The sequence below is a fragment of the Megascapheus bottae genome, chromosome Y (assembly GCF_031878675.1).
Source record: "Megascapheus bottae isolate mThoBot1 chromosome Y, mThoBot2.hap1, whole genome shotgun sequence".
NCBI lineage: Eukaryota > Metazoa > Chordata > Mammalia > Rodentia > Geomyidae > Megascapheus > Megascapheus bottae.
In genome coordinates this window covers 6163745-6217911 of record NC_143548.1, presented here as the reverse complement: position 1 = coordinate 6217911, position 54167 = coordinate 6163745, and the positions used below count along the sequence as shown (strand labels likewise).

At 40.9% G+C, this 54167-nt stretch overlaps 2 protein-coding genes across 2 annotated transcripts; both read left to right on the top strand.

Annotated features, from left to right (window-relative positions):
• The first annotated feature begins 25840 nt into the window (after window positions 1-25840).
• LOC150040241 (RNA binding motif protein, X-linked-like-1) lies at window positions 25841-38515 on the top strand. The gene is made up of 9 exons (XM_090327291.1): window positions 25841-25939; window positions 28153-28265; window positions 28642-28748; window positions 31435-31603; window positions 33694-33846; window positions 37155-37269; window positions 37521-37637; window positions 37715-37797; window positions 38137-38515. The coding sequence occupies exons 2-9, from the start codon at window positions 28160-28162 to the stop codon at window positions 38364-38366; spliced, it is 1080 nt and encodes a 359-aa protein (XP_090183417.1). The 5' UTR covers window positions 25841-25939; window positions 28153-28159; the 3' UTR covers window positions 38367-38515.
• Window positions 38516-43024: 4509 nt separating this feature from the next.
• LOC150040240 (RNA binding motif protein, X-linked-like-1) lies at window positions 43025-53966 on the top strand. The gene is made up of 5 exons (XM_090327318.1): window positions 43025-43130; window positions 43480-43586; window positions 46312-46486; window positions 48892-49044; window positions 53734-53966. The coding sequence occupies exons 1-5, from the start codon at window positions 43025-43027 to the stop codon at window positions 53964-53966; spliced, it is 774 nt and encodes a 257-aa protein (XP_090183444.1).
• Window positions 53967-54167: the final 201 nt, after the last annotated feature.

Here is a 54167-nt window from a genome sequence, read left to right as displayed (position 1 = left end):
AAGGTTTTTCAAAGAAAGATGGATGAATTCATAGAATCCACAAATAAAAAGGTGACTGAACTCCAGCAAATGTTCAAAGAAAATAAAGCTACTGAGCTAACCACTCAAATGGAAATCAAGGAGCTAAAGAAATCCATACATGATCTAAAAGAAGAGATGCAAGGCATCAAAAATGAACAATTAGTAGCAAGGGAGATGAAAAATAAAGTAGATAGCTTTGATAGCAGGTTAGACAATGCAGAGGAGAGAATTTAGATATTATAGAGAAAGAACAGAAAATGAGTCAATCCAAATCTAGGAAAACGGAGAGAGTGCTCCAGGAGATCCAAGATACAATTAGCAAGCCTAATTTAAGGCTAATTGGTATTGAGGAGGGCGTGAAGAAAGAGGTCAATGGTATTGGAATTATACTTCAGGGAATCATCTCAGAGAATTTCCCAAATATCCAGAAGGGCAGACCCATCTAGATACAAGAAGCTTTTAGAACCCCAAACAGACCTGACCAGTAAAGAACATCCCACCGCCACATCGTAATCCAAACTGGATCAATAGAAACCAAAAAAAGGATCCTAAAGGCAGCCAGGGAAAAGGGTTCAGTAACCCATAAAGGAAAACCAATCAGAATAACCCCAGATTACTCAGCAGAGACCATGCAAGCAAGAAGTGACTGGAAGCATATATGTCATGCCCTTAAGTCAAATAACTACCAACCAAGAATACTGTACCCAGCTAAGCTCTCATTCATAACTGAGGGAACAATAAAAACATTCCATTCCAGGGAAAAGCTGCAACAATATGTCGCAACAAAACCAACACTACAGAGAATTCTGAAATATGTTCTATACATAGAAAACCAAAATAAATGTAATATAGCGAAAGTAATGACACCTAAACAGCATACCATCTAAGGACCACAAGAACTGTCAAGACACAGGCCCAAATAAAAGCTTTTAAAAATGGTAGGACCTAATAAATATCTCTCAATCCTAATTCTCAATATCAATGGACTTAACTCTCCAATTAAACGGCATAGGCTGTCTAGTTGGATCAAAAAGCAAGAGCCATCGTTCTTCTGTCTTCAAGAGACACATCTTACCCAAAAAACAAACATCTTTTGAAAGGTCCTGTGCTTTTCTTGGACGGGAGGTCTCTTATTATGATTTCTATTTCAATACTTGAAATAGGTCTGTTTAGTAGGGCTAAGTTTTCTTGGTTCAATTTCAGTATGTTAATATTGGCTAGAAATTCATCCATCTCTTCTATATTCCCAAATTTGTTGGCATAAAGGTTTGGAAAGAATCCCCTTATGATGCTCTGGATCTTGGTAATTTTCATTCTCATCTATGATTTTGTTTATGTGGGTGTGCTCCCTTGTTTTTTTCGGTAATATTTGCTAAGCGTCCGTCAGTTTTGTTTAAGTTTTGTTTTGTTGATTCTTTCATGGTTTTAATTTATTTTTTTGACTCTAAGTCATTTAATTCTGCTCTAATTTTAATAACATATTTCCTACTACTGGTGTGTTGCTCTGTTTCCAAGAGCTTAAGGTGAGCCATGAAATTGTTGGTTTGAGATTTTACCAATTTGTTAATGTAGGCACTCAGAGGTATAAATCTTCCTCAGAGTATAGTGCCTTTGCTGTGTCCCAAAGGAGCTGGTAGTTTGTGTGCTCCTTTTTGATTGATACCATAAACTGTTGAATTTTGATCTCCACAATGACCCACTGGTGATTCAACAATGTGTTGTTCAGTCTCCATGAGTTACCAGGATTTTCTTGGTAGAGATTACAGCCTTTGAGTCTCAGAATATGTTTATGGGGCAAAATATGTCTCTTGTAGACAGCAGAAAGAAGGATCTTTCTTTGTGATCCACCTAGACAGTATAGTTAAGTCCATTGATATGGAGGATTAGGATCAAAAAATATTTAATAATTGCTGCCATTTTTTATTTTGTCAGGGCCTATGACTTGTCCATTCTACCTGCTATTAGCTGCTATGTTTTCTGGGTTTTTTTGTCAGTCTTGGGCTTGAGCTAAGGGCCTGAGTGCTGTCCTTGGACTTTTTCAAGTCTAGAAGCTCTACCACTTGAGCCACAGCACCTCTTCCCACCTTTGTCTATGCATGTGGTACCCACTGAGGAATTGAAGCCAGATCTTCGTCCATGCTTGGCAAGCACTCTACCACTAGGCCAAACTCTCTGCCCCTAGCTGGTATGCTTTTTAGGTGCCACTTCTCTGTTAATAACATGTTAACAACATGTTATTGTTGATTGTCAATGTGTAGAACGTCTTTGAGACTTTCTTGTAATGCTGGTTCTCTGGGTACATATTGTTTCAACATTTCCTTGCTTTGGAAGGTTTTTATTGTTCCCTCACCTATGAATGAGGGCTTATCTGGGTACAATATTCTTGAATGGTGTTTTTTTGTCTTTAGGGCATGGCATACACCATTCCTAGCTCTTCTTGCTTGCATCGTCTCTGCTAAGAAATCTGTGGTTATTCTGATTGGTTTTCCTTTTAGGTGATTTTTCTCTTATTCCTAGCTGCTTTAAGGATCCTTTCCTTGGTCTCTGTTGTAAGGACTATAATGTGGCTGTGGGATGTCCTTTTCTGGTCAGGTCTGTTTGGGGGTCTAAAAGCTTCTTGTATTTTGATAGATCTATCCTTCTGGATGTTTGGGAAGTTCTCTGATATGATTTTCTGAAGTACATTTGCAATTCCATTAACCTCTTTCTTCAAACAGCTTATACTTCTTACCTTGACACGCAGTCTCATAAACATCTTAACATTTTTAGAAACTTTTTCTATAATTCTTTTTTTGACAGTCCTGGGTTTGAGCTCAGGGCCTGAGCACTGCCCTTGGACTTTCCCAAGGCTAGAGGTCTACCACTTCAGACCCAACATCACTTCTGGGTTTTTAATCTATGTATGTGGTGCCACGGAATCGAACCCAGGTCTTGTGCGTGCTAGGCAAGCACTCTTCCACTAGGCCAAGCACCCTGCTCCTAATTGTTTAAAATATAATTTTATTAAAATGTGGTAGATCCAGTTTGTAACTCCTTGTAGATAACATTCTAGTGGCTGAAATTTTTCCTGTTGTTGGTTGTAATTCCCAGAGTGACTCCTTTACTTTCCTGACAATTTTCCTTTACTTGTGGCCCTTTCCATATTCTGAAAATGACAGAACATAGGACAAAGGACCAGTGCATTTTAAGACCATTCTATAGCTGTTTGCTGGATTCAAAGCAGGGGGCAGGGCAAACACACACGTGTACTCACAGACTTAAAAGCAAATAAAGAAGAAGGAAAAATAGTCCTGAATTTGGTGTTTTGTACTGATTCAGTTCTTTCCAGTCAATTTTCAAAGTTTGGTTTGACCAAAAAATATTACACTGCTGTTTTGCAGCCTTCCAGTCAACAAACAGTGGTAAATAAAATAAAATGTAAAGCTTTTTTCTGTGTTGTTTTTATGGAGATTAAACCTGCAAAAATCCTTTCCATGATATGGCTTATAATTCAGGTACCTGTAACAAACTTCTTTCCATTCTCAACCCAGAGTATTTATGGTTACTGTGTGGATGGCAGATAAGCATTCTGTGCAGTTGTCCAGGTCTGAAAGTCAGCTGCCCCAGAAAAGGACTGTCTCAAGGTGAAGGGGTGGATGCTGGCTACTCTCTTCTGTAATAAAAAAGTTTAGTGTTGCTTGTGCAGAGTGCCTTGTGGTCTAGTGTTTGTGGTAGAGGAGACCCCTAGGCCTACACTATCACCATCATTTTGCACTCTTCCATTTTATAAATTGAAGGGGGGCACAAAATCCAGAGTATGGGAGAAGTTCATCTTTTCAGCAGCTGCTTCATTCTGAGAAGGGAGCAAAGTAGTCAGGGGTTGATATTTGACTAGGTGCCCTTTTAGGAGAATTTGGTTGACAGACTGGTGAATGGAAAGGCTGAATGCACCTGTTGCAAGCTTGTACCTCAGAGGCAGGCAGGCTCTAACATATGTCTTAACTCCAGTTCCGGCTTCAGATAAAAGTTAGAGATATAAGTTTGTTGCGCCAAGATGAAGCCAGGTGTTACATTACAAGCAGTCCTGAAAGGACTCTGAGGATCCTCAGGAGGAGGAGGATCGTCTATACTATGTAGTGCAGCTGTTTAGGGAAAGCAGGCAGAAAAAAATAGCTTGGGGTGGTAGGATTTTTGCAGCCATTGTGAGGACTTGCCTTGTTGGAAATGCTTGAAGTAAAAGGAGTTGTTAAGGGTATGGTAATTTTATGTTACCCATATCTAATGAGGTAGGAGTTAGTCTGGTGGGGCTGCTGTCCCCATGCTCATCCCAAGGAGGAATGAGTTAGGTGTTACTCGATTGAGGTAGATGGGCTGGCTGGTGGGATGATAGGGTCCAAGATGGAGAAGGTGGGGATATAGTGTGGTTGATATTAGAGGGGTGAGAATGTTGGCTAGGTCAGCAATGACCAACATTCAGGGATAAATCCAGGAGGAGTGTTTTCGGACCTCTTCAGCCATAGGAGTAGAGAAAGTGAGGGTCTTCAGGAGAACTGAGTAGCCAGTTAAATGATAGGCCTTGGTTTTGGAGGGAGATTTAGAAGACAGAGAGAGATATAGGTATTGAAGATGGAAGGGCAGTATCAGTGGAGAAGTCTGGGACTTGAAATGAGGGCAGTATACGTGGAATGAGAATTAAGTAAAAAGGAAGTATGTGAAAGGGATAAAAGGTGAGTGAAGAAGTGAATTTTAGAGGTATCCAGCAAGGCTCCTGTAACAGGTTTAAAAGATAAGCTGGATAAGTATGATTTTGAAAGGAGAACAGTTTTCCCTGTGAGGTTTATAGGAAGAGATAAAAGCCAGCCAGGGAAGGATCTGTCAGATCATGATGTGTGAGGTCAGCTAATAGGGATGGGGAGGACATTATTGGTGTAGAGGAGAGGTTACTCATTGGTTGGTGGATGGTTGTCCTCTGGGGTAGGAGCGAGAGCAGATGTGCTATCATCCTCCTGAGGAGATGTGTCTGCAGTCCCTTTCAGGAGAACTGTGACAGGTCCTGTGGTAATTGCCTGCTTTGTAAGAAGGGGCTTTGTAGGCCCAAATTTGGATAATGTGAACCAGGCTGTTGCATCCTTTAATTTGACTGCTGTGGAGTGGTTAGAAAGATCTCATGAGGTTTTCTTCACTTAAGCTGTAGTCCTCCTGAAGAGGAGCCATGGCAGTCTTTTCTGGGAAGGGATTCTAGAACTCACATATTCCCAGAGAGCTGCCAGGAGATGGCTGAGGACAGGTGGGAGGTGGGGTGAGGGGATAAGTTGAGAGGTTTTTTTCAAAGTGCTTGGAGGTGTATGAGGGCAAGGGGACATAATGTTACCCAGTCCCGGTAGAGTTTTAGTCCCAGTGGATAGGGAGATTATAGTGGCCTGGCTAGGAGCAACCAGTCAGAGGATAGGGCTGGACGGGATTAGTTAGCAACTATTTCTGGTCTCCCAGCTCTGATGAGAGGGCAGGTGTAAAGTGACTCCATTTAGAATGTGACATTACTTCCTTACTCTACTCCACGGTTCATCATCGTCAGGGCTGGTCTGGGGAGTTCAGGAGGTCACTGCTGGAAAAACTCGTCCCAGTTGGCACTTATAGGGGTTAGAGCTCAAGGCCTGAGCAGTAATCACAAGCACTTCTGCTACTGGCTAGCACTCTACCACTCTGACTCACAGTGCCACTTTCAGTCTTTGGCTGGTGGGAGATCTTGAGAATTGCTTCCACCCCAGCTCTTTGCTGGATAGTTGGGAGATGGAGTTTGGACAGATTTTCCTCTGCCCAGGCTGGCTTTGAACTGGAGTAACAAGGGGGAATAGAACTCACTGGGAATAGAGCTCACCTAGGCAACTGATTTAGGGTTTTAGGATTTTTGTTTTTTAGTCTGGGTTAACTCTTAGACAAGATTAGACTTAGAATGACCGTTTTTACTGCTAGAGTTATGAATACCAGCACTGTGCCACAAGTCCAAACTTGGCACGGTTTGCTACTTGGCATATTTGGTACACTTTGATATTTACCAAAGTGTATCTGTTCATACACCTGTCTTGATCTAACTTGTGTGTATTAACATACCAACAGGTGAAAGAGAATATAAATGAATAGAGGTTAAGAGGGTAAGTGTCTAGATGATGTAAAGGTCCTGGCTTTAGTGGATCTGAGGTGACTTGTGTCTTTTATCAGCAGGCTTTAGTTGTGTGTGATGGGGGCAGACAGGGATTTATTTTTACCACAGTGGAGAAAGTCACAGTGGTCCAGGCAGAAGATATGGCCTGGATCTGGGTGAGGCTGAAGTAGCATCTTCCAGCATCCATTGGATGGATTGCCATACTTCTTGTTGGGTTGCCTGCAAATTTCTACAGAATCTAGTTAAGGACATTTGAAATTACCCAGGATTTTCCAGGTTGCGTACTTTGAGTACACTGGCCTTTGCAGGTCCGTTGGTCGGTCGGTTGGTATTTTGCTGGCAAGTCAGGTATATGTTAGATGGACATAAAGAATGACATGTGGGTTTACATCAGTGCTTGTTGGTATTAACAAGGCATCTTTGCATATCAACTACTTTTAATTGGAGAAGGGTGTTTTTAGCTTTGAGAAAAACATAAAACAGGACAGAGAGACAGGGACTTGCTTCTGGAGGAATTTTGAGTGACTCCAAAAAGATTTTGGATGGCATCGGCAAGCTGGATGTGAGCGTGACAGAAAGGTTACAGGGCCGTGGAAATTCACAGGGGGACATAACCTTCCCTGTTGGGGTCTCTGTCCCCCAGCACTGAGACCATCACTATTAGAAGGCTAACAACTGCATGGAGTAAAAAGAGAAATAGGTCTGGTAGAAGAGTAGTGCTGTTGCAGAAAATCCCCTGGCAGGTATGCTTTATCTCCTTTTCTGTGTTAATCCCAAAGCCTGTAGAAAGAACTGGGAGAGAAGGAGTTAGGAAAGTGGATGTGGTACTTAAAGTGAATGTTTGAGCCGTTGGATAAAGCTATCCAATAAGGAGGAGTTTAGTGGGGGAGCAGGGGTGGGAGAGGTTGGCAGGAATGTGAGGCAGTGGGGCAGTGTTTGCCCAAATATCTGGGCACAGTGGGAGCGGGAATCCTGAATTGTCTTAAGTGTTTCACATGGAGTGACCTGAGGAGCAGGAGGAGCTGGAGGGAGGTGATGTTGGGAGTGGAGGGGGAGTAAGGCAGGGTACTTGGAGAGAGGCAAGGCGAGCTTTGTACTGGGGGGAGGAGCCACCATAGTGGCCCTGACTGGGAAGCCCAGGTGAGGTTGAGGGTGGAAGCAATCCCTGAGCTGGGAGTGACTGGAGCAATAGGGGAAGAGAAGGGAGGAGGGAGAGTTTGCAACTACTCTGCCTCTTCTGAGAAGTTTGTTGGGAGAGGGCTGAAAAGTTAGTGGAGAGGAACGGGCTTTGCAGGCAGCTGCTGTGGCTGAGGCCTGGGGGAGGAGATCATAGGTTTAAGGCAGAGGTTTTGAGTTCTGTTGCTTGATCTGCTGCTCAGTCGGAGAGAGAGATTTCGAGAGATAAGAGTTCCGGATAGGCCTGGAAGGAGTAGAAAGCTACTGTACCTGATCCCACTATCTCAATCACTCATGATATAAGTAAATACCAGAGAATTATGGGATCAAAGGTGCTGTCATTCAGCCATTTAGAGGTTTTTTGTAGATCATAGCTTGGCCATGCTTCCTTAAGTGGAGAGAGCATATGCACCACCAATGCACCAGCATATGCCAGCAATGCACCCGAGATGAATCAGGTGGGATTTTAGGCTAAGGTCTACTAGTTCGGCTATCACCGAATATACTTGGCCTTAGGGAGGAATGGTGAGAAAAAGCAGTGAGCTCATCAACTGACCCTTGTGTCTCAGACCCCAAACCTGGTTCTTAGGTCTGAGGCCTTAAGGCTTAGCAGTGGCCTGGTACCAGGTCTATGAGCAGGAATAAGTAAAGACAGCACTGCAAATAGGGATATATCACAATGGGGATTCCCAGTCCACTTACCTTGTGATGATGGAGACCAGTGAAGTGGATGTCAATAAGCACTTGGCGGAAGGCAGTTGTTGGTCTGGCAGAAAGAAGTGCAAGGGTTCAGGAGCTAGGTTCCCTGGACAGCTGAGGTTCCATGGAGGGAAGAGCAAATTCCCGAGAGGACATGTTGGTGACCATGTTGGGCACCAAATATTAAACAATATGAGGACTTTGCCAGGAATCATGCAGACGTCCAGGTACAGGGAATGAAGGAAAAAGTTTTAGGGGGTGGGGCTAGGCGGGGTGGAGGATAAGGGACCCCTTCTCACATATGCCACATGAAAGAAGTGCCAGCCATTGACTTCTATAACCTGTGTGGTTTAGGGGAAGGAGAAGAGGTGGGGACCCGGGGTGGACCTGAAGACTAGGATTTACAGATACTGTCCAAATGGCAGATAAGGATTGTGTGCAGTTGTCCAGGTCTGAAAGTCAGCTGCCCCAGAAAAGGACTGTCTCAAGGTGAAGGGGTGGATGCTGGCTACTATCTTCTGTAATAAAAGGATTTAGTGTTGCAGGGAGCCGACCAAACCGTGGTAGAGGAGACCCATGAAACTACACCAGACAGAGCCATACTTCACAACCTGGAACAAGTCTTCCATGTTCATGCTCTTGTGGTCAGAGCTCTGTACCCTCTTGATGTTTGATACCTGGCTGCAGAAATGCCACTTCATTTCTCCCTAGACCTGTTAAGACATGCAGTGTTCCACCTCTTCCAAATAAGGCCCCCAGTCCTACGTCCTGGTTCAGTGCAGTATCCCAAAGGCATGCCATTGCCACTCTGCTGTTTCCAAACCAGTTGGAAGATCACAAATTATGTTTTTATTTAAGGTACACTAAAAACATGCATGCAATAAAAGGAACTCCTGGAACTCTGAATCACAGAAAAGGATAAATTACACAGTAGCCATTGTGTACCCGTTCCACATCTCTTCCCTTTTCCTCTCTGTATATACAGCCGTCAAGAGTAGTTTTAACGACGCTTTTAAAGTAGAGAGTGACCGTTAATTCTCTCATTTACTTTTACTAATCAGGTTAAGGAGGTAAAAGCAGGTGCAGAGATAAGAATGAGAATGAATCTCAGAAAAGAGAGTTTGTCTTTAAAGAGGCTGGACAAGGTAAATAAGGCTTTTAGAGTTAGGCTTCTCTTATTTATGATACCTTTGTTGATGTTTAGCCTCAAAGGATCTACTTTAAAACATTGCAAACTTGGAGTAGTGAGATTTGAAATGGGTTATCTGTGGTTGATCCATACAACCTGAACCACATCCATAGCCATTTGTTCAGGCAGCTAGGGTCTTCTTTTTTCTTTTAGTTTTCTTTCTTCCTTTTTGTTTTTTTTTTTTTTGGTAGTGAACCTTGAAGCCTCCTATGTAACAGGGCCATAAGAACAGGGACCTGTTTCTCTTGAGCTAGAAGTCTCCCTAAGGTTATTTTCATGCTGTCTCAAAAGCTGCAATTCTTTTGTCTTCACTTCTTGGATAGCTGACTTTTTTGGGGTGAAGGCAGTGGATCATGGCCTTGAACACTGGACCTGGGTACTGTTCCTGAACTCTATAGCTCTAGAATACCACCCTACCCTTTGAGCCTCAGCCCCACTTCCCATTTCTAGTGGTTCATCGTAGATAAGGGTCTTATGGTCCTTAGTGCTTGAGCTGGCTGTGAACTGGGATCCTCAGATCTCAGCTTCCTGAGTAGCCAGGATTACAGGAGATAGCCACTGGAGAGCTGATTTATGTGCAAATTCCAACTATACCCAGGCATGAAATGGATCTTACTGCTAATGCTGAGCTGTGCCCTATTTTTTTCTCCACATTTCTCAGTTTTTCCTCATCTACAGTTCTGCAGATATTCTATCTGTAAGGATCATTTCTCTCTGTGTCTGTCATCCTCTGCATCATTCTCTCTCCCTCTATCTCTTCCTCTCCCTTCTCTTACCCTCTTGCTATGTTTTTTCAGGTCCTGGAGCATGAACTCATGTTCTAGGTGCTGTCCCTGTACACTTCCTCAAGGCTGGCATTATACCATTTGAACTACAGCTCCACTTGTAGCACTTTGGTAATTAATTGGAGATAAGAGTCTTAGAGATTTGCCTGGCTAATGTGGCTTCAAACTATGATCTTCATATCTCATCCTCCTAGGTAGCAGATATCAGCCTCCTGAGATGTTAGGACTAGAGGCATAAACCACCCTTGCCTGGCTAATTTCTCTAAAACACAAGCTGAGATAGAGGATGAGATAGGAGGATTTGGTGGTATTTTTGTTCTTTGCTTTGTGTGTAAGAAAGTGATGGGTGAACATAACACAGAAATAAATTTAGCATCCAGTGGTCTTATTAAACAATTTATACTAGTGAATCATACTCTGAGGATTATTTATATTCAGTAACCATACAGCATATTCAGGAGAAATAATCCTAACTTGCAGGTACAGTGTTGCATGTCTGAAATTTTAGCACTCTGAAGATTAAGGCAGGAAGATTTAAAGTTCTACCCCAGACTTGGCTACATCATGATGCTGTTTTCAAAGAAAACAAATTCACCATTGTGAGTATATTTTATGCTTTTTCAAGGTAACATTGGGCCTTCGGTACAACAAAATCTTACGTATTTTGCTATTTACACTTTTGTTTTTAGCTACCTGCATGACTGTGTATAGTTATCTTAAATTCTTCTTAGGTCTAAATACTTCAAGAAGTGTTTCATCACATCCTGATATTACCATTGTTTTAAACTAACATACAATGATTGTAATTTAGCTTTATCCACTTGATAACCTATGTTGTACTAATTGTTCAGTTCTAAGATATTCTTCTTCCAGATAGTAGCCTCCCTGATTATGGATACACTGAAAGGTGAACTGGAAATCAAGATGTACTCTAGTAAAAGGAAATAGAATGGTAGATTACTAAAACATTAAGAAATGTTCACCTGAATAATGCTAGAAAAGCAGTATACTCTATAATTTAATGAAATGTGTACTCAAATTGCCTTAGGTGTCAGTAACTTCTAGTCTTTATTGCATAACTGTGTGTTTCTCTTACTTTTTTTTCCTTGGCAGTCCTGGGGCTTGAACTCAAGGCTTGAGACCTCTATTTAGGCTTCTCTAGGCTACAGCTCTACCACTTGAGCCACAGCACTACTTCTGGCTTTCTCTTCTAGGTATTTGGTACTGAGGAATCAAACCCCCATCTTCATGCATGCACATGTGTATTTAAATTCTTTGCTTCTGGTGTGTAACTGATGTATGATATGAGCTAAGCAGCACTGACGTGAGGCATTTTCCCTTTCTCTATGTGCTCCAGCCCTGTCTCTACAGAGTTTGGCTGTCTGAGTGACATGTAGACCTCAGTGTGGCCCATGATTATACAAACAATGTACATCCCTGTGATGATTCAGCTACCAAGAACTCCACTAAAGTGTTGGTCTCCAACACACCCCATCTCCACCTACAGCTGCAGTTTTGGAAGCTAGCTATTCTAGGGGATCATGAGTATGAGGTACATCAAGCCTACCTACCTCCACGCTAGGAGGTAGGCTTTCCATACCCTAACATCAACCTGGGGTGATACTCTCAGAGCTGGGTAGCATAGTCTAGAAGCATATCCTCCCTGGTCACTCTCCTTCTCTGCTGTCTGAAATGCACATGTAAGAAGGTAGGCCTAGCCACAGATTGAGAATTTCTTAACACAACAAATCAGAGAAAGTCTGTGTCCATTGGTAGAGAGCACAGGGCTTTCCAGAACCTTGTATTAAGGGAAGGCTCCAAGAAGTAAACAGAGTACCAGTGTGAGTCCATCACCTAAATTCCCATCAGGATGTCTTCCCCAGGGAAGTATCAAGTTCTCTTGCAATTCCTGGACCTTTACCAGCACACTGTACAGATGGCTAATGCATAGGGAACAACTGAAGCTTTCAAGTCACGTGAAACAAACTCCAAGAGGGTATGAGTAGTCACACGGTCGTCTAGGAAGACACAGCGGAAAGAAATGTGACTGGACAGGGCACTTTGAATCTGCTGCAGATGTCTGACTCAAAATTTTTGCACTGTTCTTGGTCCTGCCACAAAAAGGCAGATGCCAAGAGACCGTCATCTGATAGCTGTCAGAGTAGAATCCTGTTTTCCCCACTAAGGGGTTGGCTGCCATCAGTCATCGGTTCCTTCATTAGGGACCTCCACTCAGTTTCTCTTTGTGCTCAGTTACATTGTGTGTCATGCATGTACATGCACACACAAACACGGACACACACACACACACACACACACACATGTCATCATGCCAAGTTTTTTCAGCCACTTCATCCGGTCCTCACAAATCCTTTCTAGCTGTATTGTTATAGTATCTATATTGCCTATGATAGGGAGAGTTAGGGATGCTCCTACCTGAGGCATCACCTCAGTGTGTGGAGTGTGGGCACTGAGGCATATGACATATCACATGTCAGAAATACTGTTTTCCCACCATTGGGTCACGTGATAAATGGATTGGGAAAAAAACTTACAGAATGTCCTCTGGGCCTTATCTCCTGCTAGTGCTAAGGTGCCAGGGATAGTTGAGAAGTGAAAACACTTGGGAATGAGGCAGCAGAGATATGTTCATGTGGCACACAGCAAATCCTGTATCTGCTCTGGACTTCAGAATCACTGCCTGTGGCTGGGAAATTCAGCACTGGTCAGAGAATGCACCTTCAGGAGGTACTTCCTCAACCCTGAGAATAATCCAGTCATAAATTTTGGACTCTGGGTTTATGTGCTGCAAAACTGCAAAATTTCCTGAACCTTTCCTACTGGAGGGTATCATTGCTCCTGAAACACAGTCAGCAGGACCTTCTGGATGTATGAGCATTCTGACTCAGTCTCTCCTTAACGCATTGTAGCCATAGAGTCAGGGTCTTTTCCCATGCTGGAAGCTGTATGGTCTCTTGTTTGCTTTTCCTCTGGAGTGTTCGATGCTATCTATGCCTATGCAATTGTCCCTAGTGTGGATCATGTGAGTGGGGTTGATCAGCCCCTGCCAATCTCTACAATGACCTCAAGTCATCCAAGTCTCAATTGTACTGCACCTGCTTCTCTGTAGTTCAATATTTATTACATTTATGAGGCAGAGATAACTTAGTCTCTTGAGGAAATACCTGACCTAAATATGATCTCAAGGCCATTCTCTTGATACAGAGGACCCAGACCATGTTCTGGTAGGTTTTATTCCCTTTTCTTGAGCTTCAGTTCTTTTCTCTGGACCTTCCCAGCGATCCCCACCCCAACAAGCTCTTCAGCTCTTCTTTCCAAGAAACCATACATGGTTGGTTACTCTCACCTGAGCCACCATTAAAGGATACAAATTGGAGCAAAACCCAGGAATGGACCTTCTGTGATGTAGGAAAATCCCTTAACCTCTGCCATCCTTTACTCCAAGCATATATGTGCTTGGCTAGCTGAGCTACTCTGCAAGTGTAGCTGGGATTGGAAGACCTAGTTGCTCCTCCACTGGAGGTGGTGTTAAAGACTGTGGGGATCCTAGAAGCTCTTGGGAGGTAATGACTGCGATCAGGAAGCAAGAACATATGATGTGTGTTGATAAAGCTTTACTGAAGAAGGAAAACTGCTGGCTTGTGGGTTTACTTTACCTTGGATTGTTTGGTATTACATAGTGATTCTGTCAAAGACTGAATGTATGCTTGTATGTGCTCACTGCTTCTGGTATTATTACCTGTCCTTTGGAATGTGTAACCAAACCTTTTTGAAATTAACAGATAGTTACAGCAGAGAGCAGAGCAAATCTGGTATTATTTTATTTTATTTTATTAGGGAGGTAATGAACAGTTGGGTTATAATTACATTTGTCAGGTACTCACACATTATTCTCATTGATACACCTTCTCATGTTTTGTCCCTCTTTCTCTCTCTCTCACTGTCCTTTCTCAAACATCTTGTTTCCCCCCCTTCCCTACTTCAAATAAGCAAATAAAGGTATATACAATATACCAGGTAACAAAGATACAGTAACTACATGAGATTAACTGTAACGGATAAAAAGAGAAAACAGATTACTTCACATAGTACACTAAGAACAACAATTACTCTTATTTCCCGAATGTATGTTGTATTTCCCTGAGACTTCTTCTTATATGGTCATATGTGTGTGGCTTTAGAGCTAATGTGTTCCTTCTGTTAGGAGAATTCTAGATGTGTGCTAATAATTACAAATAAAGGAAACCATTGGAGTCTGTGTTTCTTCTGGTCTGGCTTACTTAACATCATAAGATTTTTTCCCCAAGTCTATCCATTTCCTTACAAGTAGGGTGATTTCATTGATGGCAGCATGGAATTCCCTTGTGTCTAAATACCACATCTTCTTGATCTACTCATTATGGGGAAATTTAGGAGGGTTTCTCATCTTAGCTATGGTAAATAATGCTACAATATACATTGTTGTGTTAGTAGATTTAATGTGCCCTTGTGCAATGGACATGTCCATTAATGCCCAGGAGTGGAATTGCTGGGTCATGGTGGAGGTCTGTGTTTAGACTTTCGAGGAGTCACCAGACTGCTTTCCAGAGTGGTTGAACAAGTTTACACCGTCACCAACAGTGTATTAATGCAGCCACCTTTATAAGTTGCACTATAAGCATATATTCATTAAGAAAGGGCAACACATTGGTCTGCTTCAGTGTATTTATGGACACTGTCTTTGGTTTGTGAACAGGGGAACCTTAGATGTGGAAAGATTGTAAAGAGTGAACTGGTCCTTAAACTACAGAAAGGCAAGGAGAACTTCTTCCATTCCCCTCAATATGACATGATAATTGGTGGGCAGCACAGTTTTTCTGGTCAATTTGCCCACATCATACCATTTGTGATTCCAAAAGTACTCTCTGAAAAGGAGGTTGCTTCTCATCTTTCTCCTGTGTCTCCATCAGCAGTGCCCACACAAGAGGAGAAGTCAGCTATGTCCCCTCCCTGACTGGAACCTCCTCTGGCTAGACCTTTTGAACTTGTGATGGCTACGTGTTTGTAAGAAGCCTAGGGTACTCAGGAATTCCAGCCCATTGCAATGTTTGTGCAACACCAACAACCCAGTCGTGAATAGCTTCTTTTTAATAATTTTAATAGAATTATGAAAAAATGTCTCAGAATTTGCATGAGAATTTCCTTATGGAATGTGAGTAAAGTAGGCTTTGTCCAGTAGTTATGCCCTGGGGAGCGGAAGGCACTAACCACAACAACATAACTCCTACACTATACAAGATTGAGAATTTAGAATATCAACACTGTGTAGAGATGGGCTGGAATTGCTGCTAGCTGCTGAAAAGATGTTCTACATGGGTCTGTTACAAGGTAAATGAGGGTTTTGTAGAGTTCCTAGAGCATCTCCATGTAATAAGTCAAAAACCACCCTGAATTTCTTGAGGTGCCTGATATTGTGTCATTGCAATTAACTTGTGAAAATGTTCATGCTATATTAAATAAGCAAGCCAGGAATTTGTTGGGCTGTTAGGCTGACTAAGGTATGTAAAAATGCAGGGATTCAGGACCATAAAGCTCAAATACTGGCTGTAGACTACAGCTTCTTGTAATAAATGTCTTAAGTGCCTCACAGGTCACTTTTGAAAAGAAAGTCAGGTACTAAATTTTCCCCTCATGAAACTCCCCCTAAATGTGAGAAGGGTCAATCTCTGTCAATCAGTTTGAAAAGCATGGGGATCCATCACTGTAGGGATATGGACTAAAAGGTGCCAGCTCCTGTATGCTGGTCAGTGCAGCAGGAACCAGCAAGAGAACAACCACCCATTCAGACAACAGCAGGGGTCCTGGGGCCAGGTGAGCACAGGTCAGTGAACACAGGACTGCAACAAGCAGGAGAAACTGCTTGGACCTCTCCAGGGTCCCTCAACTGGTGTTAGGGGGACCAGATTTCACTTATGTCCCTTCCACAGCAGTAGGGGGACCTGTTCCTGAAGGCCTGGTGAGACTGATTTTGACAAGATCTACTATGGGAGATAAGAGTAGTAAAATCATGCTGGTAGTCACTGACTCAGACGATGAGGGAGGACTGACAGTTACGATGCGAGTCTCCACTTTTCCCAGGAGGAACTTGACGTAGGCCCACTCCTGCTGCAACCCTGTTCTGTTTGGTGGTCATTATATATGGTACGTCCAACAAATGATTTTGGAAGCAAGACCTTTATTTCCATTCTTCTATTATAGACAGAAAGCTCCTGCCTACTAGAGCAATTCGAGGCAGACCTTTCCTTACTTGATTCTCCATGGTCCAGGGGTTTCTGTTACTGCTGAGCATTAGATGCCATTGAATGGTTAAAAAGGGTGCCACTTGGTCCAGTGACTACAATAGAAAGAACAGAAATGCATTCACAGAGTATTAAAGAATGAGGATGTGTTGACTCTTGAAACCAGGTTCCCTGTTAACCGGGTATCTGAACCAAAGTCGTTAACTTGTGGGGAGCATATCGACTGGTTCCCATGGGGTGTGTGTATTCAAATTTAGCTCTTTCACCTGGGAGCCATGGTTGTTATACCTCCCCTACTTTAATCAGTTGTGTAGAGACAATAGTTGGTGGTGGAAAGAGGAGACATTACAAGCTCATTTGCTTGGTCGTCTTATGAGCCCATAGTTTTCACCACGTTGTGTCATTCCCCCCAAATCAAGGAAAGAGAGACTTTCACATGATGTAAGGAAAGGAAGAATTATGCTGTTGGCCCAATCATACAAGGATTAGGTAAACCTGGTTGGAATACTTGTATGGTTCTTGAAAATTGCCATCTCACAGTGCTGAGCCTCAAGCATTGTTTTTTTAGCTCCTTGAGCAAAAGAAAGTTCGCCCAAATTCAATACTGGATGCCTGAGGACAGGTTTCAGTGCAAGGTGTTGCCCAACCCAAAGGCATGGCAAGTACCTCCACCATGCGTCAGTAAAATGTATTGCAAGCTTTAGAGTGGTCCAAGTTATAAACAAAGTCTCCTATATAATTATATGGATGACATCTGAAGAGTTTCCCTCCCCAAGTCATTGCTTTCCACAGATATCTATATTACCTGTTATCTCTCCTGGATTGGAATATGATTCTCTGTACCTGGGAAAAAATAATGCCTTCAACTGAGCCCTGGAAATACCTTGGATTCTTAGCCTTGAAATGATCCATTTTCTCACCAAAATGATCACCTAGATGCAGCTCAGGTAAGACGTCTGCAGGATAGATAACAAATTGGAGGAAGTCCTGCATGAGGCATTGCAACAGGCCAGTCAGTTCCACAGTCCCATAGGCTGAAAAGGCAATCCTAACTTAAACTCCCCACACACTTGGATCTGAAGCAAGACAAAAGCTCCTGAAAATTCTTCATCCTACCCAGTTAAGGAACAGACAGGAAGATCCCTGATTCATTATTTCATTTGCTGTATTCTACAAAGTCCCACCACCTACTTGGTCAAGTTGTTCTATGTTCAGTTATATTTCCTAGCTAGAGTGGCTGTGCCATGTGACAGTAAAAACCATTGAGAGGCCCATAACTTAAAAGAAAAACTTCCCATCAAGGAAGAATTCCCACTCAGGTTCTTTCTTATAGACTATGATTCTGAGAGCATTTATCTTCCCATATATTTTGAGAATCATTTTTAACAACTAAGTTTCAAGTTGCCTCAACAGACTACAGTGAAAAGACAAACATTCTGCTGTCTGCTGACTGGTTACCTCCATTTTTCTCTTAGTACTGCCTTCACAATGTCCCAATTGAACTGATATTTTGTGTGCTCCTTTTTATTCAATACCAAAAAATGTTGAGGTTCTGCTCTGATCTCTTCAATGAGCCACTGATGATTTACCAATGTGTTTTTGCATCTCCATGACTTACATAGATTTCCTTAGTGGAGATTATGTTGACTTCCAATTTTTTGTGATTGTGTTGTGAAAGAATACAGGGAATAATTTTAGTGTTTCTGAAGTTACACATGTTTGTTTCAGGTACAAAATGTGATCTGTTTTGGATAGTGTTTCATGTGGACCTGAAAAAATATGAATATTCAGGTGATCTTGATACTCTGCAGATCTAGGTTCTCTATTCAATTGTTCAATTTTGAGGTTTCTCTGTTGAGTTTTTGCCTAACTGTTCTATCCAGAGGTGACAGTTGTTTTAAAGTCACCCACAAACAGTGCTTGATATATGTGTTTTCAATGTAAGTAATGTTTGTTTGATAAAGTTGGTTGCTCCAACAACTGTTTTTTGAATATTTAGGATGTCTACTGGGGTGGTTTTCTTGATTGATTTTTTGCTTCCCCTCACTTTCAGAATATATATGTTTTGGGGGCAAGATGTGTCTCTTGAAGACTGGAAAAAGGTGGATCTTGTTTTTTGATCCAACTGTTCAATCTCATTTAATTGTAGCGTTAACTTCATTTATAGTTATGATTGAAAAATATTTACTAACCAGATTCTTACATTTTTTCCTATTTCATTTGTTCTTGTGGTTTGTCAATTCTTGCTGCAATTACCTGGTATGAATTTTAGGTGTGATAGCACTGCCAATATCATGTGTATTGACTTTCAGTGTATAGAATATCTTTGAGTATTTTCTTTTTTTATTGTAATTAGTAAAAGGATTACATGATATTTGCCAGATAGAAGGTGCATTAATTCACATACATTGATACCCTTTCACATCTCTTGGTACCCATTACCCTCCCTCCCACACCCCCCTCCCATCTTGGTTTTCCCCCCTTCCCTATCAAATTTCAAATAACCAAATACAAATAAATTCAATATATCAGATAACAAAGTGAGATACTGTGACAATATGAGATACCCAAGGGACAGCAAAGGAGATGAGAGACAACATAGTACATTAAGGACAATAATCATTCATTATATGGCTTTTGTTTCAATATCCTGGAGGTCCTTTCAATTAGCTTCATACTATATGGCCTTAGGTATCAAGATTTCGCTCTATTGAAGATCTCTGCTAGTAGAGCTCAAGGTTTCTACTGATTATGATGAATGAGGGAAACCATTGAGCCTAAGTTCCTTTGAGTCTGGCTTACTTCACTTAATATGATTTTTTCTAAGTCTTTCCATTTCCTATCAAATGGGGCCATGTCATTCTCTCTGACAGAAGCATAGAATTCCATTGTGTACAAATACAGCAACTTGTTGATCCACTCATCAACTGAGGGATATCTAGGGTGGTTCCATATCTTTGCTATGGTGAATAGTGCTGCAATGAACATTGTTGTGCTAGCGGATTTAGTATGCCCTTGTTTCTGGATGGTTGGGTAAATGCCAAATAGTGGAATTGCTGGGTCATAGGGGAGTTCTATGTTTAGCCTTTTGAGGCACTGCCACACTGCTTTCCATAGTGGTTAAACGAGTTTGCACTCCCACCAACAGTGTAGTAGTGATCACTCCTGGCCACATCCCCTCCAGCATCTGTTATTATTCGTTTTCCTGATCCTGGCCATTCTAATTGGAGTGACGTGGAATCTTAGAGTTGTTTTGATTTGCATTTCTTTTATGACCAGAGATGTTGAGCATTCCTTCATGTGTCTATAGGCCATTTTTGTTTCTTCTTCAGAGAAGACTCTCTTTAAGTCTTTGGCCCATTTTTTAATGGGATGATTGTTACTTTGGAGATTAGTTTTGGAGTGATTCAATTTTTTGAGTTGTTGATATATTTTAGATATGAGGCCTTTGTCCATTGTTTGGTTGGTGAAGATCTTCTCCCACTCTGTAGGCTTCCTAATTAATTTACTAGCTATGTCCTTTGCCATACAAAAGCTCTGCAGTTTAATGCAGTCCCACTTATCCAGCCTTTCTCTGATTTGTTGTGATTCTTGGTCCTTATTAAGAAAGTTTCGACCTGTGCCAAGGAGGTCTAGTTTATCTCCTATTCCTTCTTGTAAAGTTTTCAGAGTGTCAGCTTTTACCTCAAGGTCTTTGATCCATTCGGAGTTAATTCTAGTACAGGGTTTTCTGCATGTGCTTAACCAGTTCTGCCAACACAACTTGTTGAAGAGGGTGTCTTTCTTCCATTCTAGTTTTTTGGCTCCCTTGTCAAAGATTAGATGGCCATAGGTCTGTGGTTTAGTATCTGGGTGCTCAGTTAGATTCCATTGGTCTTCAGGCTTGTTCCTGTGCCAGTACCAAGCTGTTTTGAGAATTATAGCTCTGTAATAGAGTCTAAAGTTTGGAGATCAGTAGAATTGATGTTTCATGTACAATATTATTTTAATGCTTTCTTCTCCTTACTTCTTTACTCTCCAGGTTCTCTCACATATCTTTAAATGTGTCTTCAGGCTTTAAAAGGTTCTTTTTAAAAGCTGGCATTTGGAGGTATTTTTATAACTTGCTCTTGAATAATAATAAGTAATTCTAGGGTTTGGAGGTGGTGAGGTTCATTTGGTAGAACACCCTCCATGAGCAAAATGCATCAGGCACCAAGTTGGAGTTCCAGTCTCAAACTTTAAAAAAGAAAGTAAGAAAATAAAAATGTAATTCTCAGTTTTATGGGTTTGATGGGGCTTTATTCCTACATTACAACTACACAGCACTTTTAATAGTTATAAATAGAAGTTAAACATGGGTAGCTAATATAATAGCTCTTTAACTAAGAAGATTTTGTTTTCAATTCAGGTGGCAGTCCTAATTTCAACATGAGCTCTCCCAGAAGACCCTTACCAACTAAAAGAAACTAATTTCCTAGAATTGGCAGACTCAAAGGAACATAAGCTCAGTGGTTTCCATCATTTGTCATAATCAGTAGAAACTTGGGTTCTCCTAGCAGAGATTTGCAATAGAGCAAAACGTTTACATAATGCCATACAGTATGAAGCTGAATGAAAGGACCACTTGGTTATAAAAACAAAAGCCATATAATGGGTGATTGTTGCCCTTAATGTACTATGTTATCTCTCATCTCTTTTGCTGTCCCTTGGTTATCTCATGATGTTATAGCATTTCACTTTGTTATCTGATATATTGGATAAATGCGTATTTGGTTATTTGAAATTGGATAGGGAAGGGCGAAAACAAGATGAGGGGTGAGGGTGGGGGGGAGGGAAATGGGGACCAAGACATGAGAAAGGGTATTAATGTATGTGACGTAATGCACCTTCTATCTGGTGAATATAATGTAACCCTTCTATTAATTACAATAAAAACATATGAAAAAAATAAAAAACAAACAAACACCGGGATCTTTGGCCTATTAGGTCAAAGTAACAAGATTTAGAAGATTCTGATAAATTTTTGTATGTACAAATCTACCACTTGTACCACGGACCCATTTCTGGGTTCTGAATGGTAAATTGGAGAGAGGACTTTCATGGACTTTCCTGCTCAGGCTGGCAACTACCCCTAATCCTCAGATCTCCATTTTCTCAGTAGTTAGGGATGAGCCACTGATGAATATTCATTTGTTTTTCCAGTTCTGGACCTTAGCTCAGAGTCGAACATGGTCCTTGGGCTTTCTTGAGGCAAGAACTCCACCACCTGAGACAAACTATCACTTATGGCCTATTCTCTATATGTATTATGAAAGACTGCAACATGGGTATTTGGTCAGGTTATGCAAACCATGTGTCACTAAGGCCAAACTCACAGTCTTCTTTCATCCACAATAAGGAAAAATGATGTTAGAAAAAATAATTGAAAATGCCTATCATAAAATAAAAAGGCACAAACACATGATGTCACAAATTCTAGACAACAGATTCAGAATCACATTATAGTGGGGACTGCTTTGTCCTTTGTGCAATGCTATAATTTGAAATAACTCTTTAATGGCTATATTATTTATCAGTAATGATGATAATATTTGGAAACCAGAGGAAGATGATAGTTCAGACATAATATTGAGATAATATTGAAACTAAGTTTATAGACCGTCTCTGAGAGCTAAACTTCAGGGTCACAGAGCACAGTTTCATAAAGCAAATTCCATGGAAATAGGCAATGATCTTTCATTCCATGAAAATAATCTATGTCCACAAAAAACAAAGGAAATTTTTAGTAGGATGTAACTTTATGATGCAATCCAGGTTTACTCAACACAAGAGATTCTGGGCCTACCCCAGGGTTGTACTCATTGCCGGCCCAATGGATTTCCATTTCCAAGGCTGTAGATTAGAAATTCAGTTTTGGAAATGTATCAGAGACAGAGTGGTGAGAGTAGAAATCCACTCCAATCAGCTCAGCAAATCCACACATACCTAGGCAGCCACCGTTGATGGTTCATGTCGGTAACCCTGGCTACAAAGGACCCTGAGATCTGAGAATTCAGTTCAAAGTCCATACAGACAAAAACTCTACCGAAAAGCTATCAACCAGCCAGAAGTAGTATAGGTATACCCTCAAGTGCTAGTGCACAAGACTAACACAGAGCATGGGGACAGCACCCTGGTCCAGTCAGTATCAGCACTGGGCTATATGAAGAGGGCAAGTTGTCACTGTATCTGATTAGGTACCTGGTGACTTATATGCGTGTTTGCTTAAATTAGGGAAGGGAATAGGAACAGCAAAATGGAGAGACACAAGACAGCAATGTCAGCAAAATAATACATTGGAAATGGACTGTACAGCACAGTTGGTGGGGGCCGGGGTGAAGGGAAGAGTGGGAGAAAAATAACACAGGGATAACCACGCTCAACAAGAAAGGTACTCACTACTCCACATATGTAACTGCACTTAATAAAAGAAAGAAAATGAGAAAAAAATGAAAAAGACATCACCAGAAAAAAATGAAAGGAGAAACAGAAAGAGCAAAAAGGCAAAGAAGAATCTTTGAAAAAGAAATAGAGAAAAGGATGGTCAGTAAGGGAAGAAGATTGAAAGGGAAATACCAGAAAAGATGGATAGGGGGAAATAGAAACAAAGGAAGAAAGAAAAGAATACAGAAGAGAAAGGGTTACAAATACAAGAGAGAAAAAAGCAAAAGAGAACAGGAGAAAGAAAAGGTAATAAAGATAGAGACTGGACGAAAGAAAGGAAGGGAAAGACAAGAAAGAAGACAGTACTTTGGGCACTCATAGTCCATATGTATAACCTGATTTCTTGTGAGGCAGACATCAGGGGACTGTGATTTGCAGGAGACTTTGGTTGATATGAGACCTCCATATCAACCGAAAAACCTGGCTGTGTTGGGAGATGCCTATTGTCTCAGCTGTGGTTCACAGGCCAGAGAGGCTTTGGCTAAATCAAGACACTGCTTCCACAGTGGTCAGAGCAACAGGCCGCTAATGTAGTCAGGAATCTCCCTGGCAGCTGCAAAGACTTCCAGAAGTTCCAACTCCAGCAGCACTGAAAATCAGAGAGGGTGGGAGATGTGGATGGACTGGTTTTTACCAAACAAGCTCAAGGCTCTGAGCTTCCCAATACTCTGCTGGTTCCGGTCTTTCTGCTATATCCCTAATGTCACCACTCTCATTACAATACCTATTGAGGGACCAGCAAACCTCAGACTGAATTTATGGTTTCATATGCTTATTAGTTTCATAAGGCTTCTTAGGAATAAGCTTGCTAAAACAGCTTTGTTTGCTAAACAGTTTCACAAGTAGGCAGAAAATGACAAAATAGGAAACAACAGCAAGCATAGGCATACCACGTGGTTCCAAGTCAGAAACCCTGTTCCAGTTGGCTCTGGCAGCTCCTTGTGGTTTTGCCTTTAAAACCCTGAATAGGAACCACTGCCGGCATCGCAGTGCTGGGTGTGTGCGGACGACTTCCTTGCCTGACTTGTATCCTGCAATGAACTTTTACTATTGCCTTTCTGGCACCCTGATATCGGTGTTCTTCATTGGGGGACCCCCCTCCTGTGCACAACACCTATGCTCATTAGTGCTTGAGGTATGCAATTCAGTAAATTGTTCCTATGTGTCTTCATAATATTTCTTATTTAACATAATGAATTTGAGAGAATATCAGGTTTCCTATTCAAAGATCATTGGAAATTATTGGCCAATTTTCAGTCTTTCTTCTCAATCCTTTTTGTAATGTTTCCCTGTGTGATGAAGCTGGTAAAATAATAACACTGTAGTTATCCCAAAATTGATTTTGGTCTGAAACTAATTTTATGGTGAAAGGATTGATTTCATATCTAGCACAGCATTCATTAATGCTGGTAAATATTTTGCCATCCTTTATTTGCTTTTGCTATTGCAAACCGTGTATGGAAAAAATTGCAGAATTGTCAGGGTGCTGACATTCATGTGAGTACCAAATGCATTTAAGTACTTAATTCCAATGATTAACAGTGCTTTACATAGAAGATTGCATAATATTCTACTTCACACTGGAGAATGTATTTTAACAACTGTAGTGTCACCAACCATACAAAGTATTATCTGTAGGAAAGATTTTCAAGTGATGTGCACACAGTGCTTAACTCTCAACTTGTGGAAATACAACGTGAAGTACACACATCTTATAAGGTTGAAAGAGGAAGAATGTATTACTAGTAAAGGACCTCTGATAAGAAAATATTGTAATTGGACCTTGAGTGAAGCCCAGTGGTAGAGTGCTTGTCTAGCATGCAGGAAGCTCGGGGTTGGACTCCTTGGTACCACGGCTACACAGAAAGGAACAGAAGAGGTGCAGAGATCAAGGACCGGGCCCAGGCCCTGAGGTCCAGCCCCAGGACTCACGCGAAAAAAGAAAGAAACGCATAAATCCATACAGACACACACATAGAGACACACACGTACACAGTGAGATCTATACATGTATCTACGTATGGCTTGTTTATGGATACGGAAATTTGTGCACGTATGTACACACATAGGCATACCTATGCATATATGCATATAGATGTATGTGTATATATGCATGCCGTATATATGGGTATGGATATGGATACATGGCACAGATATGGTACTCAAGTCGGAAGAGTACCTTCATTTTAAATGCAGTGTTCTAAAAGCGGGGCAACTGCATACAATTCTATGTACCGTCAGTTGCAGTGGTGTCATTTCTCTGAAGGGAACAAGTGTTGAAGCTAATAAGTCAATACACGATGCTTGTCAGATCAGTATGTAGGGCAAAGTACCGAACAGTGTGATGCGGAGTGTCCGTGTTCAGAAGTGGTGTGGATACAAAGGGTGAGGAGGACGCCGTGGGTCTGTACCTGTGAGCGTCGGTCCTCAGGAGGCTGAGACTGGGCAGTAGGGTTCCACGTTGAACCAACGTGCCAGGAGATGAGTACTGGAGGAGCACTAGTACTTGTACAGACACAAACAGCAGGCCCCCCGCAAGTTAAGAGGAGAGAAGATCTTGGGTCCAACTACTACATTAGCATGGACTGAGAAAAGAACACCGGGAATTAATCGGCAGGCTGTGGAAGGAAAGAAATGGAGGCTTTGGATTCCTGGCTTTCGTTTTGGGGTGTGTCGTACTCCGGCAGAGGCCCGTGGGAGGACATCATGTCAATATTTGGCGGGGGGATTCACCGGCTCTTTAGTACCAGGCCATCTGGCTCTTCCTCAAGCTTTGCTGATAGTGAAGGAATGGCAGGGAAGAAGGACCATCATTCACAGTGAGCATTTCATTTTACTTTTGCCTCCCCTCGCGGTGGAGCCCAAAACTCGAGAATCCCTCGGCGGCCCACCCCTTCGTGTTACAGCGCCCACGATGCCGACTTCCTCAACCGCTTGGCCCCTTACATCCGGGACCTTCAGGACGCCAAATGGGTGGGGCCGAGGCGGGGGCGGTCGCTGAAGCGGGAAGCGGGAAGCGGGTCATCGCGTCACCATAGAGACTCCGGAAAGAAGGTAAGAAATACAGGAACACGGGTACAGCACCGATTTCTGAGCGGCGGCAGGGACTGTCCGAAGCTGAATCCTCTCCCGTGAAGAGAGAAATCGTTGTGGCGCCGACGTTGTAAGAGTTGTACCTCAGGTTTTACCGGACTTCCTAGACACATCCTTTCAGCACGGTAGACACTGATTCACCTGTGCACGAAAAGGTATTGTTGGCTGGGGGTCGGGAGGAGCGGGGCCTCACAGGCTGCTAAAAGCCGGCTTGGGGCCCGGTTCCGTGGAAGGAAACCCCGCGGAGCTGGAAGTTGTCCCGAGTGGGGGATGGGCTTACACTCTGTGGTGTCCCCGAGGAAAAGCAGCGGAAAACCACGTCCGCGGCGGAGAATCTCCGTTGTCTAGAAAGCCTTCGGCCTGCTGCGAGGGGCTCTGGCTTCCTGCGACGGGGATTTTCCCACAGCGAATGCTCTCCCCACTTGCCCAAACCACGGTCCGCCATTTTGGGGGGCGGGGCGGGACGTGCGGTGGGCTGGGTGGTGAGGGGGCCGAGGGGTGGGGTGCGGGGTGCAGTGCGCTGCGGTGGGAGGGACAGCTGGGGAGGTGCGGTGTGCGGTTCCGTGCGGTCGGAGGTGAGGTGGACTGGGGCGGGGTGGAGGGCCCGGGATGGTGAGGTGGGGTGCGGGGTGAGGTGGGGTGTGAGTGGTGAAGCGGGAATGGCGGTGGAAGGAGGCCCGGGTGGTGAGGTGGGGTGTGAGTGGTGAAGTGGGAATGGCGGTGGAAGGAGGCCCGGGTGGTGAGGTGGGGTGCGTGGTGAAGCGGGAATGGCGGTGGAAGGAGGCCCGGGTGGTGAGGTGGGGTGCGTGGTGAAGCGGAATGGCGGTGGAAGGAGGCCCAGGTGGTGAGGTGGGGTGCGTGGTGAAGCGGAATGGCGGTGGAAGGAGGCCCAGGTGGTGAGGTGGGGTGTGAGTGGTGAAGCGGGAATGGCGGTGGAAGGAGGCCCGGGTGGTGAGGTGGGGTGTGAGTGGTGAAGCGGGAATGGCGGTGGAAGGAGGCCCGGGTGGTGAGGTGGGGTGCGTGGTGAAGCGGGAATGGCGGTGGAAGGAGGCCCGGGTGGTGAGGTGGGGTGCGTGGTGAAGCGGGAATGGTGGTGGAAGGAGGCCCGGGAGGTGAGGTGGAGAGCGTGGTGAAGCGGGAATGGCGGTGGAAGGAGGCCCGGGAGGTGAGGTGACGTGCGTGGTGAGGTGGGGTGTGAGTGGTGAAGCGGGAATGGCGGTGGAAGGAGGCCCGGGTGGTGAGGTGAGGTGCGTGGTGAGGTGGGGTGTGTGGTGAGGTGGGAATGGCGGTGGAAGGAGGCCCGGGTGGTGAGGTGGGGTGTGAGTGGTGAAGCGGGAATGGCGGTGGAAGGAGGCCCGGGTGGTCAGGTGGGGTGCGTGGTGAAGCGGGAATGGCGGTGGAAGGAGGCCCGGGTGGTGAGGTGGGCTGTGAGTGGTGAAGCGGGAATGGCGGTGGAAGGAGGCCCGGGTGGTGAGGTGCGATGTGTGGTGAGGTGGGCTGTGAGTGATGAAGCGGGAATGGCGGGTGCGGTGGAGGCCCTGGTGGTGCCGTGGAGGCTGGGGTGGTGAGGTGGGGTGGAGGGCCCGAGGTGATGCTGTGCTGCGGGGGTGGGGTGTGGTGCTGAGCTTGGGTGATCAGTTGGGGTGGGGGTGTGTCATGGTGTTTGGTGTGGAGGGTGGGGTAGCTAGTGGGTCGGGCCTGGACCCTGGGCCTACTTGCTGAGCCTGACCTCCTGTCCCTTATTGGGCTCAACCACCTGAGCCACGCAGCCACTCCTGATTCGCTGGGGCTGAGCTGGAGAGCAGAGTCTCACCAGGGCTATGTTAAATGGAGATAGAGGAAAATGGTGATGGAGAGTTCATGAGTCCTTATATTTTTGAAACTGCACACACTACATGCAGTGTACTCTTACTGAGAAATGGAGTGTGAACACTGTACATGTGAACTACTCTGATTTGCTCAGTCTGGTCATCTGTCTTGTATCCCACAAATATATAACATGTTCCAGTGAAATAGTGACACCCTGAACATTTCAATTCTTAGTTTTGTACATGCAATAAATTTATCACAATCTTCCAAATCTTCTTACTTTGACCTAATAGGCCAGTGATAGCGGTGCTTTATATATGACAAATTTTGTTGTTTCAAGTAAGACTCATTAAGGTCTAGTTTTTCGGGTTCCTTGACTAGAGTGTTAAGCACACTGAAAACTTTGGATTTTGATTTTTTTGTTTGTTTGTGTGTGTGTGTGTGTGTGTGTGTGTGTGTGTGTGCACCTTACAGGAAAAGGATGGCATCTGATCAGCCTAGGAAACTGTTTGTAGGAGGCCTTAGTGCAGACACCAGTGAAAAGGACCTTAAAGGGATCTTTTGTGTGTTTGGACACATAGCAGAAGGTAGGTCTTTGCTTAAGCCTCTGTGTGGGTAAATAGATGTTGAATACATGAAATAATAATCTGAAAATGGTTCAAATAAAATGTCTGTTCTTGAAACTTAAAAGACAAATACTACATTTTAAATGAAGCACTGACTCCCTGCAATGCCCTAAGCATCTGATAGCACTGAACATGAAAATAACAAATGTGTTGTGGAAACATGTGAAATATGATGGGCTTGTTGTTACTGAAATATTAGTGAATGTGTAACAGGGATGGATGTCAAGAAAGCTTTGACTGCTGTGCCCATCAGCATAGTATTAAAAAGGAATCACTGTTCATGCCGTTTTATTCTCCATGTCCTTACATACACTAAAACGGTTTCTGTATATTGCAGTTATTTTGCTGAAGAATGGGGAAACGAAGAGGTCTAGAGGCTTTGCTTTTATTACCTTTGATAGCCCTGCGGATGCTCAGTGCGCAGCCAAAGAGATGAATGGAAAAGTAAGCATCTTTTAGTATTATCCTACTTCTGTTCAGCACTTGCCAAAATTGGTTTCTTTTCTGCAGTTGATATAATATATGATGATGTGGTGAAAAGGTGATATGATGCCATTTGGCCCCATTGACACTTTGTGTTGTAATATACTCAGAAATGGCTGTCAATCATGTCCCTGTGGTTCACAGTTCATGAACCTAGGATTCATTTTAAAAGAGGATGCAGTCAGGCCATGGAGGCCACAGATGATTGTGTTAGACATCTGAAAACAAACAAACCAGGCCGGGATTTGGCCTAGTGATAGGGTGCTTGCCTAGCATTCACCAAGACCTGGGCTCCATTCAACAGTACCACATACATAGAAAGTAAGCCAGAAGAAGTGCTGAGTCTGAAGTGGTGGACCTCTAGGCTTGAGAAGCCCAAGGACAGTGCATAGGCCCTGAGTTAAACCCAGGACTGGCAAAAAAAAACCAAATTGAAAAATAATGTTTTTATCATCTGTTACAAGAAGTAAAATTAAAAGCCAGTAAGGCCGAGAGCAGTAGACTAGGAAAAACCTGAGCAACAATTTACAAGTCCCAAGTTCAAGTCGCTGTAGGAACAGAGACCAAAATCTTGAGAAAGGAATTAGATGTGCACAGCTTATTGAGTAGATATTATAAACTTGTTTCATGTTCCTATTCCAAGATCACTATCAATAGTATGTTAGCCCTCCATCAGTTAGACCTTGCTGGGCATTAGTGATCATTGTGTAGTCCTAGCTATTGGAAATGGCTGAAATCTGCTGGAGTTTAGTTTCAACTATATGAGCCTACATGTCCTAATAAGGAGAAAAAGTCCAGGTCATAGAAGTCTGTCTCAAGTTGTAACAGGCAGTGTAAGCAGTCCAGTGAGCTTGAGGTGTTGAGTTATAAATTGGAAGCTAGAAAAAATAAGTAAATAAAGCTACAACTTTAAAGAAACCTGCAAAAAGGACAAACAGAACAGATAAGGAAAGAGAAGCATCAATGAAAAAAATGAAAAGAAATCAAATGTATTACAAGTTGTGGGAAGATTTTTGATGGTTGTTTCTGTCGGGTATTTTTGTTTCCCGGTCCTGGGAATTAAATTCTGAATCTCTGCTCTATCCTTGGGCACTTTTTCCTCAAGGGTAGGGCTTTGCTAGTTGATCTATTGTACCACTTCAGGCTTTTCTGTGTATATGGTACTGAGGAATTGAGCCCATGACCTCATTCATTCTTGCCGAGGGCTGTACCACTATGACAGGCTCCTGGCCCTTCAAACTGTTTTGTTTGTCTGTCAATTTTGGGTGATCTGGGGGTTTGAACAAAAGATTACTGCTTGCTAAACAGATACTCTACATGCTTAACAATTGTTTTTATTGTTAGTGTAAATAAAGATGATGTACAGAAGGATTATAGTTATCTTAAGTAAAGAGTGGGTTTTTTTTTTTGGACCATGGCACCCATATTCTACTTCTTGCATCATGCCCCAGCTTTTTTGGTTTAGCTATATTTTCTTGAGCTGAAAGTACTGCTTACTTGCCTGTCTAAACTACCCTACATTTTTCTAACTAACAGTGACATCTGACTTGCTGTGAAAATCTTGCACTGATCGTTTACCTTCCTAATCTCCTCCTACACATTACCTGGATATTTCCTAGCAACATGGAAGTATTTTGGTGACATCAAAGCTTTAAAAGGCACATAGGCAGGGTCACACAGAATTTTTGTGAAAAGTGGTGTGATGGAAACTAACATGGACAAATGGATGGATCCTTTCTCTCCTATAATTCTTGGCATTCCTCATGCAGAACGATTTCAGTAAATCACTCGATTATTTTATAGTAGTGATTATGGATGGCTTACTTTTTTCTATCTTGAATACAATCTATGTCTTTGAGGATTACAAATTCTAGAGGTAGTGTATCTCTAGCCTCTTTAGTTTTTCTGTTATCTGCCCATTGACACTGGAATTCAGGTCTTCAAGGTCATGCTCCATTTTCCCCTCACACAGGTGGCTCTATTTCAGTCAGTACTAAATTTTTGCTAATAAATTGAAGATAAGAGCCTCCTGGAGGTTGATACCCAAGTAGAATTTAAATCACTGTTCTAAGGTTTTGAAGCCACTATCTATTCTGGGGGTAGTTTGTTTTCCTTTTTTTCCTTACATAATTCTGTCACCTTTTGTGATTCTTTTATCGTTTAAGCTCTGCCTAGTATATGCCCGCATATTTTAGCCCTTCCTGTTTGTCCTTAAAGATATTACTTCATATATCTGCCTTCTAAAAATTGACTTGGCTTCTTCTCATTTGATAACTATACACAAAAATTTAACAGCTGAAGAGGAATTATTATCAGAGATTTATTTTGCTATAGTTCAAGCAGAAGCACAGATGAGCATATCCATAAACTAATGTTTTATTCTTTCATCCAACTCATGTTTTATTCAGTTCTTCCTCTGTGTTACTCATTAAAGCAGTACCAGCAGAGTATTCTGAATATGTACTCTGTATACTTTTATCTCAGGTTAAGGAAAATGAATGCACTTCATTTGATGGAAAATACTTGTTAATTTGAAGCATATACTTTGTGCTTTTTCATATTTGCAAGAAAATATGAAGTGGCAACAAAAAACTCAAAGCAAATTAGATCGCATTACTGGTCAAATTCTTTATTTTTATTTTTTCAGCTGTTGGATGGGAAAGTAATTAAAGTAGAGCCATCTTATGGCAAACCATCTTATGCCAGTCGTGGTAGAGAGAGAGGACCACCTATCTCAAGAAATAGAGTGACCCAAACAAGTCTGGGCTATGGAAGAGGAGGAAACAGTGGCCATTCTTCGTCTGAAGGGAACTTTGGTAATGTTTTAAAAGAGAAACATACACACATAGGATTGAAAGCCAGGAAGTTTGTAGAGACTGAATTAATTCTCACTCACTTCCTCATGAGCTGAACTTAAATTTACTGCTAATAAGAAAGCTAGTTCTAAGCATTTTAATAAGTAAGATTGACTTCACAAAACACTTTTAAATTCACTATAGTGTTGCCATACCATTATAGAAATAGCACAAAAGTAAAATTTTGCCCTTACTCATTCAACAAGTTTTCTCTCTTGAAAGTCATCATATGCTGGGAGCTTAGCCTAGTGGTAGAAGTGCTTGCTTAGCATGCACTAAGGCCCTGTTTCCATTCCTGGGTACCACAACCATGGAAAAAAGCTGGAAGTGGAGCTGTGGCTCAAGTGGTAGAGCTCTAGCCTTGAGAAAAGTTCAGGGTCATGATCAGGCTCTGAGTTCAAATCCCAGGACTGGCAAAAGAAAGAAGTCATTTGTAATGCACCCAGTATGAAGCAGTGCTGTAGCTTAAGTTATAGAGCAATAGCCTTGAGCTGCAGAGGTCTGGAGCAGCAACTACGCATAGAGCTCTAGTCCCACAATCCCTCCTCCAAGGAATGGAGGCATAGGTGGGGAGAGAGAGAGAGAGAGAAAGAGAGAAAGAAATAAAGAGAGAGGGGTGGGGAGTATCCATATTCTCTGATGAATATATAAAGTTGAAGGGTTAGTCATGCAATTGGTTTGTTTTTGTTAAAAGTCATATAAATGTGCTCTTCTGTGATCTGTCTACATCTTGAGCAACGCTGAAGTTTAAATTTATGAACTAACTAGAGCCTTCCATTCTCAAATGTGCCTTTGGTTTGTGAAAGACATAGAAAACTCATGTTGTATGTCTTTGTTGTGTTGTATGACCAGAAGAGAATGAGCCATAAAAAGATGTCACATAAGCCTTCCAGATATTTCTTTTTCTTTTATTTGGAAAAGCGTGTCCTTACTATTTCACTTTTTGTTCAGTCCTGGCTTTGATCTCAGGGCCTGAGCCCTGTCCTTGGACTTTCTCAAGGATAAGTTTACCACTTGAGCCTCTGCACCACTTTCAGGTTTTTTTCCCTATGTATGTGGTACCGAGGATCGGAACCCAGACCTTCATGCATTCTAGACAAGCACTCCACCACTAGGCCAAATTCCCAGTCCCACTATTTCACTTTCAAAAGCATAGTTTGGCCTTAAAAAGGAAATTATGAAGTATGTACTGAACATTTTATTTATTTATTTCATGAAGGTACCAAGAATATAGCTGTTAGTTCTAGTCATAATTGCAGACACCTCTGTAAAGTATTGCAGCGTTTGTTGTGAGTTAAGATAGATAGATTTAGATCTTTTCTTGTCCATTAAATTAATCTTGAGAAGCAAATGTCAAACTGAATTTGAGGATCAGTGTGTTTATATGAGTATACATTTTGTTTTTCTCAAGGAATTTTCCCCAGCCCTTAAGTATGGACACATTATTTCCAGTTACACAGACAATAGAAATGATAGAATTATTTTTATACCATGGAGGATGTCCATTGTATATCCATTCTCTTTAGAGCACATTGTCTTTATGCCTCATTTTTGGGTCTTATACTCTCTAGTTGGACTTATCTTAGGTGTATTTGAGTTCATATCAGCAATGTGTCCCAAAACATGTTTTCACAACCAGATTTAGATGAGTAGAGATGAGCAGAATTAATGTTCCCGTTCAGCACTGTTTTAATTCTTTCCTGTCCTTGCCTCTTAACTCTCCAGTTTTTCTCTCACATTTCTCTTTAAATGTGTCTTGAGGCTTTAAAAGTTTCTTTTTATAAACTGACATTGTAATTTAATCAGTGTGATTTTTTTTATAACTTGCTCTTGAATAATAAAAGGTAATTCTAGGGTCTGGAGCTGGGGAGGTTCATTTGGTAGAACACACCCAATGAACAAAATGCAACAGTTGTAGTTCCACCATAAACCTTAAAAAAAGACAGTAAGAAAATAGGTAATTCTAACTTTTATGAATTTGGTGAGGCCTTTATGAGTTTGGTAGATAAAGTATTAGCTCCTTAACTAAGAAGATGTTGTTTTCAATTCAGGTGGCAGCAGATATAGTCCCAATTTCAACATGAGGTCTCCAAGGAGACCCTTTCCGGTTAAAAGAAACCCATTTGCTAGAATTGGCAGTCCTCCTCCTAAAAGATCTAATCATTCTGCTGCAGTGGGAAGCAGTTTTAAAGCGGGAGAGCAAGGTATCTACTGCCTAGTAAAAGAGAGCTTCTTGTGAGTGAGTATTGTACCGTATGAATGAGATGAAGCTGTTGTCAGGTAAGTCCTTTGAGTGTAAGAAACAAAACAGGTGGTGAGATTCGTGTGGGCATTTTGATTGAGAGATCAGTTGAGCTTTTCTCATCAGGTGATCTTTGAGATTCATGAGATATAACTATTTGGTGGTTATAGTTTTTAAACTAGTATAAAATCAGTGCTTCAGGTCATTGGTATAATATTCAAGAGATGCATTGCTTTTAGATCTCTTGGAGAATTTGTGGGTCAACTTCAATCAAGATTCTCTGCTACTCAAGTTTCTTTTTAATAGGTTATGTGAGCTCTCCATGGGATAGTTTTCTTCTTTTGTATGCCTGCTCTAGTTTTAAATTCTGTGCCATTGGTGAAAGGAACTTTTTTATTTGAAAGACAGTCCTTTATTAAAATTGTTCTCAAACCCAAATATGATAAGTTATCTTAACCTCTATAGGAATTCTTCCTCTTGAAGTCCATCACTAAATTTCCATGTAAAAATTACGTTACATTTGCATTATTACAGTGATGCTTACCCTGACTCATTGGTATTGATTATGTAAAAATAGCAAGGCATATGAAAGTATAGTGATCCAATTTGTGCTGCCAAGAATTGTGCTATTGAAAGGAATGGATAATTAAAACAAATGATACAGGAGGAGTCTACTGTGAAACATCATTTGTCATGAGGTGGAAAGAGATCACTGGAGGCTTAGAAGCTATTTGAACTAAATTCAAAATCACAAGAGGCAAAGTTAAAGTGATAGATTATTTAGTTGCATGTAAATCTCATAATGCAATTCATTTTGCAATTTGAAGCACATAAATAACTACGGCCATAAATTTGTAGTCTCAAAACATGCCTAATGGACACATTGAAATGGCTTGAGCACAGAATTCAAAGTAAGCCTGAGATGACTAATGTAGCAAAACTGGAAATGAGGATTGAGCAGAAGAGATAAAAGTACAGATAGATACTAGCATAAAGTTGAAAGGATAGCCAATAATTTGAAAGTCATAAATTTAGGACTTTTGCTTGACCTTTGAATTGGGAGTAAGGAACTTTATGGTCTATTTACATTTTATGTGTAGAAGGTATAAACAACCAGCATATTTCCACTAGGAGATTAAACAATAATCAAAACACGTTAGCTCTAGGAATAAGGAAGTTGAGTTATCCTGTGAAGATTTTTATTTACACATGATTTTAGAAGACATAGTATGTATATTACATATTAAATATATATTATAAATATATCATTATTGATTGATTTTTAGATCTGTATATATATATATATGTAACAGTGAACTTTTGTATAATATTGACATCACACAGTAGGAAACTAAATTAGCATAAAATAAGGGCATCTTGCTCCATGATCTTGATATGGAGCCCAGCAAATGAGGACAAATTAGAATGTATGTATATATACAGGATTCTGCATGTGAAAAGTCAAAACAGGACTTCAGTTTTTTAAAAATGTCAGTGGTGGGACTTGAACTCTGGGCCTGGGTGTTGTCACTGACTTCTTCAACTCAAGGCTGACGCCCCACCACTGGGCCACAGTACAACTTACAATTTTGTGGTGTTATCTGGACATAAGACTCCTATGGACTTCCGTGCTCAGGCCAACTTTGAACCGTGATCTTCAGATCACAGCCCACAGAGTAGCAAGGGTTAGAGCTGTGAGCCACCATATCTAGTTAGGATTTCATTTTTATCAGGGAAATATGAGAATTGTTTCTGTGAGTTGAGAAATGGACAGTTACATTTTAATTTACATTGGAATTATATTACTACACACTGTGGAGGTTCTGCTCTTATTGCTCTCTGCTCTTATGCTTTTCATTTCAGTTTGTAGACAAACAAAAGGAATAGAAAAGGAAATAAACATTGTAAAACATTGCTTAAATGCAAGGACCAAACATTAATTTTTACAATGTAGGCGAATATTTGTCTCATCTCTGAAGCACAGGTCTAGAGAGAAGTATAAAGACATCTGAACTTTTAAGAACTATTCAAATTGGTACTTCTAAGGTTTAGAAAGAAAATGTTATGCATGAGCAGTAGCATGTAGAATGTTTGCCTAACAGATGTGCTGTGTACACTTGAAGTGTTTATGTCTAATCTTAGACTAGTTGCAAAACCGGTGGAGACAGATTTTTAAAAGAAAAGGAAAGGAAGTGAAATGGCTACAGAAAAATAAATGTCTACATGTCACATTCAGCATCACTCCAGGCTTTTGTTTTGTTTTGTTTTGTTTTCTGGCATCTTAGGGATTGAATTCAGTAACTACACACTCCCATGAGCTTTCTCAACGTTTGCACTCTACCACTTGATCCACAGAAACACTTCCAGATTTTCCTGTATATGTGGTACTGAGGAACCAAGAACTTTGTGCATGAGTCTACCACTAGGCCACACATTTTGAGCCCTTAGCATCATTCAAAGTAACTTCATCTTTAGAACAATCCGTACCTACAACTGTTATGTTATATATGTGTGTGTGTATGTGTGTGTGTGTGTGTGTGTGTGTGTGTGTGTGTGTGTGTATGGAGAGAGAGAGAGAAAGAGAGATATAGACAGACACAGACATGCACATACACACACACACATATACATATATATATATATATATGTTCATTTTATAAGGGTATTTAAAAAGCTATACTTTGGGCTTTGGATTTTGATTTTATTTTTCTAGATGGGCTGTATTGCTGTGTTGTTTTCATGTGTCTCAAGGCAGTAGTGGCAAGTCACAGCATACCATCACACCATAATAAGGATATACTAAGCGATTTTCCATCCACAAGACCCAACATGTTAAATAAGCTATGTCAGATGTGTTAAGTGTATTTTTCTTGTTTGATATTTTAATCTCATGATGCTTCATGGAATGTAATCTTATTTTAAATCAAGAAGATTCTCTTATGTTAGTCTTTGCTCCACTAATAAGACAATAAAAAGATATTCTGCAAACTATTTGCACTATAAGTATGCAGTGAGACTTTCAATGGTACTTTGAGAAGAAATATGACGAATCAAGTAAGAACATCCTATACTAACAGTGATTCAATTAAATGTGTATGTTGTAGCTGTGAAAGAAATTTCATTTAAGAATTAACATTTCAGAGGAAGAAGTTGGTATATTTTGGAATACTTTAAAAATATTCCTCACAGGACAGAACAGTGTTTAAATTTTCATTTTATTTCATACATTCTCAGCATGAAATACCTACCATAAACATTTTACAATTAAAGGTTCATTGTCATGTGGGAGAGAAACTTATGAAATGATGCTCTGGAGAAATCCAGTCTCTTTTGAGAGAGATGAAGTTGCATCACCGAGGGCTGGTATTTATTCAACTAATTACAGGTAAATAAGATAACTAAATGACAAGCCTTGTAACAGGCAGAAATTCTGATGAAAGCATTTTTTCTTGTTGTCTATTGTGTTCTGAATTGTTTCACATGTGATTTGGGCTTTGGTTTATGTGATTTGGAGAACCATCTACTCACTTACTCTGCCCATTTTTACCTTGGAGGCCTTTCCTGTTTTCCAAGAGGTGTTTGAGCTCTGTAAGTTAAACGTTGTCATAGTTCATTTTCTACTTTGAATTACACTAGAGGAAACCACATGAGTTCTCGAGACATCAAGGATTATGCTGGAGCACCTAGAGAATATGCATACAGTTATTATGGAGGTTACTACTCAAAAGAAAAACGTACTTCTAAAAGCTACAGGTATTACCCGTTCTACTAAATATGCTAACTGAAGTTGGTAATGGTTGCATTGATTGCTGCCTTTTTTTAAAATTTAGTGATCGTGGTGGCTATGATGGAAGTCATGGTAGAAATGATCATTCCAGTGGAGGTCCTTATGGAGGCACAGATGTCTGTTGTGGTAAGAAAGAGTCCAGTGTTGACACATAAATGACAGAATTACATTGCTACCCAAGCAGGGAAAACTAGTGTCAGCTTTTGGTTACTTTGAGTATGTTTTGTGATGTCTTAAAGCTGGATAAGGTATCTCATAACACTTTACCTTAAGGAATATTGTCACAGCATACGGTAAAAGGGTGCTTAACCCTATCAAGCAGCGATAACAATGAATAATTAGAATTTATGTCGTCTGAGCATGTCAAAACCAAGTATTTCATGACATTTGCTACTTAAAACTCATGTATGATACAAAAACAGTGTTGTCATACAGTAGTATGCCATCTCATCTTTGATCTTGCAGCAGAGGATTACCATACTGCACCAACTACACAAGAATTCACCAGGACCTGTGGTGGAAACAGTCAATATGATGATAACTGCAGCTCACAATATGAATGGGGAGGAAGAGATGAACATACTGCGAGCAGCCAAAGAGATACCCATTTGTGTGATCATCAGTATGCTGGGAGACGAGAAAGAGGGCCTCTTCCTTCTCAGGGGAGGGGTTACGAGGCTCCTCATGAGTCATAAAAGTAGCTCAGGAAATGTAGGTTCACAGGAGATTGGGAGATTGTGGTGGAAGGCTTGTAAGAGGAGTGAGAAGATATTAGAAGCATTTTTCACTTGCATGCCAAACTTCATTTTCCAACATACTAATAGAATAGTACTTTTCAATATTAAGAGAGTATCCCTAAACTAGTTTGGTTTAGAGGAATAAGCATATGTTTATATTCATGTTAAAATGGTTTTTTTTTCATCTGGACAAACAGTACATTTGAAGAGATCCACTGGTGTTTATGTTTCTTGAGAAAAGGAAGTTAGGATGGGGGATTAAATGTCAGAATCGTTAGTGTTATGGATGTGAGACACCAAGCCTGACAAGTACATTGCATCTTGATCATTGTTGCCTCCTCCTTTCTTCTCAATTGTTCTCCCTACCACATCTCTACTCTCAAGTTAGTTAAGTTTTAAATAATATGCATTGAATATGGCTGCCTTTTCCCACCTGTCTCCTGCATTCATATTCCCACCCCACCTTAACAAGTTTCTGCTCCCCATATTCGTTTTGTTAAACAGTGCGCTAGGTTTTGAGAGGTGTAACACATTTGGACACCTTCTCCACTGTACTATTTTTTCTCAGTTTGTTGTGTTATTTGTGTTGTATAAGGTACCCTGTCTGTTGGTATTTTTACAGAATAAAAGTACTTAGATAGAGTGCTGTCCACTGTCTGAATTTATGGCTGCCTCACACACACATGAGAAAAGTACCAAAATTTAAGTTTGAACCTAGGGAAAAGTAAATATGAAAGAGAGACATTTGAGGATGGAGGGAAAGAATTAAAAAAGCACTGAGTGTTCAGCAAAGCTTATAAAACAATAATTATGCTTATTAGAATACTTTGGGGAGTGGAATGAAAAAAGTAGAACAGAGATTTTACATTGACTAGACATGTCAAGGGACAAAGTGGAAGAAGAAAAGCCACAAGGATTAGTAATTGCCACCAGGAAGTTAAAAATTCATGATTGCAACCTGGAGACTGGAGAGAGGAAGGCAAGACTCAAGGAGCAATTAATGCTGGAGACCAGTAATGCTGGAATGTATGTACTCAATTAGAAGGATAAATAGTGTGTGGAGAGAAAGCACAAATCATTTTTGTGTGTTTCCAATTAGGTCGTGTAACATCACTTTGCTCTTCTTCCTTCTTCTCCACTGGCTCTAGAGGAGGAGGAGCAGTACCTAGAGATCAGAGATTGGAACACCAGGGCGCTGTCCCTCTTCAGCAGTACAACTGCTGCTTTCATGCTAGAACTGGTAATTCCACACTCAGGAGTAAAACAAGTATGAGATAAGCACCTATGTTCTTTCTTTACACTCTCATAGACTAAAGTCTTTCTGCCTAGGAGGGTCCATTCCATATACACATACACACGTAGAAAAATATGGTAATATGGTAATATGCTAATCAGGTGGAATCAGATCTAAAATGGAAAGGAAAAACAGAAAGTAACACCGGAGTTTCTATCACTAGGCACATGCAGAAGAAACAGTTTCAACGAGGCTAGCAGATTTTCCGGTGATGTGCACACAATGGATAACTATGAACTTGTGGAAATACAACGTGAAGTACACACATCTTATATGTTGAAAGAGGAAGAATGTATTACTAGTAAAGGACCTCTGATAAGAAAATATTGTAATTGGACCTTGAGTGAAGCCCTGTGGTAGAGTGCTTGTCTAGCATGCAGGAAGCTCCGGGTTGGACTCCTTGGTACCACGGCTACACAGAAAGGAACAGAAGGGGTGCAGAGATCAAGGACCGGGCCCAGGCCCTGAGGTCCAGCCGCAGGACTCACACGAAAAAAGAAAGAAAGGCATAAATCCATACAGACACACACATAGAGACACACACGTACACAGTGAGATCTATACATGTATCTACGTATGGCTTGTTTATGGATACGGAAATTTGTGCACGTATGTACACACATAGGCATACCTATGCATATATGCATATAGATGTATGTGTATATATGCATGCCGTATATATGGGTATGGATATGGATACATGGCACAGATATGGTACTCAAGTCGGAAGAGTACCTTCATTTTAAATGCAGTGTTCTAAAAGCGGGGCAACTGCATACAATTCTATGTACCGTCAGTTGCAGTGGTGTCATTTCTCTGAAGGGAACAAGTGTTGAAGCTAATAAGTCAATACACGATGCTTGTCAGATCAGTATGTAGGGCAAAGTACCGAACAGTGTGATGCGGAGTGTCCGTGTTCAGAAGTGGTGTGGATACAAAGGGTGAGGAGGACGCCGTGGGTCTGTACCTGTGAGCGTCGGTCCTCAGGAGGCTGAGACTGGGCAGTAGGGTTCCACGTTGAACCAACGTGCCAGGAGATGAGTACTGGAGGAGCACTAGTACTTGTACAGACACAAACAGCAGGCCCCCCGCAAGTTAAGAGGAGAGAAGATCTTGGGTCCAACTACTACATTAGCATGGACTGAGAAAAGAACACCGGGAATTAATCGGCAGGCTGTGGAAGGAAAGAAATGGAGGCTTTGGATTCCTGGCTTTCGTTTTGGGGTGTGTCGTACTCCGGCAGAGGCCCGTGGGAGGACATCATGTCAATATTTGGCGGGGGGATTCACCGGCTCTTTAGTACCAGGCCATCTGGCTCTTCCTCAAGCTTTGCTGATAGTGAAGGAATGGCAGGGAAGAAGGACCATCATTCACAGTGAGCATTTCATTTTACTTTTGCCTCCCCTCGCGGTGGAGCCCAAAACTCGAGAATCCCTCGGCGGCCCACCCCTTCGTGTTACAGCGCCCACGATGCCGACTTCCTCAACCGCTTGGCCCCTTACATCCGGGACCTTCAGGACGCCAAATGGGTGGGGCCGAGGCGGGGGCGGTCGCTGAAGCGGGAAGCGGGAAGCGGGTCATCGCGTCACCATAGAGACTCCGGAAAGAAGGTAAGAAATACAGGAACACGGGTACAGCACCGATTTCTGAGCGGCGGCAGGGACTGTCCGAAGCTGAATCCTCTCCCGTGAAGAGAGAAATCGTTGTGGCGCCGACGTTGTAAGAGTTGTACCTCAGGTTTTACCGGACTTCCTAGACACATCCTTTCAGCACGGTAGACACTGATTCACCTGTGCACGAAAAGGTATTGTTGGCTGGGGGTCGGGAGGAGCGGGGCCTCACAGGCTGCTAAAAGCCGGCTTGGGGCCCGGTTCCGTGGAAGGAAACCCCGCGGAGCTGGAAGTTGTCCCGAGTGGGGGATGGGCTTACACTCTGTGGTGTCCCCGAGGAAAAGCAGCGGAAAACCACGTCCGCGGCGGAGAATCTCCGTTGTCTAGAAAGCCTTCGGCCTGCTGCGAGGGGCTCTGGCTTCCTGCGACGGGGATTTTCCCACAGCGAATGCTCTCCCCACTTGCCCAAACCACGGTCCGCCATTTTGGGGGGCGGGGCGGGACGTGCGGTGGGCTGGGTGGTGAGGGGGCCGAGGGGTGGGGTGCGGGGTGCAGTGCGCTGCGGTGGGAGGGGCAGCTGGGGAGGTGCGGTGTGCGGTTCCGTGCGGTCGGAGGTGAGGTGGACTGGGGCGGGGTGGAGGGCCCGGGATGGTGAGGTGGGGTGGAGCACCCGAGGTGGTGCTGTGCTGCGGGCGTGGGGTGTGGTGCTGAGCTTGGGTGATGAGTTGGGGTGGGGGTGTGTCATTGTGTTTGGGGTGGAGGGTGGGGGTGGCTGGTGGGTCGGGCCTGGACCCTGGGCCTATTTGCTGACCCTGACCTCTTGTCCCTTGTGGCGCTCAACCACCTGACTCATGCAGCCACTCCTGGTTCGCTGGGGCTGAGCTGGAGAGCAGAGTCTCACCAGGGCTATGTTAAATGGAGACAGAGGAAACATACATGACGCGTGCCTACATCTTGCAGAACTTCCCAGAGGAACTGTTTCCTGCCTGCCTTGCTGGAGTTAACGGCTACATGCTGTCTTTAGTAATTGTGAACTGCTGAGGATGCAAACGTCAATCTAAAAGGCCGATACAGGTGCCAGGAGCTTGGCCTCGTAGTGCAGAGCCTGCCTTACATGCACCAAGACCCGTGTTCGATTCCTTGGCACCACATACATTAAAAAAAAAGCCATAAGTGCTGCTGTGGATCAAAGTGGCAGAGCTCCAGCCTTGAGAAAGTACAAGGATAGTGCTCAGGCCCTGAGTTCAAACCCCAGGACTAGCAAAACGTTTAAAACTATAAATAAATAAAACGGTGATGGAGAGTTCATGAGTCCTTATATTTTTGAAACTGCAAACACTACATGCAGTGTGCTCTTACTGAGAAATGGAGTGTGAACACTGTACATGTGAACTACTCTGATTTGCTCAGTCTGGTCTTCTCTCTTGTATCCCACAAATATATAACATGTTCCAATGAAATAGAACACCCTGAACATTTCATTTCTTAGATTTGTACTTGCAATATATTTATCACAATCTTCTAAATCTTCTTACTTTGACCTAATAGGCCAGTGAAACCCGTGCTTTATTTATGACAAATTTTGTTGTTTCAAGTAAGACTCATTAAGGTCTGGTTTTTCAGGTTCTTTGACTTGACTATTAATCACACTGAAAAACTTGGATTTTGATTTTTTTCTGTGTGTGTGTGTGTGTGCACCTTACAGGAAAAAGATGGCATCTGATCATCCTAGAAAACTGTTTGTAGGAGGGCTTAGTGCAGACACCAGTGAAAAGGACCTAGAAGGGATCTTTTGTGTGTTTGGACACAAAGCAGAAGGTAGGTCTTTGCTTAAGCCTCTGTGTGGGTAAATAGATGTTGAATACATGAAATAATAATCTTAAAATGGTTCGAATATAATGTCTGTTCTTGAAACTTGAAAGACAAATACTATTTTTCTATGAAGCACTGACTCCCTGCAATGCCCTAAGCATCTGATAGCATTGAAGATGAAAATAACCAATGTGTGTGGATACATGTGAAATGTGATGGGCTTGTTTTTACTGAAATATTAGTGAATGTGTAACAGGGATGGATTTCAAAAAGTTTTGATATGCTTTGACACTTGTGTGTGAAGTTTAATTCTCCATGTCCTTACGGAAGTTAAAACTGTTTCTGTATATTGCAGTTATTTTGCTGAAGCATGGGGAAACCAAGAGGTCTAGAAGCTTTCCTTTTATTACCTTTGAAAACCCTGCAGATGCTCAGTGCGCAGCCAAAGAGATGAATGGAAAAGTAAGCATCTTTTAGCAACATCCTACTTCTGTTCAACACTTGCCAAAATTGGTTTCTTTTCTGCATTTGATATAATATGATGATATGATGAAAAGGTGATAATGATGCCATATGGCACCATTGACACTTTGTGTTGTAATATACTCAGAAATGACTCTCAATCATGTACCTGTGGTTCAAAGTTCATGAACCTAGGATTCATTTTAAAAGAGGATGCAGTCAGGCCATGGAGGCCCCAGATGATTTTGTTTGACACCTAAAACAAACAAACCGGGCCTGAGTTGGTCTAGTGGTAGAGTGCTTGCCTAAAACTCACCAAGACCTGAGTTCCATTCCTCAGTACCACATACATCGAAAACAATCCAGAAGAGGTGCTGAGTGTCAAGTGGTAGAGCTCTAGGCTTGAGAAAGCCCAAGGACAGTGCTTAGGCCCTGAGTTCAAGCCCAGGAGTGGCAAAAAACAAATTGAAAAATGATATTTTTTTATCATGTGTTACAAGAAGTAAAATTAAAAGCTAGTAAGGCTGAGAACACCAGACTAGGAAAAACCAGAGCAAGATTTTACAAGTCCTGAATTCAAGTCTCTGTACAAACACAGACCAAAATCTTGGGAAAAGAGTAGATTACACAGCTTATTGAGTAGATACTATAAATTTGTTTCATGTTCCTATTCCAAGTTCATTTTCAATAGTATGTTAGCTTTCCATCAATTAGGCCTTGCAGGGAATTAGTGGTCATTGTGTAATCCTAGCTATTGGAAATGGCTGAAATCTGCTGAAGTTTAGTTTCAACTACATGAGACTCCATCACATGTAACAGTCCAGGTTTTAGAAGTCTGTCTAAAGTTGTAAAGGTTAAGAGAAGCAGTCCAATGGGCTTGAGATCTTGAGTTGTAAGTGTGACACCATAAAAATTGGAAAAGTGCAGAAAGGAATGACAGAACAGATTAGGAAAGAAAACAACAATGAAAAGAAGTAAAATGTATTACAAGACGTGGGAAGATTTCTGAGGGTTTGTTTCTGTGAGATTATTGTTTCTCAGTCCTGGGAATTAAATTCTGAATCTGTGCACTATCCTTAGACACTTTTTGCTCAAGAGTAAGTCTGTGTCAGTTGAGTCAAGAGTTCCACTTCAGGCTTTTCTTTGTATATGGTTCTGAGGAATAGAGCCCATGGCATCACACATGCTTGCCAAGTGTTCTACCACTAAGAGAGGCTCCTGGTCCTTCCGAGTGTTTTTTTTTTTTGTCTACTCAATTACTGCTTCTTAACAGATACTCTACATGCTTAAAAATTATTTTTATTGTAAGTAATAAAGATGATGTACAGAGGGGATTTCAGTTACCTAAGTAAAGTGTGTTTTGGGTTTTTTTGTGGCCAATTTCACTTCTTGCATCATGCCTCCAGCTCTCTTGCTTTTGCTATATTTTCTTGAGCTGAAAGTACTGCTTTCTTGCCTGCCCAACCTAACCTATAGTTTTCTAACTAACAATGACATCTAACTTGTTCTGAAAATTTTGCACTGATCCTTTATCTTCCTAATCTCCTTCTGCACATTACCTGGATTTTTCCTAGCATCATAGAAGTATTTCTGTGAAATCCAAGCTTTAAAAGACACATAGGCAGGGTCACACAGAATTTTTGAGAAATGTGGATATGATGGAAAATAACATGAAGAAATTGAAGGATCCTTTCTGTCCTATAATTCTTTGTTTTTCTCACACACAAGGATTTCAGTAAGTCACTCTCTTGGTTATTTTATGGTAGTGATTATAGATGGCTTATTTTTTCCCCATCTTGAAGACAGTCTATCTATGTCTTCCAGTATTATAAATTCTAGAGGTAGTAAATCTCTAGCCTCTTTAGTTTTTCTGGTGTCTATATTGAGACTGAAATTCACGTCTTCAAGTCTTGCTCCATTATCCCCTCACACAGGTGGCTCTATTTCAGTCAATCTTAAATTTTTGCCTGTTAAGTGGAAATAAGAGTCTCCTGGGTATGATACCCAAGTAGAATTTAAATCACTGTTCTAAGTCTTGAAGTCACTATTTATTCTGGAGTAGTTTGTTTTGCTTTTTTCCTTACATAATTCTGTCATCTTTTGTGATTCTTTTATTGGTTAAGCTCTGCCTACTATATGCCCCCATACTTTAGCCCTTCCTCTTTGTCCTTAATGATATTACTTCATGTATCTGCCTTATAAAAATTGACTCCCTTTGGCTTCTCATTTGATAACTATACACAAATATTTAACAGCTCAAGAGAAATTATGGACGATTTATTTTGCTTTAATGCAAGCAGAAGGATAGATAAGCATCTCTGAACACTAATGTTTTATTCTTTCATCCAACTCATGTTTTATTCAGTTCTTCCTCTGTGTTACACCTTAATGCAGTACCAGCAGAGTATTCTGTATAAGTGCTCTGTATACTTTTTTTTGGAAGGGCTTTATTTTAATACCCAGCTTTTTTTCTTTATATATATATATATATTTTATTGTAATTAATGGAAGGGTTACATGATATTTTCCAGATAGAAGGTGCATTAGCTCTGTATACTTTTAACTCAGGTTAAGGAAAATGAATTCACTTCCACTTGATGGAAAATGGTTGTTAATTTGAAGCATATAAGTTGAACTTCCTTATATTTGCAAAAAATATGACGTGTAACATAAAAAAGCAAATTAGATTGCATTACAGTTGAATGATTGATTTTTATTTTTTCAGTTGTTGGATAGAAAAGTAATTAAAGTAGAGCTAGCTGGCAAACCATCTTATGCCAATCATGGTAGAGGGACAGAACCACCTATTTCAAGAAGTAGAGTGACCCAAAGAATTCTGAGCTATGGAAGAGGAGGAAACGATGGAACTAGAGGCCATTCTTCGTTTGAAGGGAACTTTGGTAATGTTTTAAAAGAGAAACATACACACATAGGATTGAAAGCCAGGAAGTTTGTAGAGACAGAATTAATTCTCACTCACTTCCTCATGAGCAGAACTTTAATTTACTGCTAATAAGAAAGCTAGTTCTAAGCTTTTTAAGAAGTAAGATTGACTTCACAAAATACTTTTAAATTCACTATGGTGTTGTCAGACCATTATAGAAATAGCACAAAAAGTAAAATTTTGCCTTTACTTATTCAACAAGTTTTCTCTCTTGAAAGTCATCATGTGCTGGGAGCTTAGCCTAGTGGTAGAAGTGCTTGCTTAGCATGCACAAAGGCCTGCTTCAATTTCTGGGTACCACAAACATAGAAAAAAGCTGGAAGTGGAGCTGGGTGTGGCTCAAGTGATATAGCTCTAGCCTTGAGAAAAATTCAAGGACAGTGACTAGGCCCTGAGTTCAAGTCCTACAACTAGAAAAGAAAAAGTCATGTATAAAGCCCCCACTCTGAAGCAGTGCTGTGGCTTAAATCATAGAGCAGTATCCTTGAGCTGCAGAGGTCAGATGCAACAATTAGGTCTAGAGTTCAAGTAACAGAATTCCTCCAAAGAGGAAGGAAGGCCTGGGCTAGGGAGACACACACACACACACACACACACACACACACACACACACACACACACAGAGGGAGGGAGGGAGGGAGGGAGAGAGCAAGAGCGAGAGAGAGAGAGAGAGAGAGAGAGAGAGAGAGAGAGAGAGAGAGAGAGAGAGAGAGAGAGACCCCTATCCTCTGGTGAATATTTAAAGTTGAAGGGTTAGTCATGCAATTGATTTGTTTTTGTTAAGTCATATAAATGTTCTCTTTTGTGATTCCGTCTACAGCTTGAGCAACAGCCTGAAGTTTAAATTTACTTTATGAACTAACTAGAGCCTTGGATTCTCAAATGTGCCTTTGGTTTGGGAAAGACCTAGAAAACTCATGTTGTATGTCTTTGTGTTGTATGACTAGAAGAGAATGAGCTATAACATTTTTTGACATTTCTTTTTCATTTATTCGTAAAAGGGCGTCCTTACTATTTCACTTATTTTCTCCCAAGTCCTGGGCTACATTTCAGGCCCTGACCACTGTCCTTGGACTTTCTCAAGGCTAGAGCTTTACCACTTGGTCCTCAACAGCACTTCCAGCTTTTTTTCCCTTATATGTGGTACTGAGGAACAGGACCCAGACGTTCATACTTGCTAGACAAGCCCTCTACCACTACACCAAATTCCTGGCCAGACTATTTCATTTTTAAAAGAATAGTTTGGCTTTAAAAAGGAAATTATGATATATGTACTTAACATTTTATTTATTCATTTATTTTATGAAAGTGCCCAGTGTTAGTTCTAGTCATTAACTGCAGACTCCTCTGGAAAGTATGCAGTGTTTGTTGTGAATTAAGATACATATATTTACATCTTTCCTTGTCCAGTAGATTGATCTTGAGAAGCAAATATCAAAGGATCACTGTGTTTATATGAGCATACATTTTTTTTCTTTTCAAGGAATTTCACCCAGCCCTGATAAAGGACACATTATTTCCAGTTACACAGAAAGAATAGAAGTGATAGAAGGATTACTTTTATCAGTTCATTGTATATACATTCTGTACAGGGCACTCTCTCTTTATGCCTCATTTTTGTGTCTTATATACTCTAGTTTAACTTACAGTAGGTGAGATTTGAGTTCATGTCAGTAATGGGTTCAGAAACATGTTTTTGACACCATACTTAGATGAGTAGAGATCAGTAGAATTAATGTTTCATGTACAACATTGTTGTAATGCTTTCTTCTCCTTATTTCTTTACTCTCCAGTTCTCTCACATATCTTTAAATGTGTCTTCAGGCTTTAAAAGTTTCTTTTTAAAACTGGCATTTGGGGGCCGGGAGTTTGGCCTAGTGGTTAAATTGCTTGCTTAGCATGCACGAAGACCCGGGTTCGATTCCTTGGTACCACATATGTAGAAAAAGCCAGAAATGGTGCTGAAGCTCAAGTGGTAGAGCTCTAACCTTGAGAAAGTCCAAGGACAGTGCTCAGGCCCTGAGCTCAAGCCAGGACTGGCAAAAAACTGGCATTTGGAGGTAGTTTTATAACTTGCTCTTGAATAAAAAAATGTAATTCTAGGGTTTGGAAGTGGTGAGGTTCATTTGGTAGAATACACCCAGTGAGCAAAATGCATCAGGAACCAAGTTGGAGTTCCAGTCTCAAGCTTTAAAAAAAGAAAGTAAGAAAATAAAAAGGTAATTCTCAGTTTTATGGGTTTGATGGGACTTTATTCCTACATTACATCTACATAGCACTTTTAATACTTATCAATAGAAGTTAAACAATGGTAGGTAAAATAGTAGTTCCTTAACTAAGAAGATTTTGTTTTCAATTCAGGTGGCAGCAGATATAGTCCCAATTTCAACATGAGCTCTCCCAGGAGACCCTTACCAGTTAAAAGAAACCCATTTCCTAGAATTGGCAGTCCTCCTCCTAAAAGATCTAATCATTCTGCTGCAGTGCGAAGCAGTTTTAAAGCGGGAGAACAAGGTATCTACTGCCTAGTAAAAGAGAGCTTCTTGTGAGTGAGTATAGTATCATATGAATGAGATGAAGCTGTGGTCCGGTAAGTCCTTTGATTATAAGAAACAAAACAGGTGGTGAGAATGGTGTGGGTAACTTGATTGAGAGCTCAGTTGTGCTTTCCTTATCAGGTGATCTTTGAGATTTCTAAGACATATCTATTTGATGGTTATAGGTTTTAATCAGTTCTTCAGGATATTGGTGTAATAGTCAATTTACTACCATTATAAGATGTGCTTGCTTTCAAATCTCTTGGAGAATTTCTGTGTAAATTTCTATCAGGATTCTCTGCTATTCATGTTTCTTTTCAATAATTTATGTGAGCTCTCCATAGGAGAGTTTTCTTCTTTTGTATGTCTGCTCTAGGTTTTAATTCTGTGCCATGGGTAAAAGAAATTTTTCATTTGAATGACAGTCCTTTATTAAATAGTTCTCAAACCCAAATATGATAATCAGTCTTAACCTCCATAGGAAGCCCATTAACTATCTGTATTTTTATGTAAAAATTACAAGTTACATTTGCCATGTTACAGTGATGCTTAACGTGACTCATTGGTTTGGATTAAGTAAAGCAAAATCAAGGCATAATATAGTGATCCACTTTATGTTGCCAAGAATTGTGTCATTGAAAGGAACGAATAATAAGATGAAATGATACAGGATGAACTTACTGTGAAACATCATTTGTCATGAGCAGAAAAGAAGTCACTAGAAACTTACATGGTATTTGAAATAAATTCCAAATCACAACAGGCAAACTTGAAGTGATAAGAGATTTATTTAGTTGCATGTAAATCTCAAAATGCAATTCATTTTTCAATAAGAAGCACATAAATCACTATGGCCATTCATTTATAGTCTCAAAACATGCCTAATAGACCCACTGAAATTGCTTGAGCACAGAATTCAAAGTAAGCCTGAGATGTCTAAAGTAGCAAAACTGGAAATGAGGATTGAGTAGAAGAGATAAAAGTATAGATAGATACTGCATAAAGTTGAAAAGATAGCCAATAATTTGGAAGTCATAAACTTAGGACTTTTGCTTAACTTTTGAATTGGGAAGAAGGAACTTTATGGTCTATTTACATTTTACATGTAGAAGGCATAAACAACCAGCATATTTGCACTAGGAGACTAAACAGTAATCAAATAGATTAGGTCTTGGAATAAGGAAGGTAACTTATCCTGTGAAGATTTTTATTTACACATGATTTTAGAAGACATGTATGTATATTCCATATTAAATACATACTAAAGATATTTATATCTTCATTTCTGTATCTGTGTACTAATACATATATGTATCAGTGAACTTTTGCATAATATTGACATACAGTAGGAAACTAAATTAGCATAAAATAAGGGAATCTTGCTCCACTAGCTTATTATGGAGCCCCCAAATGAGGACAAATTAGAATGAATGTACATGTACAGTATTCTACATGTGAAAAGTCAATACAAGATTTCAGTTTTGTTTTTTTTGTCGATGATGGGACTTGAACTCTGCACCTCTGAGTTGTCACTGAGCTCAGCTCAAGGCTGCTGGTCCACCCCTGGGCCACAGTACCACTTGCGATTTTGTGGTGGTTAACTGGACAGTTAATTTTGTGGTGGTTAACTGGACGTCCCACAGACTTTAGTTCCCAGGCTGACTTTGAACAGTGATCTTCAGATCTCTGACACCTGGGTAGCTAGGATTATAGATGTGAGCCACCATACCTAGTCAGGATATCATTTTTTTTGCCAGTTCTGAGTTTGAGTTTAGGGCCTGAGCACTGTCTTTGGACTTTCTCAAGGCTAGTGCTCTACCATCTGAGCCTAAGCACCACTTCTGGCTTTTTTCTATGGATGTGGTACCAAGGAATTGAATCTGGGTCTTCGTGCATGCTAGGCAAGCAGTCTACCACTAGGCCAAACTCCTGGCCCCAGTATATCATTTTTATCTCAGAAATAGGTGAATTGTTTCTGTAAGCTGAGAATGGAGAGTTAAATTTTAATAGGAATTAAATAATAAACAGTGTGGATGTTCTGCATTACTGTTTTCTGCTCTTATATTTTCATATCAATTCATAGACACACTAAATGAACAGAAAAAAATAAACATGGTAAAACATTGTTTAAATGTAAGGACAAAGCATTAATTTTTTACAATTTAAGTGAATATTGTCCTTATCTCTGAAGACAGGTCTAGAAAAAAGTATAAAGACGTCTGAAATCTTAAGAACTATTCAAATTGGAACATCTAAGATTTAGAAAAAAACTTATTCATGAGCAGCTGTACTATGTAAACTTTTTTGCATATATTTTATTGTAATTGTAATTGATTACATTATATTCACCAGATAGAAGGTGCATTACTTCACAAATATTGATACCCTTTTTCATGACATGGTCACCATTTCCCTTCCTCCTCTCAGCGCTCATCTTGATTTCCCCCTTCCCTACCAATTCAAATAACCAATTAAACACATATAAAATATATCAAATAACAAGGTGAAATATTATAACAATATGAGATAACCAAGGGATAGTACATTAAGGACAATAATCACTCATTATATGGCTTTTGCTTTCTTATCCTGATGGTCCTTACATTTACTGTCATACTAGTTGGCCTTATGTCTCTAGATTTTGTTCTATTGTAAATCTCTGCTAGGAGAGAACAAGGTTTCTACTGATTATGACAAATGAGGGAGACTATTGGGCCTATGTTCCATTGAGTCTGGCTTATTTCACTTAATATCATTTTTTCTAAGTACACTAAGCTATTTTCCATCCAAAAGATGCAGCATGTTCGTAAGCTATGTCAGATGAGATGTGTGATAAGTGTATTTTCTTTATTAGATATTTTATGTAACCTTACTATAATCAAGAAGATTATCTTATGTTTCTTAATGTATTCTACAAAATATTTGCTCATTCAAGCAACAAATTGCTCTCTAAGTATACTGTGAGGCTTTAAATGGTATTTTGAAACGATAAGTGACAATTTAAGTAAGAACATGTATAAACTTAGTTTTTTTCTGAGGAGCTATCAAACGAATTTAGCCAGGATGGTAATAACATTTAAGTATTAGAAGAGAATTTCCATTATGTTGGCACTACATTCCTCACTGCACTTGAAGGATTGTGTTGATATTGAAACAGCAAAGTCCAGTTACAACACTACTAAAGAAGGTAATGGGTATACATGATAAGTGAAGTGGGAGATACACATCTACACAAGGCACTTGTTTGATAAAGTGTGGTAGATGAAGTATATTCAGTATATTTTTCATGTATGGAAACATACCAGTATGTGTGTTTCTTTACATATGAATGATTATGTCACATATTTACATATGGTTTATAATATTCCTGACAACAGGTAGATGAGAAGAAACAACAGATGTTAAAAACATTAGGAGCACATTGATAAGGGAGTTAAAGTTCTTTGGGTGCTTTATACTAACAGTGATTAAATTGTATGTTTACACAGGAAAGGTAAAAGAAATTACATTTAGGAAGTAACATTTTAGAGAGAGGAGTAAGTTGGTATATTTTGAAATACTTTAAAAATATTTCTCATAGGATAGAACAGTGTTTAAATTTTCATTTTATTTCATTCATTCTCAACATGAAATACCTGACATCAGCATTTTAAAATTAAAGGTTCATTGTCGTGTGGGAGAGAAACTTATGAAATGATGCCCCGCAGAACTCCAGTCTCTTTTGAGAGAGATGACTATGCATCACCAAGTGCCAATACGTATTCTATTAAAGATCGGTAAATAAGATAACAAAATGACAGGCTTTGAAACAACAGGCATAAATTCTTCTGATGAATACATATTTTTCTTGCTGTCTGTTGTGTTCTGAATTGTTGCACATGTGTTTTGGGCATTGGTTTATGTGATTTGGAGAAACATCTACTCAGTTCATCTGTCTATTTTTACTTTGGAGGAACTTTCCTTGTTTTTCAAGAGTTGTTTGAGTTCTGTTAGTTAATTTTCTACTTTGAATTACCCTAGAGGAGACCACCTGAGTTCTCGAGACATCAAGGGTTATGCTGGAGCACCTAGAGAATATGCATACAATAGTTATAGAGGTTACTACTCTAAAGAAAAATGTACTTCTAAAAGCTACAGGTATTACCCGTTCTGTTAAGTATGCTAACTGAAGTTGGTAATGCTTGTATTGATTGTTGCCTTTGTTTTAAATTTAGTGATCGTGGAGGCTATGATGGGAGTCATGGTAGAAATGATCATTCCAGTGGAGGTTCGCATCAAGACATAGGTGACTGTTGTGGTGAGGAAGAGTCCAGTGTTGACATGTAAATGACAGAATTACATTGCTACCTAAGCAGAGAAAACTACTATCTACTGTCAGCTTTTGGTTACTTTGAGTATGTTTGTGATGTCTTAATCACTTTTCCTTAGAACGATTTTAAAGCTGAATAAGGTATCTCATAACTTTTTACCTTAAGGAAAATTGTCACAGCATAGGGTAAAAGAGTACTTAACTCTATGAAGCAGACATAACATGAACAATTCAAATTTCTGTCAAGTTTCAGCATGTCAAATCTAAGAATTTCAAGACGTGCTACTTAAAACTCATGCATGATACAAAAACAGTGTTGTCATACAGTAGTATGTCATCTCATCTTTGATCTTGCAGCAGAGAATCACCATACTGCACCAACTATACGAGAATTCACCAGGACCTTTGGTGGAAACAGTCGTTATGATGATAACCGCAGCTCACAACACGAATGCAGAAGAAGAGATGGAAATGCTGCAAACAGCCAAAAAGATACCCATTTTCATGATCGCGAATATGGTGTGAGACAAACAGGGCCTCTTCCTTCTCAGAAGAGGGGTTACCAGGCTCCTCATGAGTCACAAATGTAGCTCAGTGAGTGTAGGTTCCCGGGAGATTGGGAGATTGTGATGGAAGGCTTATAAGAGGAGTGAGAAGTATTAGTATTTTCACTTGCATGCCAAACTTCATGTTCCAACAGAAAAGTAGAATAGTACTTTTCAATGTTAAGTGAGTATTTCTAAAAATGTTTTGGTTTAGAGGAACAGCGTATATTTATGTTCACGTTAAAA

What these genes read in the sequence shown, in the direction of transcription:
- LOC150040241 (XM_090327291.1), top strand. Translation starts at nt 28,160, where the DNA reads ATGGCATCTGATCAGCCTAGGAAACTGTTTGTAGGAGGCCTTAGTGCA. An exon ending in CCAAAGAGATGAATGGAAAA is followed by an intron (nt 28,749 to 31,434) that starts GTAAGCATCTTT and finishes TTATTTTTTCAG; the next exon opens with CTGTTGGATGGGAAAGTAAT. An exon ending in TTCGTCTGAAGGGAACTTTG is followed by an intron (nt 31,604 to 33,693) that starts GTAATGTTTTAA and finishes TTTTCAATTCAG; the next exon opens with GTGGCAGCAGATATAGTCCC.
- LOC150040240 (XM_090327318.1), top strand. Translation starts at nt 43,025, where the DNA reads ATGGCATCTGATCATCCTAGAAAACTGTTTGTAGGAGGGCTTAGTGCA. An exon ending in GTTTGGACACAAAGCAGAAG is followed by an intron (nt 43,131 to 43,479) that starts GTAGGTCTTTGC and finishes TGTATATTGCAG; the next exon opens with TTATTTTGCTGAAGCATGGG. An exon ending in CCAAAGAGATGAATGGAAAA is followed by an intron (nt 43,587 to 46,311) that starts GTAAGCATCTTT and finishes TTATTTTTTCAG; the next exon opens with TTGTTGGATAGAAAAGTAAT.